Source organism: Coloeus monedula (genome assembly GCF_965178545.1).
Source record: "Coloeus monedula genome assembly, chromosome: 7".
Taxonomy (NCBI): Eukaryota; Metazoa; Chordata; class Aves; order Passeriformes; family Corvidae; genus Coloeus; species Coloeus monedula.
This window is the reverse complement of record NC_138787.1, coordinates 13,098,398-13,168,332: the sequence shown is the minus strand read 5'-3', so window position 1 is coordinate 13,168,332 and position 69,935 is coordinate 13,098,398. Positions and strand designations below refer to the sequence as shown.

General features: G+C 45.5%; 3 protein-coding genes across 3 annotated transcripts; 1 reads left to right on the top strand and 2 right to left on the bottom strand.

Moving 5' to 3' along the window:
• Positions 1 to 3,904: 3,904 nt before the first annotated feature.
• METTL21A (methyltransferase 21A, HSPA lysine) lies at positions 3,905 to 6,952 on the bottom strand. Its single transcript, XM_082284907.1, has 3 exons — positions 6,692 to 6,952; positions 5,434 to 5,545; positions 3,905 to 4,384 (listed from the first exon to the last, which is right to left on the bottom strand). Exons 1-3 carry the CDS (start codon positions 6,836 to 6,838, stop codon positions 3,987 to 3,989), a joined length of 657 nt encoding a protein of 218 aa, XP_082141033.1. The 5' UTR covers positions 6,839 to 6,952; the 3' UTR covers positions 3,905 to 3,986.
• A 10,054-nt stretch (positions 6,953 to 17,006) lies between these two features.
• On the top strand, positions 17,007 to 50,323 carry CCNYL1 (cyclin Y like 1). The gene is made up of 10 exons (XM_082285209.1): positions 17,007 to 17,363; positions 29,425 to 29,499; positions 31,739 to 31,773; positions 33,479 to 33,579; positions 35,010 to 35,045; positions 35,768 to 35,819; positions 38,900 to 39,019; positions 41,042 to 41,208; positions 45,627 to 45,789; positions 48,577 to 50,323. Exons 1-10 carry the CDS (start codon positions 17,123 to 17,125, stop codon positions 48,691 to 48,693), a joined length of 1,107 nt encoding a protein of 368 aa, XP_082141335.1. The 5' UTR covers positions 17,007 to 17,122; the 3' UTR covers positions 48,694 to 50,323.
• Positions 50,324 to 56,334: 6,011 nt separating this feature from the next.
• Positions 56,335 to 58,065, bottom strand: FZD5 (frizzled class receptor 5; the record flags this gene model as incomplete). Its single annotated transcript, XM_082284965.1, has 1 exon — positions 56,335 to 58,065. One exon carries the CDS (start codon positions 58,063 to 58,065, stop codon positions 56,335 to 56,337), a length of 1,731 nt encoding a protein of 576 aa, XP_082141091.1.
• Positions 58,066 to 69,935: the final 11,870 nt, after the last annotated feature.

Below are 69,935 nucleotides of genomic sequence, written 5' to 3'. Positions count from 1 at the left end.
AAACAAAGTTTCTCTTCCTCCTGATATTTTTAAACCTGGCTTCAGTATCCATTCTGGTGGCAGTTCTGTTGTTTAATAATGTCTGAAAGGCTTACACCTTTCACAGTTTAAATATGCTGCATGTCTCACTTTTAAGCATTCCTGTAAACCATGTACTACTGATCTTAATAACAGAACAGAAACAGAAGGCAGCAAACACTGCACGGATTGCAACCCTATTATGTAATCTGCAAGGCTGGATCCAAATACTGGGATGGAAGCCAGGAGAACAAATTCAGCACTGAGGTAAACACACCTCCCATGAAATCAAGGGGAAGCAGTAAGGTCAGCTCATTACAGCTGGGATTTTGTACGTTTTTTTAATGCCATTCATGTTCTTGCTCAGAAAAATCTCCAGTAATGAGGGAGAATCCCAAGCAGGGGCTAGTCCCTGAGATGAAAATGCAGTTTGGCTTGAATTTTGCACTGAAAAGAACTGGGTAACACAGGTCCCTGTGTAGTCCACTGGTAAACCTGATTCTTCTGACACTGCTGTACCTTAAAGCTCTTTGTCCATAAGATGCAGAGCTGAATCTCATACTGTGTATCTTAAGATCAATCAAACACTACCTTAGTTGCAATGACATTTCAGAAAAGTTTGTTTTCTTGCAAAATGGCATGTTTCAGGGATGGTTTCTCAGTCCTACACCATGACTGTGTCTTACCTGGTCACTGTTCTGTGGCTTGGACCTACTCCCCAGAGTGAGTGAATTTCTCAAGAGACAATTTGTGCATTGCCCCACTACTCAAGGACACATGCCAAACACAGCCTTCCTACAGACGAGCTCAGATCACCTGTTAAAAAACAGGACCAGTGCAATGGAACCACCCAAAGGAGAGTGGGATTCTCTAGTGCTGGGATGAACAGGCTGACAGAAAATGCTTGGGCAGGGTGTTAGTATCAATTGCCAGACAGCTGCTGGCAACAGCTGTTGTCATGCATCATCTCATACTAGAGCAGGAGCTCCCGTGGGACCCGTGGGTTGGGACACTGGAGTTTGCAGGTGTCAATGCAGAGGGCTGCTCTCTCTGCTCACTCACCAGCAGTTACATCTCTGCTACTTCTGTCCTGCACGCCTGGCGTGATTCACTCATGGCCTGACTCACTCCTGACCTCTCTCTGAAGGTAAGTGTGATGGGAATACAAAAAACCTGTGAAGCCCCGCCTGGGACAACAGAAGGCAGCGTTCACTGCCTGGTGCACGTGGGTGTCAGCACTGCCCAGGAGGGATGGACTGCAGGTTTCAGCTGAGTTACTGTTACCAGGGTTGATGCCTGCCCCTAAACACTGTACCTTTAAATGCTACCACAGCTGACACATACATGGTTGTGGCCTAACTGCAATATTCCTGGATCTGGTCTCCTAAATCTAACAACCTGCACCCCAGCAGCAGTCAGAGGTGTCCCCTTGGGGGTGCCACTTGCTGGGCTGGGGAAGGGCCACCAAGAGCTCAGCTCTGCAGGTCAGGGGCAAGGCACTCACCTGAGCTGCCAGTGCCATCTCATGCTTTTCTCCAGAATTATTTATGGGCAGTAGCATCACCTCAGCCTTCAAACATACTCCCTTGGGTGTGCATACAGCTGCTGGGTAACAGCAGCGTGGCAAAAGAAGCCAAGCCTGGTCTCCACTGGCACATGCCTGCTCTGGCAGGATGGCTGGGCTGTAACAGCAGCAATGGGAAATCTGACACTGAAAACTTGACAAGTAGAAAGAGATGGAATTAAACTGATTTGTCTTAAAAGTACAAAACTGTTTCTAACACTAATGTCAAAACATGGCCTGGGGCAAAGCCCCCTTCTTCGAAGTGTGTAGGTTGCTGCACCAGGCTTTATTCTGTGCTGTATTCTGTGCTATTTGAGCAGGCTTTTTAGCATGTTCCTTCTATGGCAACAGTGCAAGCTGCTATGGCTGTCAGTACTGCAGGCTCCAGCCTCCTGTCAGGGCCGAGCATGGCCAGGCTTTTCCCGCAGAAAAGTTCCCTTGGGCACTGACGAGCCCAGGCACCAGCACACGGCTTTCTGCCAGCTCCAGCCCGAGGGGAGCCTGAGCTACAGATGAGCCTAATGCCTAATCCCAGATGAGCCTGGAGACAAGGAAACACCAGTGGGGAGGAAAAGGAGTAAGACACGTGAGAATTTATAGCCACACTCCAAAAACTAGAGCCAGAGAGAGTGGGGAGAGCTCATAATTCTTTTCAACCATTGCTCACCAAGCTGATAGGACAGAAGAAGCTACACCTAACACATGAGAGCTCATCTCATGATCTGTTTTCAATTAAAGGTGCTGTCTTCCTTTCCCCAAACTGACTTCAACTCGTTTCAGGCTGCGAATTCCCAGCCAGCCGCCCAAGTACTGTTTTAGTGACACCATGTGGCTTCTGAGGATACTGTTACAGCAAGTGATTCAGAGCAGCAACTCCCAGACTGGGTCCGAAGCCAAGCAAGGAACTTTGCTGAGAACATGCAAGACGTGCCACGGATGAAGCACAAACCTTAATGGTAAATGTGTCATTTCCAGATTACAGTCAGTACTGCACTTCTGGTCCACTGACCAGGAAGTATGATGGGAGCAGAAATGACATAAAGTTCCAAAATGTCCATGGCCCAAAGCAGCTGCTGCTTTGTTCTGCTGTTGCCAGTGCCAAAGACAAGCACATGCTCCAAGTCTGAGCCTGCCCTGAGGCTTTAAGTTTAAAGCAAAAAAGCTCCACATCCACACACACAAAAAAAGTAGTAAAGCAATTCCTGCGTTTAGATATGTAGATATCTTCTGTTCACCCATTGTTTTCATCAGTTTCATCCTTCCACCACTAGAAAGAGAAGGAAGTCTGCTGCTGGTGTGAGCTGGACTCCCAGATCTTGCGGGATAAACACACAGATGTATTTTACAAGCTCAAGGTATGAAATCTGTTACTCAGGACAGTGTCTTAACTACCACTGTGCACTGAAAGCACACTGAAATCTAGACACGGCCCCAAGGTCCCAAGTAATGCCAGAGTAAGTACATCCCCTGCTACAGAGGCTTTACAGAGCACCCTCCTTTCCTAAAAAACAGCTCTCAGAGACAGAGGGAGCACAAACAAAGGCACAAAGTAGAACATTATCTAACGGTACTTTGAGAGTCAAGGACTGATTTGATATTTTAAGAACAACTTGAGTCTCCTTGATGCACTTTCCTGGTGGCACATGTGCATGTGTATCTCCTCCAAGGAGCCTTGATCTGTGTGAGCAGACTTGTTAGGGACAACTCAGAAACCACAACTGCTTTGGTACTGCAGGCGTAGCCCACTCACTTGCAAGTCAGGTAAAAATACCACTGATTTCTAAGCTGGCTTACTTGGCAATCCCTGCTCCCAGTGCCCCTCCAGATCTTGTTCTTTGTTTCACTGTGCCTCTTCAGTGTAGCAGTGACAGCAATAGAACAACTTTATAGCATCTGCCTTTGATTCTTTTTGCCCTTTAAGTGGTTTCTTTTACCACAACTTCTAAGATGCAGAAGTCCTGAAGAGTTAAAGCATTTAGAGCTGGAGCATTAGCTTTTATTTCATCTGCTCTTACTCTTCTGGAGTTAAGGAAGTGGTAAAGGGAAAAACCCCACTGTAATCTCTTTAAGTTTTCCCCAGAAATTGTGTGGTTTGTTTTCAAACAACATACCTTTTGACATAACAATTTTGGTGCAGAAGATTTCTGCAACTTAAATCAGTTTAAAAAGTTACATTTGATAAAAAGACAGTGGAACACCCTACACAACTCTACTCAGAAATGAAGCAGAGGTTCAATATGCAGAATGATCCTTGCTGTATCAGACCAAGTGATCAGTCAAGACCATCAGAACAAGAAGACAGTGAAATAACACAACTGCAACTTCATGCTTAGGAACGAGTGTATTGAGTAGAAACAAAGGGAAGAATTGAACAGCATCCGTGGGTTATTAACAAAGCACAGAGTCAAAAGTCATCCTTGCGACTACCCCTCTGTGCTTTGTAGATATGAACATCCTTACTGGAATCATAATGGACCTCGTATACAGAGAAACGGTCTCTCAGCATCTTCAAGAACTTGAGATCCCGTTCATAGCGGATACGACAGGAAAGAAGAATCACAGTTTGCTCTGAGCACAGGTGCTCCAGCGTCTGAAGCAGTTCTGCAAATGTTTCTTCCAAATAAACAATGTCTGCACCCAGGACGAAGTCAAATGCTCCTGGAGGGAAGTTATCCAGGTCTTTTCCCCATGTCAGCTCCTTCACCACAGCTCTGGGACGTAGTTCAGGGGGTAAGTTTGCCTGCACGTTTGACTCCAGGAACTCCAGTGCTGCCGCCCTGTCTGTGATGGTAACACGGGCACCTAAGGGGGACAGGAGGACACGGCTCACACTAACAGTCCATGTCCCTCAGTACAGCATGTGGAATACAATGCTCTAACTCCAGCAGGCTCCTTAGTTCCTGTTAAACATTAACAGCTCCCCTGAGCTGCTTGATTAAAAACAAGCAAACAAAAGAACATAACAAGCAAACCGCCCCCCCTCCATCTACAGACATCTTACCCTTCATCAGTCACTTAAGAATATAAAGTGTACTCTACATGAAGATTAAGTTGGGTAGGGGGAAAAAGCATGTTTACTGGTGCTTTTTCCTAATGCATGAAAGTCAAGGAGTTACTTTTAGCCTTTCCATAGTAACAAAAGAATAAATTACAGGGGTTGTTACAATTAACCTGCTCCAATTCCATATTTTTCTCTAGGAGAGAGGCAGCTAGAGAGCCTCTTTCACAGGTCAGACAAAAGTTGTGCCTGTGTGATTTTGCATGGCATGACTGCATTTTGTCAAACTGTTTTGTTTCTATTATTTCAATAGGCACCTTTCAGAGCCATTAGAGCTTTGAATTACAAAGTTAACCTGGGAAAGATAGCACAAATTTAACATAGTACCCAGTTTCAGCCACAGACAGATCAGCAGCAAATCACTTCACTTCTCCATGCCCTGGCTTCCCTGCCTGCAAGACAGGCTAATGCAAGGCTTATGCAAGCTCAGAGAGTGGTTTCTGTCTGTGGCTCTAACTGCATCCGAGGACAAGGGGAAGACGGGAAGCACAGCACTTGTTCCCTGGGGGGGAATAGCTGCAGAGCTGAATGCTGCTGAGCTGCCTGCCATGGCAACAGGCGTCAGCCTTAACAGGGTCCCGCCATAAAGTAAACTGCAGTGGCACCATCACTACAACAAATATCGCAGCAGGCTCTCAAGGCTAACAAGGAAGGAAGATGACTCAGAGAAGAACCATCACAGTTCACACATGCAGCTTTGGTGCTCACTTCTATACCAGGCATGTACATATAGAAAGGCCAGTTTTACTACAGTTGTGAATTGCTTTAAATCAGACAACAAAAAAGCCCTTACCTAGTAATGTGACCACTATTCCCAGCAATCCAGTTCCAGCTCCCAGCTCAATCACAGACCGATCCCTGAGATCAATGCCTTCCATCTCCAGATAAGCACACAGGACAACAGCCTAAGCCAAGAGACAAAGGCAGTTAAGCACAGGGCTCATTTCAGTCATACTGAATACAAGGTTTCTGGTTTAACCTGAGAGAGAAGGTTATGGGAAGGGTCAGGTGCTTCAGGTCTGCATCAAGACTTTGTTGAGCCCTTCTCTGCCTCCTGTGTGCACATGTAGTCTTTTTACATTCTATGGAAGTTTTTCATAGAGTTTTATGGAAAACTCTTACTGGCAAAAGGAAAAGAGAACCACAGAGGTTACAACTTGGATATGGTAACTGCTCCACAAATCCCCAAACGTGACAGGAGATAGAAAGAGTTGTATTTGGAAAGGAAAAGCTGCAGGGTTGTCAAACACAAGTAAATGAACACAGTATTGCAGAAGTCCAGAATAAGATTTCATAGTATCTTGTATGGTATTTCAGAAGGTTTCTGCACAACACTGGCATGCCTTCGGGAAGGATACTGGGAAAATAAAGTGGTACTTCCAGATGGTTCTATCTAGCGTGTTATATGTAACACAGATCTTGATAAGGACCTCTCCCCACAGCAAGTTCCATCAAAGCTGATGTGCAGAAAGATCAGCAGCCCTGTACACCAATTCATTTAAGAAGTTTGCTAAAAATGCTATGCTTCTTCTTTTAAACTAGAGACAGAAGTGCAGTTTGTGTGTGGACTGAGATCCAACCCGATGGGAAGCCCTTGGATTCCTACAGTGATGCTGTCAGCTGCCCTGCAGCCTCGGACCCGCCACAAACCCCTCTGTTTTGGACAGTTCTTATCCCCAAGATGAAGTTTATCAGCAGTCCTGCTTGAGGCTACAAGCAGTGGAATCCATGCTGTGCTCTGAAGGGTGCCAAGCTAACATCACCACCCACTGTAAAGAAATAGGTGAGAGTTATCCAGAATATTTCCTGTATTGGGTACTTGCCGTGCAGGGTTTAGGTTTTCCCTTGCGTTCCTGCAGGATCTCTTACGGGGGAAGAGGGAAAAGTAAAACAGAGTTTAACATTTTCTTTCCTACCATAAAAAAAAAAAAAAAGGCGCCTTCCCTTTACAATTTAACGTTAAATAATTTTCTACGGTGACTCTGAAAGCTCGCCAAGAGACACAGGAGGCCACCGAGTGCAGAAAAGCTCCGCTGGCCATGAACACCTACCGCATCCCAGACCACGGCCGCCACCCCCAGCCGCCGCCAGTCCTGCTGGAGGCGGATGGTGCGGCTGGCGAAGTGGAAGGTGGCCGAAGGCCTGTGCAGCTGCCGCGCTGCCCAGCCGCCTCCCTCCTCGTAGGGCACCATGGCCATCGCGCCGTCGGCGACCACAGCCCCAGGTCCCGGCTCACCGCGGCCTCGGCCGCCGGCTGGGCCCTGCTCGAGCTCCGCGCTGCCCCGGGGCCGCCGCGGGGACAGGCCCGGCCCCTCCCCCGGGCCCGGCCCGCCCGCTCCGCCCGCGCCGCAGCCTCGGGGCCGCCGCACAGCGCCCGGCCCGGCCCCCGCCGCCGCAGCCAGGGGCGGGCGCGGCCTCTCCGCACCGCCCGATGGGAACGGCGGCGCTCAGCGGCACAGCCGGGCCGGTCACGTCCCGGGTACGCAGGGCCGGGCTGGGCTGGAGCGTCCCCGGAGCGCTCCTGCCCCTCGGCCGCGGCGGGAGCGGGGGCCAAGGCGGCAGGCGAGGCTGTGCCGGGGCCGGCGGCGCGGGGAAGGGCCGCGCCCACGCCCGAACCCGCGAGGGCCCCGGGGCGGCCCGAGGGGAGAAGCCCCGCGCTGCCTCCTGCGGGAGGCCGGGCCCGGAGGGGCTCCTCGCCTGCTCACAGCCACTGCCTCGCGGAAAGTACGGGGAGAAGGCTGTCACGCCGTGTGGGACATTGTTAGCTGTCCCCGCAGCCTCCCTGTGGTGCCAGCCTCTGGCTTTTGCTTCGGGGGCGTTTGAAGTTAGTGCCGGGAAAGGCGTTTGTCCAGCCCACCAGCCTCGTCGTCCATTGCTCCATGGAGAGCATTCTCTCTGCAAGTGCGCATCACAGCCTGGAAGCGGTCCCTCAGGCGCTGGTAACCAGCAGTTCTTGTGCTTCTCAGTCGAGCGCTGACCAAAGCAGCACAGCCAGAGCTGCTCTCGGCTGGCAGTGTGGTGGAAACGCTCCCCGGCGCTGTTTGTGCATGGGCTTCTCTTCACCTTTGCCTCCATTTAATCTCTTGTTTGGCAAAACAACACAGTGCTTCTCTCCTGTGTTACTTGAACTAGCTCCAAAGACTGCTAAAGGCCATGGGAGAGCCGGGGAAGTGTCCTGACAGCTGGCTGCCTGGAAGCACTGCTGCAGGTCCCCCACAGAAAGGCGCAGTGCCTGCAGCCGTGCTCCTCAGCCCCTGAGAGGAGCATGGGGCAGCAGGGGCCGGGGACACATCTTCTCTGCCCCATCTCTAGTGGCTCTGTGCCCTGACAGCACCCGGTGACACAGCCAATGGGGCAAGGCCAGCCCCTCGCAGTTGGGGACCATAACCAGGTCCAGAAAACATCCCATCTCTTTCCCACAGAGTCCAGCACATCTGTCTGGCAGACAAATGTGGTTACATGTAAAAGCTGTCCATTTCAACAGAGTGGGTCAAGATTCATGAAAACCTCTGTGGAGGATCATTACAGGTTGCACAGGGGTAGCAGAAAGTAAAGCTTGTTTTTAGGGTTCTGCTACTGTAGGAGAATGGAACCCAAAATTTCACTTGCCCCAAACCAGTCTGTACTTGTCTTGTGGCAACTCAGACTTCTCCCCATAAACATGCCAGAACAGGTGTGATGATTCAGCTTTCTGTGGTTTTATGTCCTAAAGTGCTGGTCCCTTGCCACTATTCCTGCTTTTGAGAGTTTGAAATTGCTTGTGCTATTATCTCAATTATTTTTTAAATTATTTATATAGGTAGTGTGGGAAAAGCAATGAGAGTCATTACATTTGAAATGAGAGCTCTGTTTGAATGAGTTTTTGAGTCATCTACACTGTGCCTAAACTACACCATCAGGCAAATAGAGGGAAACTCCCAAATGGACCAAAGCTTTCACCTCCACCTCCTGCACCACATGCCAGCCCCGAGATCTCCAACCAGAATATGGAGGAGTGTGGCAGGGCTCCAGTGCTCCCAACTGCCTCCTTTCTGTTCCCCGATGAGGCTCCTTCCCCTGCAGTATTTCATAAGACCAAGTGTCTGGCTGAATAGCAACTAGAGTACAAAAAGGCTGCATGTGAAAATGTATTGTTCCCAAAGATGATAATGTAGTGAGTGCTTTTATCCCACTAATGTGATTTTGTTAGTCAGATATCCCTGAATATCTCTGGAGCGCAGCAGGTTCTCTACCAATCCTGCTCTGCTTCCCAGAAGTATTTCCCCTTCTTCCCCGATAAAGGTGCTCTGGCACTGACTTCCATGAGCCCTAGACAGAAGGTCAGAAATTACTGTCTGGATCATAACTGGATAGTGAAGCTATTAAGAGAGAAGAAAGTCCACTAGAAGTTTAGTAAGGGCCCTGATTGCCCATATTCATTCTGAGCCTATATTTACCTTCTCTTCCCCTTTCCACATCCATTTTCTAAGCAAATGGAGGACCTGGGTATTATAGTGGCAGACAGAGACACTTGGTTTCTTCTACCTTTTCTGACAGTGAAAGGATAAGGAAAACACAACAACACAGAATTGTGGCTAAAACAGATGCCCAGAGCTGAAATGCTTTTCTCCCAGCAGGGCTAAAGCTCAGCACAGCAGTGAAGTGGTGAGAAATAGGCTGGTTTGGCTTTTGAGCACTGCAGAGGGCTGTAAGGACACCTAAGCTGCAGGTAATCTTGTGAAGTAGGAAACAACTGAATTTAAGGTAAGCAAGAATGATTGAAAGTATGAAGAAACACCAATTCAAGTCCATTCTTACCACATTCAGCTACTTGGTAGAGCAGGCATAATGTAGCCAATTATGAGTAAATCCTGCACCTCGGATTTGGGTAAGCTGCTTGGGGTAATTAAGAAAAAGTGTTTAAGTGCAATGGTCCTTGTAATACTGAAAAGATCAAAGAATGAAGTAGATAAGATAGAAATGAGTACAAATTATTTTGAATCTATACTAATATAACTCTCTGCAATGTTCTCTTTGCTGCTTAGTATGTAAAATCCTCTCTTAGAAATGACTGTGACAGTTCTTGTGATAGCTCTGCAGACACTGGATGCACTGCATGTCTGCGCATGGTTTTTGGAGACATCGTGATGGGAAAATACTGCATCCCTCACACAGTCTCTGGTTACCAAGGCAAAGGCAGGTATAAATAGAAACAATCTGATTTTTTTAAAAACTCTATCCAGAAGCCTGTGTTGTTGATAACCCTCTGACAGCAACACCTTATTCCAAATGGTTCTGTTCTACATTTGTGTGGAAACTTCTGGTTTAATCCTTTCCTCCCTAAATAAACAGCAGCTACTTCTGGTTGTCATTCCACTGAAATATGAAAATTAAAGTAAAGTTTGGACAAATATCTGTTTTGCTAAGAGCTTTCATCAACCAAATGAACAAGAGCTAACACAAAGCTTGAAGGAAAACCCATAAAACAAAGCAGTCTTTCTCCCTAAGTATCACTGTAAGTAGCTATTCAAATGACTAGCACTGAAAGTTTTACATTTTCATCTTCACCAGTGGAGGAATCTTCCAGATTCTCCACACCAATAAAATAGATGGGGTGGTGAATCACTTGCTGTTAAATACAAAGAGAATAAAGCAAAGATTAATTTGGTTGATGACAGCTTGCAGTTGCAGAATCAAGACAGCCTCAGCTTGAAGTGATTTGGATCATCTTTGAAACTGATGGGGTGAATTAAAAATAAAAACTTACATTTCTGCAGAAACTGGTGGGTTATCAGTAGACCTTACAACTTGCTGTGTCTGGAAGGTCCTTGCAAAAAAAGTGAAATACTGAAATAAATGCATGATTTGATCTAGCGTGTCATTTCCTTTATACACTGACTTACATTTAGCAGTGGAAGTAATGATCAAAAATATGAAGATGTATAATTTCATAAGTGCTTGAGCTGAAACACAGGAAGTTTCTGGAACCTCTAAAGAGGGAATTGTTCCCCTCAGTAATATTACATTCATGCCTTCAACCTTGCATCTTAATAAACTGTCACATATAATCACCACATTTATTAAAGTGTCTTATTACAGAAAGATCACTTTGCTTTATGTAGAACTACATGAGTGAGCTCTCAAAGGCCTTGCAGGTCTGAAAGCTGATATTGTTCTGAAGTTTTAGTTAAAGAACAAAAACCAAACTGAGTAAGCTCTTCTTCACAACCAACCACTGGATTTCCAGCTGCACTTCAGTTGCTGCAAACCTCCTCCCACTTTCGGATGTTCACAGACCTACAGCCTTACCCACATCTCCAGCTGCTGAACTTCCAGGCCACGAGATGCCAGTGTTGGATCTTGGGAGGGGAGAGTAACCCACCGAGCCAGACTGACACGTGAGCAGATGTGGGTGCACCCTGGGAAAAGCTGCCCCAGCAGTGCTCCCGGGAGCAGAGGGCTGTGGTGGGGAAGTGAAGCAGACAGGGGCAGGGAAAATGCTGCAAAAACCTCCCTTTTGTGGAGTCTGAGTATGGATCTAGAGGCTTAACATTAGGTGGACAAATTTATGATGTGCTCTATAGGTGCTGTGTTTTGTAGTTGGAGAGGAAATCACAGTGAAAGCAATGCACTGTATTAATTTAAAACTAGTTAACGACAACTAATTTTAATTTTAAAACAATTATATGGACAGGCAGGCAACAGCTATAGCATTCATATAGATGCAAAGGCATCTGCCTCAGTGCAATGTTACCCTTTTAAAAGAAGGAAGAATCCAAGCATATGAAAAATGTGGGGGTTTAGTGTTATTTCTAATAGTATTGTCAGTGTTTCTCGAGTCCTTAGAAAGAAAATCCATCAGACAATGGAGAAGATGGAAGAGTTGAGTCTAAGCAATTTCAGGTACCTTAAAACTAACAGGGCCCCTTAGCACCACCTTCCAGGCTCTGATGGCCCAGAGTTGGAATTAAAACTGCAGTTTACCCTAAACAAACTTGCTGCAGGACTTACATTTGCACAGTTAGACTTTTCTGAATAAACTCACTATTCATGTTAATGTTTGTGTTAAAATACTGAAAAGCATTTTCCTTTTCCACACAAGAAATCTGTATCCATGACCTGCAGTAACAGCTATTTCTAATACTTGATAAATCAAAGTGGTGGTTCTGCCAGTCCAAAGTACAGCTTTGCAGGCCTCCATCTTGGCTCCAGCACAGCTCGAATTTTCTTCTCAGGTACTAAGTCTCCATTAACTCTGACTTAGTCTTTGGTAGCTGTCAAGCTGGTTTTATTTTACCTGAAGACAAAACGAAGGTAGGAGCAAAAGAGAGAAGCTCAGATAAAGAAAGGTTTACTCCCACATGCCTGTGCTGTTGGTATCCCTGCAGCGATCCAGATGCTCACATGCCAGCCAAGCAGCCTCTGCATTGCCTGTAATGACATCTTAGATTGCAGCAAAGGCAAAAGGAGGGATTTAATCAATGACAGCAGCACTGCAGTCTGTCCTTATGCTGTGAAACACGGGCTCCCCAGCCCTGGTTTGCTTGTATTCACTGCTAGCCAAGGTAGTACAGGAGATTTAATACTGTGTGAAGCTTTAGGGCTACTAAAAGTCCACCTTGTGTGTTCTGAATAACCTCATTGGTTACTTTTCTCACCCAAACATTGGAATATTCTATTTCCCTAACTACTGTTTTGCTCCAGGATTTTTCCCTTAAATGGCAGTAGTCTTATGTTATTTGTCAGCTTCAAAAGACATCACACGTGCAACATTTTTGTCCTGTCAGCTGGTAGTGGTTTTCAAAACAGGATGCCTGTTTTTCCCCCAATTATTTGCAAGTGAGATACAGAAGTCTGAGCTTTTGTTTTCAGTTGGTTATACAGGTTCAACCTGGTGATTCATTCTTCCTGCAGCTACATTTCCAGGAAAAGACAAAGCCCTGGCTCTTCTCCAAGTTATCCAAGTAAGATCAGAAAGCACTCCTTCTCCCTCAGCTGTGACACTTTCTAAGAAGGGAGAAATTGAAAAAAATGCATCCAGAGCTGGTGTCATCACCCTGCAGACAGGCAAGGAGATGCATGACCTTGTAAAGGCATGTGCAGTACCAAGTCAGGGTGAAGATAACAGCAGAGTTTACTGGATTTAAGATTCCTGGCCCTTTGAAGCACAACCAAGAGTGTGTAAGGAGCCATTCTCCATTTCTGGGACTGATGGTGACTGTGAAGCTGGATGGCTTACGGGAAATCCTGCAATTTAATTTCAAGCCTTTTAGAAGACTCTCATCTTCTTGTTGCAGTTACTGTGGACAAGAACATACACTTGCAGTTGGGAATTTTTCAAGAGTTATTGCCATAAAGAAGCTGGTAACTTTGGTTTCAGACATCTCTTAGGGATACAGCTGCTCGCAGATGAAGGGAAGCCTGGTTTTGCATCATGAGGCAAAGGACTACAGGGTTGTGTGGTTGTGAATGCAAGTGCTGAGATTTCAGAGGGAGTTAAATAAAAACCTGCACAACTCTGCCTACAAGGAACCATCCATCGCAGGAAATGTAAAGACTTGTCTGAGAAGTGGGGTTCCTTTGAATGCAAGCAGACAGCAGCTCACATGTACTCAGCAAATGGGCCAAGTAAAGAGACAGAATTACCTCCCCCGGTAAGCCCACAAGCCAAAACACAGCTGGTAGCACTAACATTAGTCCTGTCAAGCCTGGCACTCTCATTTATTATGCATCCTGCAAATAATTATACATATAGTTAAGCTTATAGCTCAGAAGCTGCATTTAATAGCTGGCAGGGTGTGCTCCTCACTGGTAGTGCTCCTCTGACCTCATTAGACTAACATAAGGAGCGAGTCTGGTCCTTTGTATATTCAGAATAAACCACAGGTCTTTCTAATCTCTGCATATTAGGAACAGAGGTCACTACTCCTTTGGCAGTCATCACAATCTGATTTAGGGTTTGTTTCAAGATGCTGTCTGGCCTTCCTTAAAGGCTGTGTGGAGTTCTCCCGAAGTTTGCAGCAGCTTCCTGAGAGGGCTTAAATTAGGATTCGTTTCCCACATTTTTGAAAGTTATTTTGCTTTCTCTTTTGTGAAAACTAAAGCACGGGAGGGTTGCTGCCCACTGGGTGCCCTGCTCAGAGACAAGGGGTGGTAATTGAGAGTCCCATGGCACAAACCTCTCTTTCTGGAGCAGGAGGAAAAGAGGTTGGATCCCAGCAGTCCATAGTAAGCTATTTTCAGCTCAGTCATTCATTATTGCCACAATCCGCAATGCCAAAAAATGCCTGCTTACGCAAAATGTGGAACCAGGTATGTGCTGCCCCTTGTACATCAAAGTAAATGATTTTTTTAGTAATGGAAACTGTCTGATGATTCACTGGGGTAAATCAAGCAGAACAGTAGAAAGATGAGACAGAAAATAGGAAGATAACCAGGACCAGTAATAAATCATGACAGAAGGTATTCAGTGTATTGCAATAGCAGTAAGTCAATAGAGTGTTAAGCTGCATAAATAAAAGATAATGTGTTTCATTTCTGCAGGGTGTTGCTCAGACTACACCTATTAACAGGATCGCCTGGTTCTGCAGAAAATACACACAGCAACAGGTTGTGTCATATTATCCTGATAAATCAGATTTGCATTAAGATTTTAAGAGTTACTTTGCCAAAATGGAGCAGGAAATGAATATTCCTCATCACTGCAGCTAAAGGAAAACATGCACAGATATGGAAAATTACTCTTTACTGCTGTACTGAGGTATGTGGAAGCGGAAGCTTAACTTCTCCTGGAATGACAGGGAGGTGGGACAGTTTGCTGTTTCTGTGACTTCCAGGGATTAAAGTCAGCTTCCTCTTGCTTAAGACCTACATGAGTAAGTCCTCACAGGGAAACAAGCTACTGATTTCTTTCCTCCTTCTGCATGTTTGTATAAATCCTGATACTCTACAACAGCACTAGCAGCTTTCATCTCTCCCCCTTTGCAGAATAACACACTGAGAACAAATATGAGACCCATGGGAAACTTCAGCCTCTGGGAGGCAGAGAAACCAAAACCTTCACACCCAAATTGCAGTGAAGCATGTCACATACTCCAGCCACTCCAGGTTCCCAGCATTTTTCATCTATTGGCATAAGTATGTGGAGTTTTGGCTGTTGGCCCTGATGGCTGGGTCCTAGTGCTCAGCTGCCTGGTGAGCCACTCTTGCTCACTTCCTCACCCTTGAACAAGGATTTTCCACTGCCCAAAATCACAGCTTTGGCAAAGGATTCCCTTGAGGCTACTCCAAAGCTGAGAATTAGTAGAGGTCCCAGCTTGCTGCTGGGATCCCCCAAGGCACTTGCTGCAGCTGAACCTCCCTTTGCCAAAGCCAGGCAGCCCCATGGCACACGCTGGCATGGCTGCAAAGAACAGAGGGACTTGGTTTTAGACACGGGCACTCGGCACAGCTGCTGTCTGGCTGAGGTGTGCAGATTTGCCTGTGGCTCCTACCACTGCTCTGGATGGAGCAGCTCACCTCCGTCGGCGTGGAGCCACTGGAAGGGGCCCAGCAGTGCAGCAGGAGTGCAGCTTGCTCAGCTGCTCCAGCTTTTGAAAACAGTCAGCTAGGTGCAAAGAGTGAGGGAAGGTATTGCTCTTCTGGTGCAAGAGTAAATTATGCGAGTTTTCATATTAAACAGTGCGGATGCAAGCCAACTCTTATTCTTGCTCGAGAATTAATTACTTCAGTAAGCCATGCCAACCCTCTGGCTTTTTCTCTTTCCCCACCATCCTCAAAAAAATGGGGTGCAATGGCAGAGGAAAGAAAACACCAATCTCTGAATGGCTATTTTGCATGAAGCCCCTTTTTCCCTCCCTGGCTCAAGTCAGTCTCCTGTTCCACCCAATGTAACCATCCCTGGTCCTTCCCAGAACTGGGAGCAGGACTGGCTGGCCTACAGCTCTCCAAGCAGAGTGCAGAGGCTGCAGAGGGACTTCAGTTGGGCTGAATTGGTTCCAGAAGTGCTGAAAGCAAATCTTCCCCAAGGCCCTCGTGTAATCCACAGCGAGGTCAGATTCCTCTGGAGTAACAAGGCTTTGCAAACTGTCAGTACCGTGTAGACAAGCTTAGCTAACACAGTTCAGAGACATTGCTGGTAAGTGAAAAGGTATCATTCATCAGTCTGAGGGAATAATCCTCATATAAGGCTATGAATCATTTGGTTTGTCCCTTTATTGTGCCTGGGATTAAGTTGTACAGATTCTGGAAATGCAGCATCTATGACTTCCTCTCTTCAAAGAAACTACACATGGTTTGCCTGAAAACTGTGTGTTTGTCATCACATGGGAGAGCCAACATTAGGATTTTTCCTACAAAATTTAGTAAAACCCTGAGCCTGCTTATCTTTGGAATAACTGCCAGCATGATAGCAGCATTTTGTAATACTTTTGTGTGTTCTTAAGTCTTCTGCAGAGCCATTCTTCTTATCAGGGGCCAGAGTTAAATTTTTGTAGCGATAGTGGGTTGTTCCATTGCAGAACAACGCATGTTTGTTTATCAGGGCCTCTGACTGCTGTGGGTATCTCGCTCTCTAATCCATCTTCCCTGGAGTGTATTTGAACATTCCAGTCCTCTGAGGAGCTTTCAGGTAGCTGAAACTCAGCAAGCAAATACGCAGTTGCTGGGGGCTTTCAGTGGCCCGTGGGGATGCCGGCGGCCCCGTGCAGTGTCCCTTTCCCGGGCTGCTGGCAGGTACGGTGCACAGCAGCGACACGAGCACCCAGCGAGCGGCGGGCGGGACGCGGCATTGCCGAGGCTCTGCTGCCCCAGGGGCGGGAGCTCTTAAGCCCTTTAAAAGGAGGGGGAAAAGCCGGCCACGAGCTGCTCGCACTCGCAGCGGTGGGGCTGCGGGCGGGCAGTGCCGGCGCTCCGGCTCACGCTCGTGCGCGGTGCAGTGGCCGCCGCTGTCCCCTCGTTGTCCCGCATTCCCGCACGGCCGCTCCGCTCCCGCCGCGCCCGCAGCACGTGCGCGCCCGGCCAGCGCGAGCCCCCGGGGGCGGGGCCGAGCGCGCGGCGCTGAGGGGGCGCGGCCACGGGGGCGCGTCCGAGGCCTCGCGCCCGGCGGTCCGTGCGCGCGTGCGCGTGGGAACGGCGCGCGGAGGGGAGGGGGGAGGCGCAGGCCAGGGGAGGGCGCGGCGGCGGCCGCGTGACGAGCCCCGCGCCCATTGGCGGAGCGGCCGTCACGCGGCGCCGCGGCCGGAGGCGATTGGGCGGCCGCGGGGCGGGGCCCGGGCTCCCCCCGGCGGCCGCTCGCGCGACGCCCGTGCTCGCCGTGCGCAGGAGGCGGCGGGGCGGTCGCGCGGCCGTGGGGGCGGGCGGGGCCGCGCGCGGCCGGGGCGGGGGCGGCGGCGGCGGCGGCGCTGAGCCCGCCCCGCGCTCCGACCCGCCCTGCGCCCGCCTCCCCTCCCCCGGCCCAGCCCGGAGCCGCGCAGCCGGGGCCCGGCGGGGGAGCTCCGAGCTCCATGGGCAATACCGTCACCTGCTGCGTATCCCCGGACGCCAGCCCCAAGCTCAGCCGGGCCCGCGGCGGCGGGGCAGCGCCGGGGCCCGATCGCTGGGCGGACGCGTATCAGGCGGCGGCGGCAGCGGGCGGCGGCGGCGGCGGCTCGGGGTCGGCGGAGGCCGAGTCGGGGGACTCGGATCCCGGCGGCGGCGGCGGCGGCCCCCACCTCCAGCACATCAGCGACCGGGAGTTCCCGGATGGTGAGCGGCGGGCGGGCGGGCGGGGGGCGCCGGGCACCGCATCCCTGTCCCCTCGGTGCCCCCGCTCCGCCCGGGTGGGTACCCGGCGGGCACCGGCGGCCCGAGGCGCGGCCCCTTTGTCCGGCGGCGGGGGCAGCGCGGTCCCGCCGGCCCCGCGGGGCTCGGCCCGCGCCGCGCCCCAGGCAAAGTTCCCCGCGGCTGTCAGGGCGCCGGCACAGCCCCGGCGGGTCCGGGTCCGGGCCAGGACCTCCGCCCGCAGGACAAGCCTGGGGCCGCTCAGCGAGTCCTAGCCCGGGCGAGGAGCGCCTCCCCTGCCCGGCAGCGCCCGGCCCAGCCCGGGTCCCGGAGAGGGGGTCCGGGAACAAGAAGGGAACGTGGCAGAGCCCCCGGCTGCTCCCGGCTGAGGTGGAGAAGTCTGGCCGCTCGTTTCTACTTAACTATGGAGTCGTGACTCGGTCGCAGTGTTCAGGCAGATCGCAAAAGCTGCTGCATTTCCAGTCTCTGTTGAACAGGAGGAAGGAAGAGGGTGTGTGGGGAGTAAGGGAATTAAGAATTACAAAGATTGTGTGCATATGACATCACCGTGGCTGGACGTGGGTAATTTATACGCTGGCTGTGCAGGGTTATAACTGGGGACTCATTACACCGGCGTTCCTTGTCGCGTAGTTCTCGGTGTTCCAAATTTGCTTTCCTTGGACTCATGGGAAAGTACGTGTGTGCTGCTCAGATTCCTTGCAGTTACGCCCGGAGCACTGGTACCTCGCCGACTCGCTCTGGAAGGCATCTCCTCCTCAGCCGGGAGAGCTGCAGGGCTGTGCTGCGGGAATTCCCGAGGCATGTAACAGGTTAGGGGTGCTCCTGTCTGGCCGGGCGCTCACGTGGTGCTGCTGGAGCCGCACAGCGCAGTCTAACACCTCATGATATTCAAAACTTAGTTTAATTAACAAACATCTTGCTATTCCTCTTCGCAGTTATAACCACACCTATGTGAAATATATTCACTTGGAAAAAGCCTGCCTGACATCTTTAATGTACAGTGTATACAGTAACAATAACCACTGTAATCCATACTCTTCTCGAACTTGAGAAAAATTTTTTTGCTATTAGACTGGCTGCAGAAGAGTGTGAGGAGACCTTCAGAAATGGAATGATTAAACTTGCAGGGTTCTGCGCAGCGCCATATGGTGCAGCTGTTCCAGAAGTGAGATGGAACAGTCAGGCCCTTGGATCTCCTGTGAGACAGCTGTGCAGTAGTAGAAATTATGTTTGCTGCCTAGGAGAATTAAACCTTTATTTTTGCAGGAAGATAGTACAGAACTCTCTCAACTCATTAGGGGAGGAGGAGCTAAACTCTCTAAAGATTCTAATAAGCCAAGTAAAAATGCCTAAGCTGAACAAATCTCCTCAGGAATAAGGGTTGTATTTGTTTGAATCTTTAGTATGTGATCATGTCAGCAGTGGTAACAGATTTAATTGTGAATTCATCCACATTACAGGACTGGCCTTGAAGTAGAGAAGTATTTAATTTTTTTGAATTTGCAAGCCTAAATAAGAGTGTGTAGTCCAAGAGTAAGATAGTAGCTGTCCATCACAAATTTTACTTTTGTGGCTATGTGTCCGGACACTATGGAAGCTTTAGTCTTGAGTCAGGAGATAATCCTAAAATTAGAACTGCATAAGTAGTATATGTTTAAGATGATTTTAAAGATCACTTTTACAGTGGTATGTGGTTCACTATCGCCCTCCAAAGCAGATCTGCTGCAAGTGATAGATGCTATTTGAAGTTTTCTGATTGATACAGCTCTTTAGGGGTGCAGAAAGTATCAAAGTTTGATACCTTTATTAAAATAAAATTCTGGATAGTCAATATTAAAAGTAAAACTTCTTGTGTTGACTTTTGAGTGTTACAAAGCACTACCTGGATAGAATTAAAGCAGTTAACTTCAAAATGTAAAGCACTGTTTGTGAAGTTTGAAATCAAGTGTTATGAAACAGGTTTTATAAAGAAGTTTGAAGTGAGACAGCTATCTGTTTAATTTAATACCTTCTATGAAATAATAAATCTGTAATAGAACAGATAACTATGCTTATTCCTCTTAAACTGTAGGATGTAAAAGCTGTCAGCATACCCAAACCACGGAAACAGCCTGCATGTTTCTGTGCTGTTGACTACTACAAAGCTTTCGTTTCATTTGGGGGATAAAATGTACTTCTGTAATTGATTAATGTATAATATCATAGGCTAGCTAAGATGCAAACTTAGTCTGTAACGGAAGGCTGAGAACCACTGACTGCCCTCTTCTTGAATCCTTTGGCAGGGAGAAAAGAGAAGGCTGCAAGAAAAAAAGTCAAGATCATTTTGGCTATTTTTGTTCCATGCTGCTCAGTTCTAAGAAAATAGCTGTATGTATCAGAAAGCTAGCATCCAAATGTGATGGAGATGCTTCATTCCTTAAATTTCTATCTCTACGTTGTTTGTTGTTCTTAAGTCTGTCTTAAGTACTTTTGCACTTGTTTGGCTAAAATTGAATGTTTTGGTTGTATCAGGAATGCAGAAGTTACCAACTGAGCTTTGGATTTTTTGTTTTGTGTTGTTTCATAGCTTTGTGTTGCTCTTTCATAGCAGGTGGAATGTGTTCCTTGCAGGTCTGTGCTCTTAAGTAAGGATTATTTTGTAGCTTCTCCAGCACTCTTCTTAACAGGCACTACTTTCCAGTCAGCACTGCTTAGATTGTCTGAATCGGATCAGAATGGAACAAGAAAAATCTCATTTTCTTAAAATGGGGAGATTATGATGTGGTATTTATGTATGACAAAAAAGGAGTGGTAGGTGGAATGGCAATAAAACACACAGTAAAACTGGAAGTTTAATGTTTCAGCAAAGGTTAATTCAAACAGGAAAGTTTTATCAGATCCTCTACTGAGAGAATTTAAAGGATGATTTTGTATTTTATGGCTCTCAAGATCCTGAGCCATAACCTGTTTGGTGCATGCTTTCTCCGAATGAGAAGTAAGCCTGTATTTGTGGTTTGATATGTTAAGCCAAGTTGGGTTAAGTAAACAGGAATAAACATGACTTTGAAAACAGTAGTTTCTTCCAAATAGGTTCATGCCTACTGCTAATATTAAATATCAAAGGCTGCCACGAATCTAAAGCAGCTAGTTGACTTTTCAGCTGAGCATTAAGTGTTCCTTAAATCAACGGTTCAACACAGTTTGAATTGACCAAAAAGGCTTTCCTATCTAGTTTTAGTAATGGTAGTTCTTTGATCTTAGTGTGTCATTTGGTCTGTGGTGATTACTGGGGTGGTTATTTGGGATTTCCCCCCCAAATGAGTGTCTGCTAATCTTTATTTTGGGCTTCCTTTTTATTTTTTTCCCCTGTACTTTTTTTTTTCTGGTTATTTGGGGGAGAACTTCTTATGGCTGACACTTTTTTGCTAGATCCCTATGTTTAAACATAGATCTACTTCTTCAAAAATTCTTTGATCTTGGGATTAAACTAGAACAAGACCTTGCTTGGCAGATGTTTCTCACTTGTACTTGAAAACTCTCCCTCCACTGCTGCTGTTAGCTGAGTTTGAGCAGAGGTTTGCTTGATTGCCTTGAATCAAGGAGAAGAGTGTTGCCCTACTGAAGTGGTGGGACAAACCCTCACCTGAATAACTGGGTGTGAAGAATGACAGGGGAAAAGACAGTCAGGGATGAAAGGGAACAGCAAAGGGGATCAGGAGAGGAGCTAAGTGGGATATGGTCATCACAAAGAGGTTAGATGGGAAGGCAAAGGGAAGGGGACTTTGAAGAGGAGAGTTAATAGGGATGAAGTAAGTGAGGTTTACCTGAACAGGCTCAGGCTAGTGCCTGGAGTAATTCTTCAAAGCTTCAGGTTTGACTGCATGCTGCAGTTATTAATCAGTGTTGAAGAGGAACAGAAATTTGGATGTATTGATTGTCTGTGATCTGGTTTCACTAACAGCTTGTCTATAAACCTCCTTGCAGAAGATCTGAATACTGTTCATTTGCTTCTCTTATATAATTTCAGCTTATTTCAGGCATGTGGGTGGAGGTTTTTTCCTGGTTTGTTTTTTTTTTTTTAGTTCAGTTTTTTTTTGTTGTTGGGTTTTTTTTTTTAAATCCTACTTAAAATGTTAGTTAAGTTAAAACACTTTGGTGCAAGGAATCAGCTTTTTGATGCCAGCAGTTTTCATCACAGGAAAGGCTTAACCATCTTGTGTTGGTTTTTGTGTGTCTCTATTTGAAGATCTGTAGCTGCATAGGTTGACAAATACCGTTGTCTATTTAGACAAACATGAAGCCAGAGCTAAAAAGTAAATGATGCTCTGGTGCCTTTTGTAGTGTTCCCTCCCCTTTCTTCCTTGTAGTCACTGAGTTTTTCACCTAACTTAGACTCACTCTTGGTTCCCCATAACTGTCAATATCCCTTTCCAAAAACTGACTAGGCATTCATTACAAAGGTATTTGTAGCAGGTGCAGATAGTCTGCGATCTTAACAAATGGGAAGTGTTGGGCTTTCTGAAAGCCTGGAACACCTTCCGTGTTGTTGTCTGAAGAAGCCTCTAGAGTCATGGCCTCTAGAAACAATCTGTGAAGTATCTGTAGTGGAAATGACTGAATCCAGAAACAGTGATGAAACTGACCTACAGATTTGGGAATTGGAAATAAAATAATTCATTGCTGCAGTACAGTATTTGTATTCTTATGCTTGGATGCTGCTGGCAACTAAAGAATCCTCTATCCTTTTCTCTCTTCAGTAAGTCATGGGGACTTGCAGCAAGCAAGTAAATTTTAGGTTTTTAAGAGTAGTTGATTTGGAAAATATGTATATGACGCTCGTGGAGGGAGACTGATTTGTGTTTCTGGTGTGTTTTTTCAGGCTTTCAGCACAACAGGTATTGAAAGGAAACATAATCAGAGGGGTTTGATGAAACTTACAGAACTAAGGAAACGGAATTCATTTTCATCTTTCTATTTTTTTTTTTTTAACTAGTTCCGTGTGGTTTACCTCTAGCATCCTTTTCCTTTACTGGCTTTCTTCAGGAGATTTGCTGTTTTCCCTCCTACCTGCAGGGTACATGTTGTAGAACAACAGAAGTTCTGTGGCTAGAAGTATGTGTTCTCTCAAGTGTGATCATTGTGGTGAGGTCATACCAAAAAGCTGACTAACAGGGGAATGAATTCTTGCACAGCCAACAAAACACAAAACCCTACTCCTCCCAGATTCACATTCCACGTTAAATTAACATTTCTAACAATGTTTCTTCCACATACAGGGAGAAAGAAGAAGTTACTATGGGAGGCAGAAGGGAAATTCTGCCAAACATTTAAGAACCCAGACCTTGCCAGCAAGGTTATGTTGAGATTTTTAAACCAGTCTGGTTTGGTTTTTTTTTTTCATTACAGCTAGAGTTTGAATGTGTACTTCCATTTCACTCACTAGAAAAATAATGTTTTCAGAAGAAAACTCTGAATGTTTCGATTTCAAGACATAAGTGAGGATGGTACTGACTTAACAAAACTTGGTGCTATTTATCTAAATTTGTAGTAAAGCCAGATGAATAAAACTGAAGATCCTCCTTGCAGGTGATGTAAATATCAGGATTACCTTAACAGCTTACACAAAAATCCCCCTGTCAGCCTGGTAGCATTCTACAGTGTTTGATGAGCTGTGTGTGTATAGCACAGCTTTGCTTCTGTTTGGAGTTCTGAAAGGGTCTTGAATTATTGCAGTAATCAAACATTGTTGATTTTTTTCCAGTGTGAAAACTAACACTGGCTTGTTATGAAATGTGTCAGTTAGGCTCAGATAATAGATTGCTGAATGCCAGTATCTTTCAAAGACTAAAAAAAAGCTTTTCTGTAAAGCCCTTGGACATGTTTTGTTATGTTGATAGTTACTTTTCTTTTACAGAACAAACTGCAGGTAAGGTCCAGACTTCATGTGAAGTTTGCAAATGTGAGCAATCGGAAGAGGTGAAAAATGTACCGTGTGCCAGTCCATCAGGTGGCATGTGACACCAGCAAACACTGCAGTATGTCTTGCTTTGCACTTGCAGACACTACCTGAGACTGGAATTTCTGGCACTCACCTCTTCTGCTTTCTGAACCACGGCTTGGAAGTAAGGCAGAGAACATGGGAGGAATTGTTACAGGAAGGCTTTCCTTACACTTGCTGTGCCAGCATGGATCTAAGATTCTAAAATTTGGTTGCTCTTTAATGGGTACAGTTGGAAATTTTTGTTTTGCCTTATCAGTTAGAAAATCAGAGCTGTGGACTTCTACTTTAGCCTGTGGTGATAGTGAATTGTGTTATGTGTGAAGGTCAATGTGGGGAATAAAAAGTGACAGCATAGAACTAATTCTTTCTCCCTGTCCTTTAAATGGTCCTACATTAAACGCAGTACAGGAACACAGCCCTAACAAAATGTTAGTTACTTGTAAGATCTAGCTTGTGAGCTACTGTTTTCCTTCTAGTTCAAAGATAAAATCCTAGGGGCACCTTGTTTACTGCTGTTTTAACTTGTCCTGCTTTTGCTGTGGAATTTGGGGCACTCCTGACACCCTGCCTCCTTGGCTAAAATCTGTAGAAGTGCTTATAACCCTGGCAGGTACATCAGGAAACATGTGGAAGCTTCCTGGGCTCCGTTTGGTCCCAGAAAGGGTGGGCGTTGTGTTGTGTGAAACAGATCTGTCCCCTGTGTTTCCCCAGCAGGGGCTGTGAACAGGGTGCAATAGGATCATGTTGGGATGTCCTGTGGAGGCTGCAGAGAGTGGTGTGGATCCTCCTGCACTTTAAGAAATGAAAGAACATGTGTTAATACTGTATTGATTTTTTTTAAGCCACAGAAATTAATAAATTATTTAAACCCTAGATAATCTCCCGTATTTAATATATATTCTGCACTTTTGCTTTATAAATACTTTTGATTTTAGTAGCAAATTTGAAATGTCTACTGTGTCAGTTTCTCCAGCCCAACTCTGAAGTGTGGTGTAAAAGAGCAAATAATTCCTTTCTAATTAAGAGAGCTTGTTGTATATTGAAGTAATTTCTGCATCCTTCCAAAACATCAGTGTGCACTTAGATATGCGCTGGGTATTGGCAATGATATTACTGTTTCTGTAGTAGTGCCATAAAGATCAACTGACAGCTTTTAAATAGCTTTAAAACATCCTTCTGTGTGTATTGTGTAAATTCATAACATTTAGAAATAATCTTTTAACAATCTTTTAACAATGAGAGTTGCAAATGGAAAACAGCCTATGCATGCTGGGCTCTCTGGGGCATTTGGTGTGGCTGGGACAAATAAACAAAGCTGGTTAAATTTAGAAACCAGAGTTGTAACTTTCCTAAAAGGTTTTGGGAAAAGGATTAGAATAACGTAATTTGACATAGAAGTAATTTTATATGAAGTTATTGTTAGGAATAACAGACTTTCTGAAATGGATTGGCAGATTTGCTTGTCTAATTTGTTATCATTTTTACATCTTTATTGGGAGTGTTAAGTGACTTGCATCTCTACAGCATAAGCTAATGAAATATAAGGGAAACTCAAGCATTAGTCACAACTAATAAGTCATTGAGCAAGTGAAAAAACTCCATTTACAGCAAAGAGATGCTTGCTTTAAATATGTGCTGTATCAAAAAGTTACTGCTGTCTAGTAAAGCAAAGGATGGGGCTAAAACTGTTAAAGGAAATGTAATAGTGTATTGTTCTGGAATTATCAAAGAGCTGCTACTTAGTGACATCTTTGACTGTCAGCTTTATTCATGGGATAATACACATAGCATGATGCAATGTGTAAAATGTGTTTGTAATAATTAGAAGTCACCCGTGGAGGTGTGTAAACCATAGATAAGTAGCTAGCATTATAAATTCCTAAAACCTACCCACATTCTTACATGGCATGGATAAAAGTAAAGTCTTCATGTGGATTTTATGCTGTGGAAAGGATGTAAGATCTTGAGCTAGGTCACAGGATTGCTTTTAAAATTGATGTGATCTGCCCTGTGGGGGACTGTGCGTGCTCAGCAGCAGCAGAGGTGGCTGAGATTGTCTGAAAGGCAATCAAAGGGGGAACAATGGCAGAGGGAAGCAAGTTCAGGCTTCTCTGCTCCACTTGGAGGCAGGGTTGATCTGACAAGCTTGGTAGTACACACGAGTAAATGGCTCTGAGAGATGCAGAGAAACAAAGGGGAAAGGTTGTTTTTAATACACTTCTCAGAGACAGGGGAAGGGCCCTTGTGTAGCAGCATTATTGTGCTGCTCTCATAGATTTAATTCCAGGTGGGAATTTTCCCTTCTCACCTCTTTATCACTAAGTATGAGGATCTGATAGAAAGTGTTTTGATTTCTACTGAGTTAATAGCCTCTAGAACAAAAATGTTCTGGAGCTGCTTTCTTGCTTTTTATATCATCCTGTTGTTCCTCTCACTTCCCTCATTGTTGTTTCTGCATGCTTTAATTTCTGTCATTCCTGTTTATCCTGTGGCATACGTGCTTTCTTTTTCTGTTAGCTTTCTGTGAAGCTTGAGTTTTCTGTCATACAACTTCTGATGCTCCTACTCAAGACTCACCCTTACTTTCAGGGCTAGTATCTTGGCTTTGGACACATAAGTGCTACCAGGATGAAGTATAAGGAGTTATGCTTGGTTGTGAGTCAAATTGTTTGCAGATTTATCTCTTCCTCTGCCATTTCTTTTGCTGTTTCCCATTACATTTTACCTCTGCTCATGTCCTTATCTGCCTTTTGCCTTATATTTCCTTCATCAGATGTATTGCTGTTGCTTTTTGGTATTTCATGAGCAACACTGGCAGTTTAGGACAAACAAATCACATGACTAATTTTTCCATTGCTTAGAAAAAAGCATTGTCCAGGGAAAATGGCACAGGTAGGATGGTTAAAATTCTCTGGCTGCTTATAAGGGGAAAGCTACAGGGAGGTGGTCTGTTAAATGCATCTTTCTTTGCAGTCTCTTGCAAGACCAAAGCAGGTGCACTGTGTCTGCTCATGCCATGTTACCCTGGAATAACAAACCCAGCTACAGTTGGCCCTGATCATTTCTGGTGGGGTTTTGTACTGAGAGCTGTGTGATACGTCTTGGACTTCATTAGTACCTTAACTCTGGTTGTATAATCTGTGTTGTGGGTTTAATGTGCTGTGGGTGCTGGTACCCCGGACTTTGTCCAACAGAAAGCTCCTGATGTCTGGCAGAGCCACCATGGAACTGGAGCCAGTAAAGTCTATTATCCTTTCAGTTCTGTTCCTCTCCTTAAATGTGTGGGTCTGCTTGGTTCAGGGGTTGACTTGTGTGTCCTTGTCAATTTTGTGTCGCTCAGTGCATGCTGCAGTGCTGTGGATCTTCTTTGGAATGACAGGAAGACATTGCAGACACTTCTTGTCTGGGATGAAAGTTAGTTATATTCATTCTTGTGCTTTTAGTCCTAGATCTGATTTCTAATATGTAAGAGGCATGGGTATAGGGACTGGCAGAGCCCAGGAAGAGGCAGAAGCTATGTAAGAAGTGAGCATTAACAAGTCTTACGGTTTCAAAATAAATCAAAACCATAGGGAAGTCAAGATAGTAGTGTATTTTTTATGAGGCGAGGGAAGATGGGTGTTACCCTATACTGTCCCTTCCCTGGGAAAAAAAGCATCTGTCCTGTTTAACATTTATCAGTGACCTGGAGGAGGCGATGGAGGATGCCCAAATTGCAGATGACAGCCAACAGTCAATGTGCTGGAGGCTGCTTATTCAGAGGGATCTGGACAGGACTGGGCCAACACCAGCCCTATGCAATTCAGCAAGGCGAAACATGGAGTCCTGTGGAAAGAGTTACTGATGTCAGTAGCCCTTTTCCTTCAGTTTTCCTGTGCTTGTTCCTCCCCAGTTTTCCTTTGCTGTCTTCCCCTAAATATGGCACAAGTCTTGTACAGTCCTACAGGCTTTTCCCTACCATTCCACAGTGAGTCTCACAGCCCTGTAGGCATTAGTCCCCCTAATGGGAAAAGTGATCTAAGCTCTGTGGACCCTCACTGGAAGTTTTCAGGGCTGTAATGTCTTGTAATGTCTTGAGCAGCCTCGTGTTCTACCAAAAGCTGATTCAGCAAGAGGTTGAACTAGAGACCTCTGAGGTCTCTTCTAACTTGACTTACACAGTTATTCTAAAAGTTGCTGCTGAACTGTAAATAAGTAAGTTCTGAGTTGTTTGCTCTCTTTGCATCATAACTTGCTGATAATAATCTGTATTTTAAGTCTGCATATTGCAGTCTTGTTCTGCCTGTTGATGACACTTCAGTTACTTGGTAGGCTGGCAAAATACTTCCACTTCTGAATCACTGTTTGTGTTGGGTTTGTTGATTTGTTTGTTAATGCAGTGCTAGCATTAGAAGCTGTATACTGTCTCTTAAATGTGATTTTGTTCAATCAGTTTTAGAAACTCCTCAAACTCGTGGACAATTTTTAAACAAGTTATACTATTTTGTTAAGATGTGACAAATGGTACTTAAAATGTGGCAGTATGGCATGCTATTGCGTGCTGGATTTTTATTTTATTTTTTCAGAGAATCAACTGTACATCAGTAGTACTTGAGGTATGAGCTGTGAGGCAAATTCCATTCTAGGGTTTCTAAGCCAGGACTTCTTCTGTTTTAACTGCATGATTAAATTCGGATATCTGTTCACTGTGTGCTGTGAATGAGCATAGTAAGGCAACAACAGAAATACTGGGTTTGTAAATTAGCTTTTTAAATCTTCACAAGATGGTCTGCTTTCATGGCTGACTCTGGTCTTTTTTGAGAGGAGGGGGAAATTCCCTTTCGAACAGTCATGGTGTTCCTAAACAGATGTTGTCTACATGACTTATACAGTAGAGATTAAAAATCACAGTGTACTTTTGCAGTTATGTTCCCTTGCTGCCACATGGGGGCTGTGGCTGTGCTGTGGGGTAGGCGCAGGAGCACAAACATTCACACAGGTAAGGCTTCCAGCATGCAGGCAGTTTGTGGTTTGGCAGAGTTCTGCTGGTTGGGTGCATAAAAGATTATGGGGTTTTTTTAATTAAAAGGTGATTCTTAGATGGCTTTGCTTTTTAGGGGTGTGGCAACTGTGTTGGTGTCCCACGTTAAACACTTAAAAGTCCAAGTGCTCATGCACGAGTGTGTGTGCTTGTATGGCTGGCGTGGCATGACAACTGTAAATGGATGCAAAATTGCTCTTTCAAGGACTTAAGAGGATCATAGGCCTAGATTGTTCTGTTCATGTGTTCCCATAAGTCACTGTGTCTGTAGCATGACTTCCTGGGAACAGCTGTTTCTTCTGTCAAAGCTAAGGCAGCTCAGAATTTCATCATGATGGTCACAGTTTCACCAGCCAACTTTTGTGATCACTTCCATCTTAATCTAAGGGAGTAATATATCCTCTTCTAGTGCCATCATTGCTCTGTTGTGGCACAGGAGTAAAGAAATCATTTTGTTCTTCAATATCTCTGTTTTAGCTTTACATGGTTTTACTTGAAATTCCAAAAGAACCAAACAGTGTAAGCTTCATGTTTTGATATTTATCAGCACTGTAAATGTTACTTATTAGGTTCTTTTGTAAGATCACAGATTGTTTCCTGCTGTATTTGGTACATAAAGCATAGAGGGAAAGACCACAGAGGGAAAGATCAGCACTGATAATTTTTTGTTGGTTTGGTATGGTTTTTTTTTCAATTATTCTCTTGATAAAGTTTTAGCTTTCTGCCCACTACTGAGGACATGTCCCACACCCACCTACCCTAACATGCAGGGGCACAGATTGATTTCTGAAGATGAATGTTGTTTTTTGAGATCTCCCTGTCCAGATTTTTTTTTCAGAGGGAAAAATGTAAAATTTTTATTCATCTTGGCAAAAGTAAGGTTTTATTTCAGAGAGACAGCCCATTCTATGTGGGTTTGATCTTGTTCCCATCACTGTGCTTGAACACTTTGAGGCTGGGTGGCAATTGTTGCAGTTATCACTTTTGTTAAAGGTATCTTCTTTTCTTTGTCCCTTCTCTTTCAGATTTAGCCTTGGAATCTAATCCATCTGATCATCCCAGAGCAAGCACAATTTTCCTGAGCAAGTCACAAACAGATGGTAAGCTGAGATTTTTTCCAATTTAACAAAAAACAGGAAAAAAATTGGAAAAATAACCAAAAGTAACATCTCAAAAACATGGTGCTTCAATTCTTTCAAAGCATAGGGATTAGTAATTTATGTATTTACACAGAAACGTGTTTGTAGACCATTTCACTTAACACTTAAAATCACTTGTTCTTCAAAATGCTTAAATACCAGATTTCAGAGTGCAGATCCTAGTAGTCTGAAGGAGCAAGGCTCTTTTCATTAGTGTAATTCAAGCTTCAAGCAATGGTGGTGTTTTTTATGACCAAGGACTGTTTTAAAAATTGTTTTAAAGTAAAAAAAAATGTAGTTTTAAAAAAATAAATTAAATTTTCTGTAATAAATAATAAGCCTAAGCCATTAGTCTATATCCGTTGCTTTTGAATATGTTGTTTTAAATTGTTTGAATAATTTCAGAGGATAAATATTCTCCAGTCCTGTTTTTAACTATATAGATGTATTGGGATTTTCAATTTCTTTGCACATCCTGTATTTACTTAATAACTCAGTTTTGAAACAATTGCTATAGCTTGTGCATTCCAAAGTGCTGTTAAAAAGTGGGGGCATTTCTATATTGCACAAATAAAATCAAATTCTGACAACAGGACCTTTTGAAGTTGCAACTGAAGAAAAGTTTTAAGATAGTCTTTTTAAAATGCTTCTGTTTCTTTTATAGTTGGTTCTTGTTTGAAGCACTGTTTTGCTAAGAAAGTGATGCACTTGAGTTTGGATGTGTTGATGGAAAGCTGCAGTGTGTCTTTTAACTTGTCACAGCTTTGCCACAGAAAAGAATTATTTTGACAGGTCTGTCAGTTGCTGTCCTGCTATTCAGTCTTGTGGCAAGTGGTTAAATTGTCAGTTGTATCAACTTTGCAGTGCTCAGATAGTCTGTGAGCAGTGGAAACAAGCACTAGCCTGGTTCTCCAGAAGGGGTGATACCAAGGAAATGTAAAGACCCCTTTTTTTGGGGGCCTCTAAGGTCAGTCTTCAACCAACCAGAGGGTCTGAGCCGCTCGTTTCAGACACCTCTCAGATGAGCAGTGCTGAAGGTGCAGCTCACAAGCTGACAGAGTTCATGAACACTGTCACTGTGCCTTGCTGCAGATAATGTTCAAACTACGTGAACAGGCTTGTTGGGGTAGTACTGCTTTCAACATGGTTTGGTTTTCTTCGAATGAAATGTATTGAATTGTGTAGACTTGTGTTCATGTAAAAAAAGGCTCTGCTAGGTGAGGTAGTAACTCTTAAACTATTCTCTGAAGTTTGTATTTAATTAATTGATTTTTATGGAGAAGTCAGGCAGAATAATTTATTTTCTAATTTTCCTTGTTCTTCTTCAGTTGACCTTCCATAGAATTAGTAGAATTAATATCCATAAGTTCTCTCTCAGTGAGATGTTATCAGGATTATGAGTTTTGATTTATGCAAAAAGACTAAAAAAATGTGGATACTCTTTTCCAATTATCAGTTTTTCTAAAGAGTAAGTATATAAGAGAATGTGTCCTGCTAAAGAGTGGTAATGATCTGAGGTTAAAACTTTGGAGAGGTGCCTGTCCATGCAGGTCACATTTGTATACTTTGTGCATGTGTGCAGCTCTCAGCTCTCCGTAACACACTGCTGTATTGCTGCTGTCACAGCTGGAAGTTTAACCTTGCAGTCTCTTTTGAAAGACTAACACAGTTTAAATTGATCAAATGACATGATTGCAGTTACATGACAAAAGGTGCACAGCTTGTGCCAGTATCTTCTGTATAGTGAAATACCCTTTTACCTTCTGCCATCTAGTAGGGGAAGAGAGAACATGTAAATAATGCTGGGCACCTCACTTCCTCTTTGTGTGCCTTTGGCAGGCTCAGGGTCTGCTGGTTTTGCTTCTGTTTGCTGTCGGATGTTGGACATTGTCTGTTTGAACTATCTGAAATTACCCTGTTTTTCATGATACTCAGCATCTTTTCAAAGCTAAGACATTTTTCCCCTTAGTGTGATGGGAAGTAGTTGTTCCTAAATGTACACGTGGGTACACAGAAGTAATGTGTAGCTTACTAGCTGGATAAAACTTGGTATTTTTCCTCAAACTACTTTTCCAGACACCTAAAGTAAAATTTGAAACTATTCATACTCATGTACTTTAGAAAACTAGGTTAATAGAATGACTTTATTGAATGTAAATTGGGAAACCTTTGAGTTCACATTCTTTTTCCCTCTTTCTAGTGCGAGAGAAGAGGAAGAGTAACCATATAAATCATGTAAGTGAACCGGATTCTATATAAATAATATTAGGATATTGGGCCAAAGACAAATTCAAGGAAACAATTGTAGTAGTTCTAGGTATATAGTCTTACACATGTTCCAAATCCTCCTTAGAAAGGTAAAGCTGAATTATCTTTGCCCATCTCTAAAAAATAATCAGGCACAATATCACAAAGCATAGAAATAAGAATGAATTTTTTTTGTTGCGTCATTCTTAAGCATTTCAGAACAGTAAAGAAAAAAATATAAGCAAACCAGTCTGTATTTTTTTTAAACAGAAACAAAACTACATTAATTTCTCAGCTGAGATGGCAATTCTTGAAGGACTTGCTGCTGATTGAGTACTGCTATAGGACTTTTAAGAAGTGTATCCAGTATGAAAAGAGAATAATGAACAAATATCATCAGTATGATAAACAAGCGATAATCCATTAGTTTTAAGGTCTGAAAATATGCTCTGAGCTTCTTCCACAAATATTAGTCAGTTTGGACACTTCACTCACCAAAAAAAAAAGCCAAAGCAAAAAAGATGCAATGTCATTAATAAGTGGATAAAAAATCATTGACTAGTAAAGGTAAGAATAGAAGTTAGTAACATAAAGCTTAAAAAATATTGTCCAGCAAAAGTGTCTACTGATAAAGTACTGATAAGATAATAAGATTTCAAGTCTCTTTTATTTAGCCTGATTATGCAAGGGGGTGGGGGGGGGAGGTGATTCTTTCCCCTTTTTTTTCCTCTTTCTTTTTTTGTTACAATTCCAGCTTTGGTCTGCCACTACCAAGGTGAAGTGTGATTGGATTGTTTTTGCTGGCAAACTTCAGCTGAAATGGGAGATATTCCCAGGCAGCTATTGAGTTGTGAAGGGTGTCAACATTTTCATATGGAAGACTTTCAAGTTTTAGACATGGCATTTAAAAAAAATTCTGGTGAAAACTAATGAATCTTGAATTGTTTGATTAAAATTCCTCCCTCAATTATGATGTCCTATCTCTAGTGCAAGGTATTCTCTAAAATGCTCAGGGAAGCCTGGATAGGGTTATTTTGGAAGATTTCTTACAGTACAAAATGTTCAGGTGAGGATGGATGATGGAGCATATTGCTAGCTCTAAGTAATAATAGTAAAAGTAAGGTCATAGCAGTACTCTGTTTCCACATTCCAGATGCTAAACAGGACATGTGTGAAGGGAGCCATGTCAGGAAAGAGTTTCTTTTTTTTGAAACTTTAACATGACAAAACCCCAAATGCAAAACTGTCTTCGCAGGGGGCAATACTGGATAACCAGCCGGTGTAAAGGTATAGGATGTAAAAGAAGGGAGATGCTGATTATGGAGTCACAGGGAAATCTAATAGAGTACATCACAGAGAGGGAAGACTGAGACACAAACTGACAAGAATGGAATGGGAGAGAACTGAGAAGATCAGAGGACTTGCTGCTTTAGCTCAGCTATTTCTGCTGTAAATTATCTAAAATCATGTTGTGTATTCCAAGGGATGATTTGTAAATGTATCTTACACAAAGGAACTAGATGGCTACAGGGTAGCTTACATTGCAGCAGCAACCACCCACAGAGACCTCCTGTGCAGTAACCAGTTGAGGTGTAAAGCCAGTATTCAGTGTGCTAAACAGAATCTTACAGAATCCCTCTTCTTGAATGTATTTCAGTTCTTTTCTTCTTTTTTTTTTTTTTTGTACCCCAAGGTTTCTCCTGGGCAGCTCACGAAAAAATACAGCTCATGCTCAACAATATTTATAGATGACAGCACCGTCAGTCAGCCTAACCTTAGAAGCACAATAAAGTGGTAAGGACCCTTGTCATCAACAAGGCATTGAGTGTCATTGTAAAGGTTATTTGGCATTTTCTGGGGGTCTTGTCTGTTCCAAAGTCAACTGCACTCTTGAATGAGAGAAGCACAGCACTGCTTCTGCAGGTTGGTCATGAAGGGGTGTAGAGGTCTGGATAACTGACTGCTGGAGGAGCTCTTGTTTCAGTCACAGAGCTCATGCACTGTCCTATTTCAAAGTCGTTCTCATCCTGCACTTGAGGCAGTGCAGAAGTGTGTCAGCATTTTGGGTTTGAAAGTATGTATTGAGGTGGGGAGTTTAGTTCACATTGAAAGCCAAATCAAGAAATCCTTAACCTGGGAAAACTTGAAATGGATTTTGTATGGAATTGCAGGAAAAGTTGCAGGACTGTGTTTGGTACTTGCCAGTGGTATTAGTCTGCCCTCTAGTTGTGGAAAACCAGCATGTTGCTGACTTGGGGTTTAGTTCTGGCCTTTCTGCTTTTTCTTCACATACATGTTATTTTAGGTAGGTGATAATTCTGTTCTCCAGTGTAAATGGCTGCTGGACCTGAGTACCAGAAAGCCAGTTATTTGCACTTAGGTGATACCAGCTGAGAACTGAGAAGGGAGTTTTATCATGCTTGAGGGGAAAGTGGATTGAGTCCCAGAAGGCTTTACTGATTTAATAGTGTAGTAGAGTTTGGAAATGTCTACGTTGATTTGTTACTTTAAAATTTGGTTTCAGACAAAGGTATGCAGCATGTCACTTTTCCTTCTCTAGAGAAACAAAAACCTAAAAAATGATGCTTGTGCCATTTTGAAGTGCTGTACAGCTTGACAGCAGGTCAGAACTTTCTTGTGACAGGTTCCTGTGATGGCAGCGTTCTGTTATCACGACAAGTAAAGAATCTGATATTTGGCCACAGTAGAGAAGTGTTAATATATGAAACCTATTGCCTCACTTAGCAGAGACTGAAGTCCATTCTTTTCCATTTCTTGGATTATGCTGGCATGATACCATCTGTATTATTCTCCTTTTTAGACAGCCACTCAGGGTTAAAACATCTGCAGAATCTCTGCAGTGGTATATGTGACACCAAATAGGACTTCTATTTTAGTTGGGAATAGTCCACATTTTCACTAAATATCACCTAATCAGGAAATGGAGGAATATGTTGAAAATGTCGTTTAACACTTATTTTGTTGCACAAATATCTATACAATGAATGTAAAGGTAGCTTGGCTGGCAGATTTGATTTGGCCAATTTCTGTCCAGACACTTTAAACACCAGAAATAAGATGTGTAGTACCTGGGGATGTGAGAGGAGGTCACTGCAAAATGGATTTGTAACATTTTGAGCTGAATGACAGCTTTTGCAGTGGAGTAGTTGCATAGAATATGCTTTGTTAAATCTTTTTTTTTTTTTTCCTTTTCTGCTTTTTAGTGTAACATTAGCAATATTCTACCATATAAAGAACAGGTGAGTGAACTCTTTCTTTGCTGAAATACAATTACTTTCTTTTTGAGCCAGGGATATAGAATCATAGAATCACTAACACTAGAAAAAATACCTCTTAGATTGTAGAGTCAAATATGGTCTTGGTCACTTCAGTGACCAAGGAGGTGAAAAATCTGGCACTTCATGCTGTATCTGCTTCCTCTTTGTACCTCCTCTCGAGCAGCTATGGAAGGGTCAGTAATTCACCCATCCAACGGCACATAAAACTCCAAAACAAGGAGTGAGGTCACTTAACTCACCACAAATCAACCTTTGGACTTTGTTCACCTTTTCCTGAATACAGAAGTATGGATTAGTTTTGATGAGTGAAGGAACACTCTGTCCATGTACAAATCACTCTTGCCATTACAACTAGTTCCAGCATATGCTTCTGAATTATAGCTGACTTTTTGAAGTAAATGCTATTAATGAGTTTCACCTGGTTTCACATTTTGAGGGAGAACTGTAGTAAGCATAATACAAGAACATGGAAAGCTATTAATTGTTTAGCACCTTAAATATTTAATTGTAAGGACTCATCATTAAATGTTTTGCAAAAATATAAGGTAGTTCCATACCATATTCTAGGAAAAGCTGAACTGTAAAATAGTTCCCTTGATCCTCTTTAATGAACAGTGCTTTTTAGTAGAGCATAGCATTACCAATTAACTCTTTTTGCTAAACCAGAGATTTTTGTTTTGTAGAGATTCTGACAGATCATTGGATATTTTTGATGAAAAATCTCATCCTCTCACAGTAAGTGTAATTTTTTGGTCCTCTGAATGTGTATCAATAACATCTTGATTTGTATTGTATAAGTCGTAAAAATGTATTAGCAACAGGCCACAATCAAATTGGTCTTAAATTGTGTCTCTATATGTAATACAAAGTGCACACAGTGACTTTTGAGATCAGCTAGATCATAAACAGAGCCCAATCTTTCTAAATGTTGCAAACTATGTTTGGTTTTCTATGCTTTGACTATAAATAGAAAGAAGCATATGCCAAATTCTTTCGTATTCCATGTCTGAAGTTTCTTGTCCATCTATTTTCTTCCCCTCTTTAATACTGCTTTCTATTTTCTATTTCTTTAATACTGTTTTCTATTTATTTAGGAAGACATGGTTAGTAGGTATATGTGCCTAACCTTTTAAATGACTGCAAACAGAAGAATAGAATACACGAAGCATTACAAAAAGTAGGCAACAATGGATTCAGCCTTTAAAAAACCTGAAAGGCAACATTTTAAAGCAAATATGCTTTAGACTGCTTGCAGTAACAGCAAGGAGCATTCAGGATGTGATTTTAATGTGACTGGTCCTGGTACACCTTTTTAGACACTCTTAAAGATGCAAAACCTCATAGTACAGGGAAGCTCAGGAGTGGAGCGTGTGCTTTTTACATCCAGTTTGAGCACTCCTGGCTTAATGCCCGTTCTACAGAACCACTTCCTTTGTTTTTCATTTGAAATTAATTCAGCAAAGATCCAGGGGCTTTAAAAATTGAATTTGCTCTGGGACTTACCTGAGTGAATGTAGTTCAACCTATTTCACCGTTTTTGCTTTTAAAAGCAAAACAGATTTTAATAAACAATTTAATATTTTAAGTCTGTTAGAGTTTCATCCCTAAATATGACTCGTTGTGCTAGAAATTGTACAGCCCAATACAATATAAATAAATACAACTCTTCACTCAATTTAAAAAACAAAAAGAACTTCAGGACAAGATATATATCCAAGATTTCTTGTATGGACTGTAGCACTTCAGAGCAAAAAGTGTGGACCAAAACTACTTTAAATGCCCAAATCTGTTGTTTTGCATTCAAAATTATGTAAGATGAACTCCACTTTATTGGACAATTTCTTTATTTAGCAACCTGACATTGTTTGATCCTTTCATATAGCCTACCTCCTATTTAATGAGAAGAAAATCATTGTGTCCTCTGGGGAGCACTTAAGGGTCTCTTCTATTCTTACTGCAGCATACAGACAGAGGTATGGCTGATTGTCACACTTCTGAGGGAAAGGCACACATGGCTTGTTAGTTTCTATAGCAATGGTGTTTTGCCTGGGTACCTACTGTTCCATCAGAAAGGTTAATTAGCAGGAAGAAATCTCTGAACACCTAAAGATGCAGTCGCAAGGAGTCCAAACCAGGCTCTGTTGACCCTAATGTGACCCAGTTACTGGTATAATGGATTTAGTCACAAATACCAGTCTTGGTGCTTCCTTCCTCAGTTCCAGTGTCTTGGTTTAAGACAATTTAAAAGGAGAACACTCTGGAATAAGTTGCCTCTCTGTATAGGTTCAACAAATCCCTTTCCACCAATAAGGAATGAATACAAGTAGATGTAAGTGAAAAAATAAAAGTTTACTAACAAGCAGAACAGCAACAGGCAAAAACTAACAGTAAATAACTGCTAGATACCAAACTGCTGAATCTCACACCCCGTGGGAATAAGGAGAGACCTGAAATGCCAGAAATACCCTTCCCAAGGTGAGAAAACCACTAACTGCAGTCTCTTAGAGATGAGGGAGACAAAAACCAAAAAGAGAACCCAAAAAGTGCAAAGCCTGTGCTTAAGGCAAGACCAAGACCACACAGCAGTAGGGCCCAGCTGCCTGTCAGGACCAAGTTTAAAAGCACCTGGGCTAGCACCCACCCATCCCCAGCTTCCCGCAGCAGGGTCCTAAAGAGACAGTGACAGTTTTTGGGCACTGATAGATGGGGAATACAATAACATTTTGAGTTACCTCAGGACATCCAGTCAGCAGAAATGTACTTCCAGATGTGCTTCTGTACCATGTGTAACACAGGATTCCTGCTCATGCTATTCCTAATGTTGCATGTCCCCCTTGCAGAGATAACCTCCGTTGGTTAGTGGTGTATTAGAAGGCTGTGTGGACAGTACAAAGTTAACTTACCTCTGCATTTTACTTGACTATGCTCCCTGGCTATTTTAAAGTAGAAAAACACAGGAAAACACTTGCTACTTTGCTTACCTTGCAACTACTATCTTAGTGTCAAGCAGATGTGCTGTTCTCAGCAGCTGTCTTTACCATACTGTAGGTCTACCTTGGACTGCAGACAGAAATCTATTCAGTATCAGTCTTGCAGAACCAGTGTGCAGAGTTGAAGCTCTTGAAGTTTCATCCCTCCAGAAAAAGTGCTGAATATCAGAAATGTCTCTCAAACACTTATTTTAGGATTGCTTTTACAGACTGTTTCTTTCTGAGCTTTTCTTCTCCCCTGTATTTAGAAACAGTTTAGCATTGTGTCAGAGTTAAATCTAGTTGTTCATTAGCTTTGTTGTCTTTCTGGAGTCTCTCAAGAATGCATTCTATGAAAACAGTGTAAATTACCTTCTAGTGCTGCCTGTGACAGAATTATTGCCATGCGTTCTTCAGCACTTCCTCCGCTGGAAGAGGAACCTTGTGAAGTCTGTTAATTTTGTCTTTTGAAGAGCCATTGTTTCCCTGGTGTGTATATACCTGTGATTTTCTTGCAGGGACAAACTTTTTTTTTTACATCTCTTCCAGTCTGTAAAATGTTCCATGGGACAATAGCTAGCACCTGCAATGATGATGGTAGTTCATGCTCTTGCCTGTTAGTCCTACAGATCAAACAAGTGTTCAGAAGAGAGATACCAGCTAAAGCAATTGTGTTTTGTTTGGAATGTTTGCAATATTGCAAGGCTGCTTCTTTCAGTGCATGACTCTGTTCTGCCTCTGTGACAGAAAATGGGTGTATACACCTCAGTGAGAAGAAACAACCTGTTCTTTAGAGTTAGTGTTAAGTAAGAGAGGTTTTCAGTAACTCCAAGAACTTTCTTTCAGCGCGAAGAAGTCCCAGATGACTACTACAAGCATGACCCTGACCACAAGCACATCTACCGGTTTGTTCGGACGCTCTTCAGCGCGGCACAGCTGACAGCAGAATGTGCAATAGTGACACTGGTAAGAGGCACCACAGTGCTGAAACTCGAGCTTATGGAGGACTTTCCCCTCTCCTCATTAAGAGAACTGGGCTGAACCGACATTTAAATAGTTAAGAGTATCTCATGAAGCCTTATTAATGAAGGCACAGTACAAGTGAGTTCATTAGAGATTTCTAAGTAGCCACAGAAGTGATTAAATAAAAGGGCAATTCCCTTTTCTGTATATAAATATGTAATTCTTAATTACTTATCCAATAAACCCCTGTTTGTTTTCATAATACATAACTCATGAAGAAGCTTGAGAAGAGCAGAACACTGGGATGCTGTAAACAGTGGGGTGTGATGAGATCATACACAAAGACATCTTTTATTTCAGTTTTGTGGAGGGGAAAGTGTGAGTTTTGAGTTCATATTAACTAGAAAAAGTAATACTGCCTTAAGGGATCAAGAGTCAATCCTATAGGAACTCTAAGAGAGGAGCATTCTCATTATTATATCCTTCGATCATTGCCACTTTCTACCAAACTTTTTTTAACTTAAGCCAAAGAGGCTATAACTTTTTTCCCCAGGTCACATGGAGGTACTTGGAATTTAAGAACAATATTAAGATAATAATCTCATTATAATTCATTGTTTGATTTCAGAAAGCACGATGGATTTTAAAATTTGTCAATGATACTGATTTTTATTTGTGTGTGTATATATATGCATATATGTATATGAAAGGAAATTTAAAAACTGCAACAGGTATAATTGCTACTTTAGACAATCTCTCAAACTGCGCTTTGTTGCACACTAAACTTCAGTCTTCATTGTGGCTTCTTTCTGAAAAATTGTGTGAAAGGACAACAGAACTGTCACCAAAAGGCAATATAGCAATTAAGGAAACTTAGCTAGAAGGACTCTCTTTAATAAGGAAATGAGTAATTAAAAAGGCTGGATATTTAAGAGCTATTGAAACTCTGAAATGAGTTGGAGGTTTTTGCTTTTTCAAAGACAGGAAAGCAATTTTGACAGAACAAGATGACAGCTAACCCTGGGCAAACTAGCTGAAGTGTTTGCAAAAAATGGAGTTAGTTTTTAAAGTGGATTTTACCACTAGATGGCCCTGTTATTATAGGAACACCTTTCGGCTGTTTGAAGGCTACGAACCAAGGATGGGAAGAAAGCATGGGCAGACCTCAGTGACAAAGATTAATCCTTCCTTCCATTAGACCTTAAAAGCTTCCCTCACCCACTAATTTATCTGAAGCTACATGGGGAACTTGGATTTAGGTGAGGGAATAGAAAATTAAAAACAATTTATATTCGAATTTGAAAGTGCAAATTACTTCGTATGTGGATCATTATAGGAGTGTGAATAGTAGAGAACTTTCAAGGAAGGGAGAGATTCAGCATCCTAGAGCTGGTTTGAGATTTCATGGGAGGAATGAGTAAAAGACCAAGGAACGTCTTTGGACTTGAGTATGTCTCACTGCCTAAGCAGTTGGTGATGGAGATCAAGGGATTGAAGTCTGTTCAGTACAAAATAGAAACAGCACTAAAGGCCTTTCATTGTGGAAAGACAGCGATTAACACATCTTTGTCCCGTGACCAGAGATCAAAGTGCAGGTTTTAGCACTTCCTGTTAAGCTACAAGTGCTGAACCTTAACCATGCTGAAAAGCTAATGTGATGTTGAGTGATTTGCTATCCCAGGTAGGCCCTAATGAGAACCTGCCCGTGCTGTGTGACTTGGTGACAGAGCTGGAGCAGTGTCTCCCTGAAGGAGCAGTGCTCATTGCTCAGAGGAACACCTCACTAGCTATTGTGCACCCTGGTGGTCCAGCTCTCATGGGATAGTAAAAAATGGAACCTGTAACTCCTGAAAATTTGGATTCTTAAGTGTAAGTAGTAATCACTAATACTTTGATACACTTAACAGTGACAAATAGTCATATTGGACTGGCATGTTTGCTGCTCAGCTCTGCTCCAGGTCTTAATTACACACATACAATTGTGCAGTTTTGTTGTTTGTTTTTTTTTCCTTCTTCCTTCTATAGGTTTATTTGGAAAGGCTGTTAACCTATGCAGAGATTGACATATGCCCTAGTAACTGGAAGAGGATAGTCCTAGGAGCTATTCTGCTGGCTTCTAAAGTCTGGGATGATCAAGCTGTGTGGAATGTGGATTATTGCCAAATACTGAAGGACATTACTGTTGAGGACATGTAAGTTGCAAGGTTTGGGTAATTTATGGCGGTGGGGTGTTTGGGATTTTTTTTGTGTGATTTTTTTCATTTGTTTGTGGGTTTTTTAAACAGCAATTTTTGTGATCATGCTGAAAAAAATACCTCTCTGTTGCTATGCTATATGTATATGGTGTATATTTGGTGTCTGGCCTCAATTCCCTTTTTTACCTCAAGAAACTTTGGATAATTACCCTACTTTGAGACAAATCTGTATTAATAATTTCAGTGACTTGCATGAGTGACTTCAAAGTTAGTTTTCTTTACGTTCTTTCTCTCAGTGACGAGCCATGGAACTAAACTGCCCAATTTATAGTGTCATCAGAAGGTTTTTTTAAGAAGGAAACAAAGTGAACTAAATTTGTCCCCCTGCCTTTTCTGTTTTAGAATTTGAAGAATTGCAAGGTAAACCATAACTTGTGACTTTCATGTCTGCTTGTGTATCCAGCTAAGGCCTAAACATCTCAAGGTCTGAATTCCTAGTGCTGCTGCTGGCAGGCAGGTGTTGTTTGTGTGGGTAGCTATGGTTGCCTGTGTTACACACAGCTACTGCTTATCCTCTCTGGGTGGGTTCTTAGACGTGCCTACAGGGCTGAAAACAAAGTCCTCAGTCTTATTACTGCTTGGTTTTGTAAGGCTGTTCCTTGGATGTATTTTTGTCTTAGATGTCAATTTCAGTTTTTCAGAAATTTTGAATCTGCTGTCTTTTCTTGCTGCACTCAGCTTTAAGCCAGATTTTGCAGTATGGGAAGATGTTCATCCTCATGGCTCCAGGCTCATACTATGGGCTGGAGGTGTGTTTATGTGGACTGTGGTTGGCCATTAGGTTTTCTGTTAAATTCCTTCTCACAAAGTTCTATCTCAGAGCTTTGAAACATCAGCATTATTGTTTTAATTCTGTCTGCCAGCTTGTTCTCCTATTTCTCTTATCACAGTGGTAGAAATGATACAAGGCCAGCTTACTACACCAGGCTTTCTGGCCTTGCTTTCGTGACATGCTTTGGGTGGGTTTGAGTCTAATCCCAGTGCTGTGCCCTGAGCATGTGTCCAGGCCTATGCAGTGACAGCCAGTTCTAGCACAGGAGCAGACTGAGCTGGCACACAGCACTGGGAGGCTGCCTGTGTGATGGGGCAGTGTTCTTGCCCCAAGCTCTCTTCCCTGGATTCAGCCCAAACTAATGTTTAAAATACAGCAAGTAATTATTCATTTGGGACTCTTTAGGAGGATGAATATCTAGTTTTCTTCCTTTTAGGTGGTGGGCTGTATTTCTAAAAGTAAGGGAGTTTTCTGCACCAAAACAATTTTTATTATTCAAATTATTTCACATCTCAAACAGCAACAGCAACCACTGTTACTTGTTTTATACATACCCCTTGCCTGGGAGTTCTTTGTCTCAAAATGCAGGACTGTGCCAGCCCTGCTTTCAGGGAGGCATAATTAGTGATTTTATACAATGTACATCTTCACTCAACCTAGTCCCGAGTGCTCATCTATCTGAGGAACGTACTTGAAGCGTTGCTGCAAATAACTCTGAGATGGCTGAAGTGGGGTCAGCAAAGCCAGGAGTGCTGGAGTGTACATCTTGCTCTTTTTGATGTCTCCTCTTCTAGCCCTATTTGGGACAAATCAAATTGATAGCACTGAAAATACCTGTAACAAGCAGGATATTTATTCTCTATTGCCGATGCTGGGTCTCCTGAAATTGTCGGTACTTGAATTTTCAAAGCAGTGATGGTGGTAAGGAAAATAGATGGAATTTAGGTATATTTTTTCCCTCCAATTTGAAGATGGGATTTTTGTAATCCCATCTCATTTGAGATGAGTTAGACCTTTGAATTTAGATGTGGACAGACACTGTACTACCCCCTCCCAGACAGTGGCACAGGGTGTTCATCCCGGGCTCTGTAACTGGGTGGACTTCACCACTCCTTGGCTAGATAACATCACCATAATGGGGACCTTGGCAAACTGCTTAAAATACTCAGCAAAATTGTCTTAAGTTTATAAGTCTACTTTCAGTTCATGGTTTGTACTATAGTTAATTGTCAGTCTTAGTAGTTGCAGTATTTTTTAAACCAGTCAGTTGATAGTGAGTATTAGCTATTCCAAATACAAGAGTTAGTAAGAGAAAAACATTGACAAAGGATTTCAGTCACAGTTGCATTCTAATGTTGGAGATGGCTGGTGATGCTGCCTAAAAATCCACCCAAAATGCCAGCAGCTCCCCAGCTAAAGATCGTTTGGCAGGAGTCTTCCAGGTATGGCTCCCTGGGTGGGCCATTCCTGTGCAGGAACAGCCTATCTACAAGACTGGTGGCAAGCTTTGTTTGTGAACTCCTGTGAATTTTCCTCTTGGCTCTCTGTATCTAGAATGACTCACTAACCTGACAGACACTCTTGTTGAACCACTGCAAGCCAGGCACGGGGGCTGTACCACTCTGGAACTGGCAAAAGTTTTTTATCTGATTTAGTTCACCCAGTTTGCAAGTGTGTGTGTGTGTGTGCTCACAAGCCAGGCACCCCTTCTGAAGGCAGCGTAGGTGCACCTCCTCCCCACCAAACTCTCTCCCCACTGCTCAGAGTTGTGCTGGCAGCCCCCCTCACAGCTTTGTTAGAGGAGCTGGGGGCTCTCAGGTTGTGAAGGGATACGAGATCCAGGCCTGGCAACTGCCACATGCGGTCCATTTGCCTTTGCCTCATCCCACTCAACATAGCTGAAGTGTTCATCTTACTTTTTCTATCACAAGCCCTTTTCTATTTGACCAAGGCAAAGGTGGAGTTTTTTAATGAAAGACATTTTTCTTTTGTGTTTTGGGAGATGGGTCTTTTGGTTTTTTTTACTTATTTCTGATGGGAAAAAATGAAAAGAAATTCAGTTGATATTTGGAAGTCATCCTTTGTTGGAACTTGCTTGCTTTGATGAGAGCGAATCCATAATTGCTGAAAAATTAACTGTACAGCTGCTAATCTTGCCATGATTGTTTGTAAGGGGGTACATGCTGTTCATTCTCTAGGCTACATATATTTGTAAATAAGGCACAGAAAAAATATGGGCATTATCCTTTCCCAGGTTTTAAACCACTGTTAATAGACTTGTTAATCCAATGAAGAATTGTATTTTTACAGAATTAAAATGTATTAGCCTAGTGAGTACAAAAGGGGCAGTGAAGAGCATTTACTCACAGGGTAAATCAAGCTCTGATCAGCTGATCATCAAAACATTATCTGATTTACATCTCTATAGGCTTATGGCCATATGAACAGGAAATTAATTTTGGCACTAGGTTCAATGATACTTAAGTCTGCTATGCTAGAAAGAAGCACAAAGCTGCTATTCATATTGAGACCCACCACCCAATACAGGACAACACAGATGATTCCTTGATTTATTTGCCGCCACGCTGATAGGTAAAGCATCCATTTTAAAAGCTCCCAAAAAAGCAGTAACAACCTGACTCTGACTTGGTGCAACTCATCTTCTGATGTATTCACAGTTGGCCTATACAGCTGCTAAATTCTCTTGGAACAGATCTGCTACCTGTGCAGACTGTTGTTGAGTTGTTGAACTGAATTGCTTGGTTTGGGTACCACCAGTTTCTTTTTAGGTTAATCTGTAAAACATTGTTTTTCCTCTGTAGAATGTCTCTGGTTTAGCTGACCACAGTACAGTAGCTGAAGCAGCTTTGTTCATGTCATGGCACTCTCCACGCTTTCCTCCAAGTATTTTGCCCAGTGAAAACAGACAAGAGAGTAAAAACTGGACAGTGCCCTTTGACATAGTACTTTGTTATCCTGCCTAATGCTATTGAGGAGAAAATTCCTTCTCCCACCTAATGCTGCTTATTTATTTATTTATTGGAGATGAATCCATGTTGCTTCAAGAGGCTTTTTTCTGTGAGATAATAGCAGCAGCTCTTCATAGATCCATTTGTTGCCGTGGTGATCTGCCTACTCCTTTTGTTAGTCCGCCTCTACTTCAATAAACCCCCTTCCTGTTATCAGCCTGGTGAAAATGTCTGCAAGTTCTTCAGAGCTAATAAACAGCATACATCATTCCTTTCATCTGATCACTATAGTGTGGGGCCGTATGAGAGTGAGAATGGCGCATGAATTGTACAGCTGCACTAATGGAACTCCGAAGAATGAACCTCCCCGCTCAGCCGAGAGAGTGCACGACAGGGCACTGCCTTCCTCTCCGAGCCGGAGGTGCCAGGACTCAAAAGCTGCACCTTGTTTTGAGCACCAGGGAATGACCTGCCTCTCGAAACTAATAATGCAGAGCTCTCGGTGACCTGTTTCAAAGTTGCTGGTTTTAAAACAAGCTTGAGGTCTCTTCAGTGTTTTCAGCCAGCTAAAACAATCTTTTTTTCCTTTGTCTTCTGTCCCTTGCGCCTCCTAGGAACGAGATGGAAAGACACTTCTTGGAGCTACTGCAGTTTAATATCAATGTTCCTGCCAGTGTTTACGCCAAATACTACTTTGATCTTCGCTCCCTAGCAGATGACAATAACCTGAGCTTTCTGCTGGAGCCTCTCAGTAAAGAGAGAGCACAGAAGCTGGAGGTAAATGGTCTGAGAGTGGCTGAGCAGGGGACTCTGTCTGTATGAGTAGTAAGAGCATCTGTTGCTAATCATGTTAAGTGGCGGTTAGAAAAACTAAAAAGCTTTTAGATTAGTGTATTACAGGGTAATTTAACCCCTTTATAAATACAGTTAGCACTTCTAAAACCATGCCTAAGCTAAGCAAGTATTCTGAAGAAAGGAAGGGTTTTGGAAGAGATTACAAAAGTCTAGCAGATCGCAAAATAAAATGGATGTTATTTTGGGTGTAGTTCAGCTTAAGTTCTAGGCTACTTAAGATTGAAAGGATTAGTGTCATATGTAATGGATTGTCTCTCCTTCCCTGGTCACAGTCTGTATTACAAGCACCTAGAGACAGTCACACTCAGACCCTTCTAAATACTGCCAGCTGAAGGTTTCCCACTGCATCCCACTGCACAGCTGCTTTTAGATTTAGAGGGAGCACTCTTAACTGCTCTTACGGTTTAATAAACAATTTGTCTGGGGACAGCTGCAGAAATAAGTTGTGGATTCCTACCTTTCCAGAGAAATATTGCTTTAAGATAAACTTCTGGAACAGCCCCTTCTTGGGAATCCTTCAGAATGCCCAGAGGAGTGTAAATGCAGATTACTGTCCCTTTCTGCTCGATGGGAAGGGCTGTCCTTGTGGGGAGGCCCCACAGCCTTCTTGGCATGATGGCTCATTTTAAAAAGCTTTAACTTTTGCGGAGTCAGTCTTCCGAGTTGCCGGAGATATTTAAGACATTTTGAAAATACATAAATTACCTGGGTTCCCAGGGAAATTTCTTGTTGGATCAATGCAGCCTTTCATCTGTCCAGGTTTAACTGATGACTCTGCATGTTGTTTTGTTGACCTTTCAACAAAAGCATTACCACAGGCCCTGTGTACACTGATACCATAGTCCCTTTCAGAGAGGGGTGTGCTGCAGTATTCCTGGCTTATATTGTTCCGTCGTCCACCCCCAATAATTCTGCCACGGGCTAGGGATTTTATTGTGTCCCATAAGTGCCTGAACTTCTGGAGTAAGTATGATCCCTCCTGGTGCTTTGGAATGATAAGTATGATATGCCTATGAATTCCTCTATTTAAAGTTAAGCAATGCAGCTCTTCTGCTTTGTCTCACCTTTGTTACTTGCACTTTAAGCTAACACTGTCACTAAGTGTAAATGTGGTTGTAGGGCAGTTCATAGTCCATAGGAAATTGTTTACTGAACTGCTCAGTGCCAGGGCATAAGTGGATGATTTACAGATTGTGAGCCTGTTTTTTTTCTTCTTAGTATTTGGGGGCTTGGGATTTAAAACCAGATTAATTTTCAGTACAGTATGTAATTTGCTATCTTACTAATGCATGTCTATTGGACATTTTGGAGTTTAATTCTAAAATGTGATAAATTTTTAAACCATTTGCTAAAATTTTTAATTCCACCTTTCTGTTAGAAGCACATAAGCACCTGATAGGAGCCTGTATAAAGCAGTGAATTAGTGAATACCAGAAACTGAAAACTGATTTACACCATATGGGCAACTGGGGCTAAATATGTCAACACAGGTTGCTGTGTGATTGATGTGCTAGCATTAAAGCAGGATGGAGAGTCTGTCTGGTCTTGCACCAGGAGCTCATGCCGCCAGTGTCTCAAAGAATGCCACTCTTGAGCCAAATGCATGCCTCCAGAAGGTCGGCAGAAATAAATGTAAATAATTATTTTAAAATACACTTAGAACTTTATTCATGCTCAGAGTGCTTTTCACCTTTTGAACTTGCAGAACATTGGGCTGTGCTGAATGGGTGCTGCCTTAAAGGGAAGGTGTAGGCTTGTAGCTGATCACAGGACTCTGAAAGTTCATCTGGTGATAGGTGGTAAATTATTAATGGAAGTAAATGTTCAGAACTGAAATTCAGTTCGACTTTTTTATTACAGGTATTCTTATTAATTTACATTGATAATGCCTGAAGGCTCCAATCAAAAATAGGCCTTGCAGGGGAGGGGACACAGTATTTTCTGACAATTGTGTTATTAGGATTTAAATAATTAGTCTTGTAACTAGAATAACTAGATAAGCAGGGCAGAGGCAAGCCAATAAATGGATGAAAACAGTTCAACACTAGATTGTCTACATGTGCTAATATTTAATTGCTATAATAAAGTACCATGGCTGCCCTCCCTTCTCAGATCATGGGGGTGATCCTGGTAAGAATATGTTGGGAATGAGGGTGTAGAGAAGGTAAAGGCAAAACAGACACCCTAGTAGAACTTCATTTCCTCAGCTTGCTTGCCCTGAGTGGCCAAGGGTAAGATGCCCAAGGGAGTGCAGAAACCTTTTCAGTTTGAACCTTTTCTCTCAGAGAAATGCCCGTGTGCATTTCTGCACTGTTAAAATAAAATTTTTGTGCTGCTGCGTGCACCACACCCAGCTACTAGGGGTGATTTTCAACATGACTTCCACAAACTTAAAAGTCTGAAATGGATCCAAGTTTTTCATTAGATAGTGAGACTAGTAAAATGAAGAAGATACTTGGCTATGGAAACCACACACCTTCTTTAGGTCTACCTTTCTGATGGCTGGGGTTCATGTTAACCTGGGGCAGAGCCCAATGCAATTTTCCCTCCAGAGTAGTTCTTATTTACTGTCATTCTGGGTAAAAAGCCAGCTGTGTCACTGCTGCAGAGCACCTGTGCTGTAGGTATTTTACACTTGTAACACCTGCCTTGGAGCACTCAGACTTTACTAATGCGGACTTCTCATTTGTGTCTGTCTGTGGTACCCAGGCAATCTCCCGACTGTGTGAAGACAAATACAAAGACTTGTCAAAAGCTGCTATGAGACGATCTTTCAGTGCTGATAACTTAGTTGGTATCCGCCGTTCTAATGCCATCCTCTCCTGAGGAGAGAGCAAGGTGCAGCACCATGAACCAGCATCCATAGAACCGGAGGAATCCACCACTCCATGCACACAAGCCAGCGGTGATGGTGTCTTCCAGCAGGAGGAAGCAAGGAGAGTACATCAGCCAAGGGAGCCCAGAGCTTGAGGAACACACTTGGTGCAAAAGACAAGACCTTTGTCAAATCAACTCCCTCCTCCTAATGTATCCAGAGGTGCAAAAACAAACTTATCTCCTCTCCCCCACAGATGTTTGCTTACTATGTAGGCCTATAGCTGTGAACTCTTGAGGTTTTTAATAATAAGTAGTTTTAAATTTTAGAATTTAAACACTAACCACATGACTATAGTTACAATGTTCTTCCCTCCTCTCTCCTGTCATCCAGAGTCTCACTGCATTTGTATTTCAGGTCAGTGCAGTGTTAACAAAAACAACGTATGGGACTCTTAAAGTATAAAGCCACTCTGGAGCTGAAAACAGTAGTATAGACACGTGTTGATGGCTTTTCCCTGGTTTGGCTACTAAAAGCTGCTACTATTGGTGATGTGTTCATACCAAGAAGCTGCCCAGCAGGAAGGAATTCCATCTCTGCACCCACAACTTCACTCCAGTAAAGATTGTCAAAAGACTTTGAATGTTTTGACTGGGGGCAGAGATACGGTTTTATGTATTGTTAAAATGTACAGGGTCCATGCTGCATTTCTTGTGAATTATGGTGCTTCTCTCATTTTCTAATACTTATATTGCTCTGGAAGAGATGTAATCTGTGTATTTTTCTGAGGCATTGAATGAAAAAGTTGGTCTGGAAACATCATCACCATCCCAAACAGTGTAGCAATCCAGTGGTGAATGGCGTGTGTGCAGCACTGCTTCTCTGAGTTCTACTGCAGATCTCTTGTGCTATATACAGTGAGTTCCTAAAGTTGATATTGTGCATCCATCTGGCTCTCCTTGGGTTTCAGTTTCCTGGGAGGAAGTTATATTCATAATGAGACAATAATGAGTTTGAGAATCCTGGACTACCTATCAAGGTAGATGGAAAAATATTGTGTTCAACTGAGAATTATCAAAAAGCTTTCTATAAACCTTTTTTTTTTTTTTTTTTTTTTCCCAAAGTGAATTTTATCTTGTGCAACTGCTCTAGAGGCTTGGGGTTTGCTCTTTCTGAGACTTTGGAACAGAGCTTACTTTCAAGCTCTGAAACTGAACTGTAAACAGGATAAGTATTATTAGACTCTTCCTGTTACAAGTCTTCGTAGTATCTTCCCTTCTTGGATCCAAATAGGTTCTAGGCTGTGCGTCCTAGGAGCAGCTCTCCCTCCGAATGACACGGGTTTTGTGCACTTCCTCTTACAGCCAAGGCCCAGAAACTCACACTGAACAAGTCCATCTGCCTTTGGGAGTTGGGGCTGTGTGAGTGCCATCATCAGTGTGGCTGCACTCAGCTGTTCAGTGATGCATACAGCCTTTTGCAGTATGCAAATGTGCCAGCCCCTGGCTCCCAAACCCACCGAACTTGGCACTTCAGGTATTGATCACAATTCAATATTGAAAATAACACTACATCTTCAGGTGGTTTTCCTTTCTCATGTTTGTATTAAAAGAAAAGCTAATAAACTCTATTTTAATTAAAGTTAAAGGTGAAGGGTGTGTTCTGTACAGTTGTTGGATTCCCCTGCCCCTCAAGAAAGGAAAAAAAGAGAAACCCCAGCGGTGTGTGTTACGGCCTCTCCATTCCCCACACCAGCCTATCACCTTCATTTGGTCCCAGGGAGCTGGCAGTGTCTGGGAGCAGGCAGCAGAGTCCTGGGAGGGGTGCAGCCCTGCATGGCTGCCCACATCTTCCCACATGGTCTTTGGATTTAGAACTTGACTCGGGCTGCTCAAATAAACCATTCACTGACAGTTTCTTTGCACTTTAATGGCCTTTAAGTAGGGCCAGTCTCTCTGGAGGCCATTTGATGATTTTTAAGTCCTCCCTTGAGGAGCACTAAATTGGAAGCTACAAGTGACCAGCTCCTGGGTTGACTTGTGACCTAATTGCTAACGAGCTTTGCTTCCCTCAGCACCTCCAGGTGCCTTCAGCTGTGTGGGATTGGTCTGGTGCACTTTGCTGTGGGGCTGCTCCAAAAGCAGCCACTCACTGTGAGCTGCTCAGCAGAGACTGGGGGTACTCATTTCCCTTTTTTGCCAGATGAGATGGAGACTCTTCCTGCTAATCTGGATGGCAGGTGACTGACAACTCAAGCTGAGGGCTACTTCTGCAATACATCCTGCAAGGAGACAGCTGCTATGAACCTGATTTTGCTTTGAATATTACCTGGTTTTAGTTTTACTGTAGCCCAGAGCACATTAGCAATGGGATTTTGATCTGTTCAGCAGATACTAAGCAGGCCTGAACTACAACTCAGCTTCTTAAGAGGGAAAAAATAGCAATTCCATTTACCATTCTGGTACCCCTAAAAGATTCTGGAAAACACAGCTATTGTGTTTCTCAGCTAAACAATAAAAGGTAAGCCATACAGCTCCCTTTTGAAGTGCTGGGCAGTAATAGTGTTTCAGAAGGAATTGCATTTAGGTGGTTCTGCTGAACTGTGAAGGGGGAATACCCTCCAATTTGCACTAATCTAGATGCTGGAAACACTTTTCTCAAAGAGGCAAAAGAAAAATGCAGTCATGGTCAGAATACTGGAATTACAGAGACTGTTACCTACCTCTGCTCCCAGGGAAGAGCAACTGGCTATGTACCTTGGTTTTTTTAATCCAACAGCTGAGTAATATTTAATCTATGTTGAGGTGACTGCTGCCTGCTTTCAGTTCCAGGGTAGCACTCCCCATCTGGCAGTAAATGCTGTTTGCAGAGACAGTAGCTGTCTTACGGCCCGGCAGGAGTAATGTGAGCAGCAGCCAGACTAGCAGGAGCAGCATGTGTTCGCAGGCAGCAGGGGCAGGAAGCCATGGAGCTGTTTGTGGGCTACATGATGCCCCTGGGCTCCAGCAGCCCCTTCCCTTTGTGTACAGGGACTGTGTATTTTGTTTCCAAGGGAATTTTATGAGAACCACTTCAGTTTGGGTTTGGCAGTTAAGAGGACAGGCACTTGAGGGATGGAATAAATGTCAAGACCATTGCTCCTGGATAAGAGTATAGGTGTCAAGCATACCCTGAGCAAGCAGAAGAGGACAGAAGAGCCACTGAGGTGAGAGCTTGCACAGGAGGTTGGCAGGAACGCTCAGGGCAGGGTGAACTGCTCCGTTTAGAGCTCAGCACTGGGCAGGCTGCAGCCCCCATCCTGTCCTGGGATTTCCCACAGCACAGCAGTGCAGGACAATGACACAGAACTGGCATTCCATATTGTTACCTGGGAAAACTACACTTGCACCAAATAAGCTGTTTGCCAACATAAAGTGAATTACAGGGTGCTGCCAAAGTGACTGTAGAGCCCTTACTAACACCCACCTCCCAAAGGACTGGCAGAACAGCACTTAATGGCAGAACATGGGCCTGTTTGTCTTAGGATTAGGAAAGTCTCAGGCTGCCTTCACAGACAAGGCATGTTCTAGGTGAAATAACCACTTTGGCTTCTGATGTATGATATTAAAACCTATTTGAAGAACCACATGGTCCCCATGTCATCAGACATTGTCATTCCCCATGCCACCCAGTTTGAAATTGTGCTGCATTTACACCGTTCAGCCCCAGGGAAGCCGGTGACTGCCTCGAGGGTGGCTTGAGTTGACCAAGTGGAACCTGGAGAGCACAGGAGAGACACAGCAGCACAAGCACTGGGCTGGCCGTGCGGGATCATGTATGTGCTCACGGGGACAGAGTCCTGCAGCTGATTCACACAGCTGCCTGCAGGAAAAGCCCTTCCCTTGCTCGGAAACCGTGGCTTGAGGTAGGCGGTGCATGGCAGTGCTGCCAAACTCCTGTTTACTGAGGAGCTGGGGACACAACAGCTTCCTGGCAGGCAAGAATGACAACAAGGCTGCCGGCAAGGTGCTGGAGTTACTTCCGGGAGCAGGCAGTGAGTGTCCACAGCTCCTTGGGAAGAACCTGATGCTGAAATGGCCCATGTCCCCTCCACACCCCAAAACTGCTGCCCCTCAAGCGACAGGATCAGCCCAAATGGTGTGTTTTGCCTGTACTTGAGCATGGGGGGGCAGATCCCTGCAGAACCAGGTGAGTCAGGCTGTGGGACTGTCAGGTTCAGTACTGGGTGCTGGAATGCTGCTTCCAGGTAAGAGATCCTATCTAGTGGGACCTGGTGTGTGCCTACACACCTAACTAGATAGCAGAGTCCTGCACCATTAGTCACCACGGAGCCAGCCTTAACCCCTTACTGTCCCTCCTCAAGTGCTCCTCGCAACAGGAGAGGTCGCACAGCAGATGGCAACATGGCCACCCAAATGGGCCAGCGTGCCGCATCCCGCTTGGCTCGGAGCTGTCATCTGCTTGGCCTTAGGAGTATCAAAGGGCACCTCTTCAGGGCCTGATCTCGGTGCAGGGCGAGGGACACGTACTGTGCAAACTGCAGAACGCCAATAAAAGTTGATAGTTAACCCTCTTTTAGCAGCGAGGCGTGACCTTGGCCCATCAGGGGAATGCCCTGTCAGCGAGGTCATGGGCACAGCCAGCACAGCTGCCCCCAAGCACGGAACCCGGCTCAGGGCAGAGCCTGGCTGCACCACCCAGCCTGGGCACGCCGGCGCTGAGGGCACGGATGTGTGGCATCTTCCGTGCCAAGGGCAGCTCTGCGTGGGGTTCGTGCACATGGAACATGCTATTCCTGTGCCACACAGTGCAGTTGCCTCACCAGTTCCCCACGATCCCCTGGGATAAAGAGCCCTGCACGGCCCTACAGCACATACCTCCCCGTCCCCCTGACAGGTAAGTTTTTAAGGTAATAAATACTCTAACAAAAGCAGAAGTAAAGAAAACAACACACACTATTTTTTATCCTCATAAATAACTAATCTTGATACTTCTCTTTGAATAGAATTTCTTCAGCTTTTCACAAAATATAGTACAGATATTTAAGCAACATTGAACAGCATGGGTAACGGAAGAGGCAAAACCCAACATGTAAATTGGCTACAGCAGACAGGGCACACGGAAACGGCTCCTTCCCCCTCCTGCCACTTGTTGCTGAGAAGCCAGGCTCAAACACGAGTTGATTGTATTACCCTACCGTTAGATCAAAGCTGAAAACGCTCTTGCATTTTTCAGTAGGCGACAGTTTGTAGCTAATCTTGGATTTCTTTACACAGTCAGTTGCACTTTGGAAAAAACAAAAACAGCAAAATACCACCTTTGACATGGTTTTGTTCATTGTATTGCATGATGTGTGTTTAGTTGTATCTACAAAAGGCACTATAGAGAGAGAGGAGTCCAGGAAGGTGTGGACTGGAGCAGGTTGGAATCATTTAATGCCCTGGATCACAATACAAGACTACCCACAGCGTCTCTGCGCCTGACCCGCCTCACTGCTGAGAACACACCTGTCCCTAACCTGTATCAAAGGTCACTACGGCTTCTGTGTGTACAAATTAGGCTATAATACAACTATTTACAGTTTGTAACACAATATGGTGCAATTATGTCCATAATAAAGAACTCCAACATTCTGGAGGGGGTGAGCCCTATTGCAAGAGTTGCGGATGGGTGCGGCTGAACAGTCCCTGGTGAGCCCTCTGTCCTTGCACCTCTGTCTCCTCTATCCAGGACACCCCAGAGACACTCATGCAGTACCTTTATCTGGAGATGTGCCACTTGAGTGTTCCCTCACTTCCCAGGCTTTGGTTTTAAAATTAGGTGGAAACCTTTTGGAAGTGGTCCAAAGGTGTTGAGAACAACCTCAGATCCTTGCAGTCCTGCGGGAGCAAAGCCAGCAGTTGTTCTCCAGTGCTTGAGCAGCTGGGTCACAGTGCCACGCTTGAAGGAGAGCAAAAAGGACTCCAGTAATGGCTGGGTAGTTACATACATGATCACTGCTTAGGGCAGGGGAAATAAACCATTAAACCCAGGTGCTTTCACAAGTGGCCTGAAGCCAGAGGCAGCCAGCCTCATCCTGTGCCACTGCCCTGGCTGCATTTAGTGATTTTGACAACAGGCCCCCCCCCCATTATTCTACTTACTGAAACCCAGCTGTCACCACTGCTTAACGCCAGGCAATGGTTCTGTCAGTGCTCAGCTGCTGTCTGATCCAGGGAAGTGAAAAAGGCTTGGGAAGTTGGAGGAAAAGAAGTACAAGCGCTCTGCTAAGTTTTCCTAAATTAACTGCTCTCTTTCAAACCTGGTACCGCCTCTGTCAGAGGCACAGCTTTGAAAAAAGCAGCAACACGTACTGAAGTCGACTGACTGGAAAACCCAGCTGCTGCTCCGGAGAGACAGCCTGCCGCCTGGCTGGGACACCCCCGTGCAGTCACTACTCACTGCAGGGGTGCAGCCACCCTTTTAGGGTTGGCTATGCCACAGCTGGCGGCCAGGGCACCGGGCCTGCCTCCCTCGCCCCAGGTAACCCGCGCGGCACAAGGGAGACGCCAGGAACTCACCCCGTTGCAGAGGCGCGGGACAGCACCGGCCCCTTCCCAGGGCACCTCAGGAGAGCCCCGCTCTCGGTGCCGGAGCCAGCGGTGCCAGGGCTCCCCGCAAACCCCGCGCCGGGACGGCAGCCTCACCACCTTGCGCAGCCCCTCGGCTCGCCGGGGCGAGTGGCTCCATGGGCAGTGGAGCTGGTGCCACCCCGCTGAGCCCACCGGAGCCAGCTCCTGCCGGTCCTGAGCCCCTGACTGAAGGGAGCCGGATGTGCTTGCCCAGGGCAGAAGGGACCACAGGGGGGGTCACCTGGTCCCCGTCTGCGCTGCAGACAGCTGGGACCCTGTCCCTGCCTGTCCTGAGGGCCGGGTGGCAGATCCTCTCCACGACCCCTCTGTCCTGCACCGTCACCACCACCCGTGAAGCCCCGGCCCGCGCGGCTCCTTCCCTCCGGCTCATTGTGCTGCTGCCCGAGCGGGGCCAGCGGCTGCCTCACGCCAAGGGCCCCCAGCCTTCTCCTCCCCAGTATGGAGCTGTGCCTGGGGGCACTGAGGGCAGTCTCCTGCTCTGCCCAGGGCACCCAGAGAGGCAGCACCCCCTGCCAGCTTTCCCTGATCCCCTCCCACTCTCTGGGCTTTAGTGAGTGGCTCAGTGGCAGTGCCAGGCCCCACCTGGGGTTGGGGGCCACCACCTGCCCTGCCTGCTACAGCTCTGTCTTTCACCCCAGCAAGCACCAGCAAGACCTGCCCAGAGCCTTGTTGTGGGACACAAATCAGTGCTCGAGGGCTACTGCCACCTGATTGGCCCACAGGCAGAAGCATCCCAGGACTGCAACCAGGATGTGGGACCCCAAGTGGGGCATACATGGCAGTGCCAGGCTCCAGACCTCCCTGTCCCTCTGCCCCCACATAGCTGGCAGCACCTCCCCCTGCCCTGCCTGGGGCTGCAGCTGCTCCATGCCCATGGGCACACACACTCGGTCCCAGGCAGCACCACCATGGTGGGGCTGAGGATGCCAGGGGTGGCCCAGCTGTCACCCCCTCTTCTGTGGCCCAGGGTCTTTGCAACCCTCTCCTCCCTGTGGCTGGGGTCACCGAGGCTCCCTCCGGTCACACATGGGACAGTGGGACCTGCTTGTGGTAGGAGGCCATATTGGGCAGCACCGTCCTGCCCACCAGTGCTGGGCTGGCCTCACCGTACACAGAGGCGCCTGCAGGCTTCCTGCCCCGGCAGCAGCGGGTGGTGAAGCGCCTCCAGGACTCAAGTGTCTTGCCAGACCAGATCCAAACACCGGAGGTGATCCCCACCACAAGGCACATGAAGTACTTGAGCATGAAGACAGCATAGTCAGGCTTGGGGTGGTGAGGGTCCCCCGGGCAGGAGCAGTTCTGTGCCTGCTCCCAGGCCTCCCGGTTGTGCTGCTCGTAGATGTAGCAGGCAATGACAATGGTGGCAGGCACAGTGTAGAGCATGGTGAAGATGCCGATGCGGATCATCAGCTTCTCCAGTTTGTCAGTTTTGGTGCCGCCCTGCTTGATCACGCTGCGGATGCGAAAGAGCGAGACGAAGCCAGCCAGCAGGAAGAGGCTGCCGGTGAAGAGATAAACCACTAGTGGTGCCAGCACAAAGCCCCGCAGATTCTCCAGGCTCTGGTTGCCCACATAGCAAACCCCAGCCACCGGGTCACCGTCCACAGAGCTCAGTGCCAGTACCGCAATGGATTTGGCACTGGGGATGAGCCAGGCAGCCAGGTGGAAGTACTGCGAGTAGCTAGCAATGGCCTCATTGCCCCACTTCATGCCAGCTGCCAGGAACCAGGTGAGGGACAGGATGACCCACCAGATGGAGCTGGCCATGCCGAAGAAGTAGAGGAGAAGGAAAACCACGGTGCAGAGAGCAGGGCCTGTAGTTTCATAATGGATGTGGTGGTGCTCCAGGTTGCAAGCCACATTGGCATGACCTGCCACCAGCCGCACAATGTAACCCACGGAGACAAAGAGGTAGCAGGCAGAGAGGAAGATGATGGGGCGCTCAGGGTACTTGAAGCGCTCCATGTCAATGAGGAAGGTGGCCACGGTGGTTGAGGTGGAGAGGAAGCAGAGGATGGACCAGAGGCCAATCCAGAAGGTAGCAAAGGTCTTCTCATCCTGGGTGAAGTAGGGCTGGTAGCAGGGGATGGCGCAGTTGAGTACCTTCCCAGTCCTGATGCGGTTGTACAGCGGATGGGACTCCTTGGAGATGGGGATCAGGGGTGCTTTGCACTTGCAAGTCTGACCACAGTCCAGCCCTGAGAGGCGCTGCCCATCGAGTGGCATCAGGTTTTTGGCCATGTCCTTGGCAGGGCGTGTGGGCTTCCCAAAGAAAGGCGGCAGGGTGGTGGCTTCCGTGTGGTTGTATCCCATGCAAAGCACCTCGGTGTCCCCCAGCACCGGCAGGCTGTCGCAGCTCATCCTCTCGGGCCAGGCGAAGCCGTACTGCTGCATGATGGGCGAGCAGCCGGCCTTGGCCCGCTCGCAGACGGAGCGGCAGGGGGGCAGCGGCTTCGTGTAGTCGGACAGGCAGATAGGAGTGTACATGCTGCAGAGGAAGAAGCGCAGGTCCGGGGAGCACTGGATCTCCACCAGTGGCCAGAACTGGTGCACCTCCAGCCCGGCCTCGTCCTGCGTGTCGTGGTTGAACTGGTTGGGCATGTAGGTGAGGTTGTAGCCGATGCCCTTGCACATCGGCACCGTGATCTCCTGGCACACCAGCGCCTTGGAGGCGGCGCGCCCCGCCGCCGGCAGCCCCAGCAGCAGCGGCAGCCCCAGCAGCAGCGGCACCGGCAGCCCCCGGCCGCCCATCGCCGCCGCGCGTCCTACCGCCGCCGCATGTCCTGGGCACCTGCCGCCTCCGCGCCGGGAGCGAGGCCCCGCCGGGAGCGAGAGCCGGACCCAGACCGCCGCCGCCGCCGCCGCCACCTGCGCTCTGGGGCGGGCGGGCGCCCCCGCTCCGCGCCGCGCCCGCGCCCCGCCCCGCGCCCCGCCCCGGGACCGCCCCCGCCGCTGGCCCCGCCCCGCCGGGGCTCCCCGGGGCCGCCCCCACGCCGGGCACCGAGTGCCGCGGCGGCGAAACTGCCCCAGCCCCCGCCTGCTGGAGGCGGCCCGCCGGGTTCCCGTCCGCCGGCGCTCGGAGACCCCCGGCGGCCCGGGGGCAGGCGGCGAAGTGAGAAGATGACGGTGCTGCCACACCACTGACTGCTCCGCATCTGTGCATCTCCTTCCCCTCTTGCCCGCCGGGGCCCTCCCGAGACCCGGCACCCTCCGCCCCCTCAGCGACGCGACCGCCTGGCTCGGCTTCCCGGGCTCGGCGCGAAGAGCCAAGCGGGCCGGGGGCAGCGGCTGGAGGAGGAGGGCAGGCGGTGCTCGCGGTGCTGCTGCCGCTTCGCCCCTTCCTCCTCGGGCCCTTCAGCCCGTCTTCGCGGGAGGGGGCCGGGGTCTCCCTCCGCCGTAACGGGATTGGGACGAACGGGGGGAAGCGGGGACGGGAAGACGTGCAGAGGTCCTGGCCGGATTTGCCTTGCTCCGGCAATGGCACATCAGCCCGGGTAGAAGGGGCACGGTAGCATCTACCGCCGCTGCCTCCCGGCGCTGCCGCGTCCCAGCTGCCCGGCGGGGCAGCGCTCCCGACTCCCGGAACGCTGAGCCTCGGCGGGAAGGGAAACCGTCCCTGCCCAGGTGCAGGCAGCTGCGCTACCGCATTCCTGGCCCGGATTCTGGTCGCCCTCCGCTCCGCCTCGGAGTCGCTTCCCCAGCCCCTTCCTTCCCTCCCAGGCGGGTGGCAGGCGCTGGAGCGCAGCGCGAACCAACGACGAGACCGTGTCGGGGCTGAGGGCCCTGCCCAGCGCCCTGGGATCGCGGGGTCCTGCCAGGGCCACCGAAGTGGTCACGCTCAGCTGCCAGGAATTCCAATCCTCCAGTCCATGCATTCACAAACACCGAAATTGCCAGCCTGATTTTCAGCCGCTTCCCTGAAAGCCCTGAAGCCCGCATGTTCGGGGCACACAGGGGAACCAACCTGTTTCAGAAGCCAGATTCGGGGGTCACAGACTGCAACTGCTATAGCAGAGCCTGTATTCTGGCCAAGGCAGAAGGCTGCTCCCTAGCCCTTGTACAGGAGCTGCTCACTCCACCTCAGTGGATGTCGATGGAAGGGCAATTTGGCATCCAGCCCTGGATCTGCTAGTCAAGACATACCCAGAGCACATCACAGATACAGCTTGCATTCAAGGCCTGGTGCTAGGGAACACAGCACCCAAAATACCCCTAACTGCATCCAGAGCCCAAAGCAAAGACTGAAAGCATGACTTAGCTCCTGCCGTCTTCCCAGAAGTAAAACCTGTCTTGTTTATTGCTCTGTGGCCAGTGGCTGATGCACCCACAGACAGAGATGGCTGCTGATGACCAAAGTCATCAGGGATTTTAAGGCGAGAGACTGTGAGGTCTGAAATCCACGTCCACCCAGCCTAGGCATGCATATTATTTGGCACTGTCAACTTTGATGCTTAACAACATTTTTCTAAAAAAAGGGAAAAAAAAATCTCACATCCCAATACGTCCTTGCTTTACACTGTAAATTTTCCCTGTAATAGAGCTATACAGAAGAAAATTACAAGTCACATGTTCCTTTGGAAGACAGTGGCATATCCTTGCAGCAGGAGTCATAACTTTTAATTCTCCCCAACAATGAGTTTCTGTGAACTAGCAGCCCAGCAGAAAGCAATCACAGACAGTTTCATTATGGCTGTCAGTTGATTATCCAAATTATAGCTGAGAGCAGAGGGCAGCCTTTTTATTATCATCATTGCTGTACAATTAGAAAATGCTGATGAAGCTCCATAAGAGCAGAAATTCTCTTTTTTGTTGGCATTTTTCATTTTTATAAGCATTCTCTTGGGCAATATCTTAGTTTGATTTGACACACAATGGGGAACGAGTACATAGGTGGGAAGGGAGACAATACGGAGAAAATGGGGCAGCTCTTCATTTCAGTTAATCTATCAACTCTTGTAGCCTGGTTCAGGTTTTGCCACTCCTCCAGATGTATCTAATTCTTAGAGCCTGGCTGTAAATAATGTTGTATTTGCTACACTGGGGACACATAAAATCCAATTAAGAGCCAGGTAGACATCTGTTGGCTTGCTCTGTGCTTCTGTTTCCTTTTTGTTTTTTATGAATATGTAGCAGAACAACCAGAACAGGATTAAATATGGTGTAAGTGCAAGTGCAGTTGATATGTTTGTTACTTATCTCTTCAGTATCATGTGAGAGTACAGTGCTTTATGTGCATCCAGCACTATTAGTAACAGAAAACGTGTCTGCACAAAATTTACTGTGTCAAACCCTGCAGACAAAAAAGAGTTTCCTGGCCCTAAGAAAATACTTTTTGTTGTTAAAAAACTCTTAAATTATTAAAAATCGCTTTACCTTTTATCCATGTGCAGAAAGTGTCCATGAAGCTCCACCATGCTAGACAGATCTGCTTGGGAGTTCAGCTAATCCCTGCTCCTGGCTCCAGCCCAGAGGATACAGGCATGGACTGACGAGACGTGTCCTCACAGACATACCTTCCACCCACTAAGGTATTTTCAGCTGAGATGCAGTGGTTCCTGGTAGAAGCAGAAAGTTAAAAGGTGACAAATATTTCTGTATTTGGTTCTTTCACTGCTGATTGTGAGCGTACACTGTTTACCTGGACAAACTGCTTTTGTGAAGGATACCATGACTTTTAAAAGACTTTAGAAAAGGACTAAGTGGGTTTCCTTTGTAAAGACTGGCTATTGCCCTTGCCCTTGTTAGAGGACTCATCAGACTTTAGCAAAGAGCTTTTCAACCCAGGCTTTGGGCAGGGACAAAGCCAGGGAGCAATGATCTCGCTCTTGTCTTTGCTGGTACCAAAGCAGGGCAGGAAACTCCTGCCCCTCTTGTCATAGGATCAGAACACCATCCCTGGCCCTCGACCCTTCTTGCTTGAAGCGTCAAATCCTGGTTTTGTCTGCACTGCTGACAAGTCTCCAGCTCCCAGGAAGGGAGCGGTGGGGGCCCAGTGCAGGTGACTCCCGTCTCCTGGTGCCGGTGGGCAGCCTGCCAGTCACCCCAGCTGGAGCTGTGCTGGCTCAGGCATTGCTCGAATTAGCAGTGACCCCAGATAACAAACTGCTTGAGCGAGGGGGTGCTGGGGACCATAAGGTGGTTTGCAGCAGCACAAGACTGTGCCTTACTGCCTGTCATGAGTGCAGGCACAGACATCACATTTGGCATCATGGTGCAGCCAGCGCCAGCACAGCAGACCCCCTGTGTACTGGTACAAAAGCATGCTGGTGTTCACCCCACAGAGAGGACACGGCTGCACGCTGTGCCAAGGCAGGTGTGCTTCTGCTTCCACCCGTGGCAAGTGTTTGCCTTCCCACCTGAGAGCTGCAGCTCCAGGCTGCCTGTGCTGCAAACCCCAGCACTGAGACTGACCTCACCTGGTAACAGCACCTGGAGTAGGGGACTCCTAAATAAGAGCAAGGTCCTTGCTGCTCTATAGGTAGGAGGGACCTGGCAGGCAGGGAGGCAGAGGGACTCTTGGCCCTTTGTGAGCAGGAAGAGCAAAGTGCAAATCACTGAGACAGAGGGACCCTGGCACGCAAATCCTCCTGAAGTGCAACAGTAGCAGGGGGGGACATTTCTCATTTGTCCAGATGAATTAAAGGCTGTGACCTGGGGACAGGAATTTAAATCACTTGAATGCTTTTCACCATGCCTTGTTGAAATTCCCTTAAAAATCCTAGCTTACATCAATACAATTTGTTTTTATATACACCTGTTCAATTATACACCTTAACATATTGCAGGAAAACAAAACCATGCCAAACTGTAGCCATATCCAAAAAGTTACATGGAACTTGAAAACTTCTGAGTGAATGAATCCAAAACTTGATTTCTAACAGCGACACAGACTTTAACAACACCTAACACAAGTGCTGAAGTTTGAAAAATGCCACCAGAAGTTCAAGTAGACCAAAGTAAAATCAGGAAGATGGCTGCACATAAAACTAATTTTGCCAAACTCATCACTTATTAATTAACTATACTTGTACATATAAGTGCACATAAAATTTATGTAATTAGTTTTCTTTGGTCTCCCCAGACACTGAGAACCTTTCCATGAGCCACAGTTGGAATACTGAGGGGATATTCCCATCCCAGACAGTGAAGTTCCTTTATTTTCTTGGGGGGTGTAGTGCAGCCTGAAACATCTGAAACTTTTCAGATATGTAGTTTTTGAAACACATCACATTATGCTTTTTTCTTTTTTTCTCATGGCCCCTTGAAAAGAAAACAGTCCCCATAGTGAAGTTGACATGATAAATTAGAATGGCCCTGGCAAAGCCCTCACTCTTCATTTGGCAAATACTTATTTATGGACTTTCAATTTGTGGCTTGTATAACAACAGGGTGAGTGACTTTCAAAAAACCTCCACCATGTATTGACCTGATACAGCCTAATGGGTCCTTCAGAGCAATTAGGATTTATTGTGTTAGTGTCTACTGTGTATAGAGACCATTTTAAAAACATGTGTTATTTACCCAGAAAGCAGTAATGACTGTTTAAATACAGTGAGATTGTTTCTAAAACTCTTGCTGCTCTATACATTGCAAAGAAGTTACTCCAAATATTTTTCAGAGTTAAATACTTTACTCCATTGGGATTTCCAAGCCAGGTTATTGCATGGAACATATACTTGTATGCTTATAGCTGTAAGTGAACTGAGCTCTCAGGAAAGCTGCAAAATGAGCAGCCTTGAAGCATGGAATCTGAGATTTTTTCTCAACCAAGGGGCCAGTGCGAGCCACTCTAGTGGTCTGAGCAGCTCAGGCCTTTTCCTAAACCAGAGAGCAAGGCATTTCCCATGAACCACACGAGTATTTCAGAGTTAGGATGCAAGGCTGTAATGGCCAATCCTCTGGAGAACAGTCGAGCAGCCTGGACTGAAGCTGGCTATAACTTACAGTTTCTGTTTTGTGGAAAATTCCAACATCAAAAAAACAACGTAAAACACACCAGTTTGTTCCAAAGAGGGCAAGCTGCCCAGACTTCTCAGCAATCCTGCAGCATCAGGAAAAGCTAGAAGGTTTCCTGTCAAAATGTGGAGAAGTCTTAGAAGCCCACTGCCCAGGAAGGCCTTAGGAGCACAGGATTGGGGAGGACCCGGAACGGGGGACATGGAAATCCTGGAGTGACAGATCTTGCTGGGAAACTGGGCAGACTTCAGGCAGGAATCTGCCTGGTGAACATTTGTCTCTTAGGTCCTGCCTGATTTTCAGAGAAAGTTAGTCAGTCAAAACAGAAATGTTTCCAACAAATTTTCTGTCTCTGCTGAACGGACACTTTACAAAGAAACTGCTCTTAGTATGAACATCTGCAGTTACGGGTGGTCTCTCCTGGCCTTAAAATTAAAATTTTATTTAAAATAAGTTTCAAACACATAAGCCAGTTTGACTGCATTTCTTCACTAACCTCTCAAGACACTGTGATCAAGACTTTCCAGATGCAGTGATTCTGGACTCTCTTGAGGCAACCTTAAGGGATCTTTATTGCCAAAAACTGGACACCTTTGCAACATGCCATATTGCATTAAGATCAGAAGCAATCAAAAATTATGCATTTGAAAACTTTATCCTGTATGTGTACTTATCTGTATTACCCTAGAAGAATGTTCATATACAATACACAGATGCTGTGTTTTCATGCTTCCATGAACCAGAAAGTATTGAAGCCAGAAACCTCCTGAAACAATGTCCTCTACCTGACCTTTTAGGCATTCTTGCTAAGATCAGGCACTTCAGCTTTTCCCTATCTGCTTTTGACATCCTTGAAGTGCTTGACACAGAGCAAAAAGAATATTCGGAGCTAAGATTTAGTGAGTTGTGTCATTCACATCACGTGAATGAAACTATGTTGAAACACAGATTTAAATCCCTGCATAATCAACATTTATTGGACACAATAAAAAGAGCCAGAAGCAGATGAAAAGGCAATTAGCACTAGCTAGAACTATGCACATTTTGATTACTTCCTTCTGCAAGTCATTCACGGCATAATACAATACACAGGTCAAAGTGATTTTGGAAAGGACATTGCTAGCAACCTTCCCATTCAGGTATTAGTCAGATGTGAAAGGATTAACACATGCAAGTGACCCTTACATGCTGTAGTGGAGCAGAAACGGGGAGCAGCGTCTGCAGCAGGAGCCAGAATGGTCTTTTTCCAGCTGAAGGCAGAGTGGTTGATTTCCCAGCTCTCTGTGGCCATAAGGGCAAGGACTAGTGTTAACAGAATTGGAGCACATCAGGAGATTTGCTGGGCAAAAGAAGGAATCCATTCTCCAAATCCTGTACCTCACTGCCATGTACAGCAATATCAAGCACACAGTTATGTTATCCTGCTTGGGACATGACGTGGTGATGCAAGAAAGTGCTCCAAAATACTCCACAAGTCCTGGCACAGAGTTGCCAAAAATACAGATGACAAGGTTGTGCAGTCCTCTTACAGGCTTTTTTTTACCAAACTGATACAATCAAACTGATTTTGAATAAGCAACAAGCTGACAAAAAAGGTAGCACAATTGCTGCAAAGATGTGGCTCATGTAGGCCAGCATCTTCCCTATGGCATGAAAACGCTACAGTAGCTTGGCTCAGCTTTTTGCTCAGAAAAGTCTGTCCAGCTGCAGAAGAATTCACGCTGTAAATGTATTTCCCTTATGCTGGTAAATTAACTGTCCCACTATTTGGGACAAAGGAGCAGCTGAGCCCTTCTCCATGTCTCCCAGACTGGCACTGCCAAACCCCCAGCCATTACACCATCACAAGGCAGACAGGATTCTACTGGGTGCACTCACAGAAATTCCTGTGCAAGCTTCCACCTGTGCCAGGTGCTGAATGTACCTGCAGTTCAAACTGCTCTTGGGCTGAGCAGACAGGGAACACAAAAACAGAGGAAAGAAAGATAATTCTCCTTGGTTTTGCAGACATGAAAGTTCTGTGGTTTGCTTCTATGGCCAGAGAGAGCTGGGAAATCAACCCCCACAGTCCTAAGCTGGACAAACACCGTTCTGGCTCCTGCTGCAGATGCTGCTCCCTGTCTCTGTTCCACTAGAGCACACGAGACTGACAACCTCTGGCTCTCTGCTGCAGGGAGGCAAGGCTGCACCTCCCTTCAGTCAGGGCCAGACTTACTGTCCTAGAGACAAAATCCTCTTCTGGTACACAAGCAGTCTGGAGGGAAACAAGGCAGATTCCTTACCTGGCCAGCCAGGCTGCATCCTGATGGGACTAAACATCCCTCTTTGATGGAGGAAGGAATAGAGCAAGGTGAGAAGACAATGTAATCCTTTCAGCTGAGACTTTGCCAAGGATGTTGCTAATTAGCAGAGAGAGGATGTGCTGTGGCTGGTGAGAGACAGACACGTTCTGTGTTGCGAGACAGCGCCTTCAACCAGCTCTATCTGTGAGACACTGTGAGCTCCCTGATTGTGTTTGTATTGCAGGAGCCATCCCAGCAACATCAGCTGAGCCCTTGATGCCCACTGTGCTGCCCACAGCCTCACATGAAACCCTTGATGGGATTTTGGACAGACAAAAAGTCTTGGTTGTGAATCTTATTTTCACTGTTCTAATACAACCAAATCTATTTTGTATAGACATTCAGAGTGGCTGTGGCTTCTAGGTCATGGAAAAAGACTGGTACTGGAGCAGCATCTGTATTTCCTAAGCTTGCTTGGGTATCTAGGAGATGGGAGAGTGTTGTACTCGTAGCTACCAGAGGAAACAAGGAGGCATTTTCAATCTCTACCAGAAGTGAGCTGGTGGTCCAGAACTGTGTGTGTGTATCTCACATGCTGCAGTTTGGAAACATTTCCAGCTGAGACTACTAAATTTGGTCAGTTGGTGCCTGGTCTAACCACACTGAATTTAATCTGCAAGAGCCCAGTTTAAATCTGTGGGATTATGTGTGGTTGTGCTTGAGATGAGCACCTGTTCCAGCAGCCCTATACTCAAGGATAGCTGAAACACACATCCATTAAGAAGAGCCAACCAACTAATCATCAGACCCTGCAGCTTTCTCCCATAGATTTTATTTATATTCCCTAACAGCATAAAAGGAAATGATTCTTAATTTTGTGCGTCTGTGTGCTTTCCATTGGGGCTAAGATGCCCTGAATTTCTCCTCGATACTTACCACGTTTATGTAAGGTCAAACCTGCCTTGTGGCTCTTTTAATTTCGCATATTACAGAGACACAGCTAACTCTGTTACACACATAGGCCCCTGACTAAACCTAGTACAAGAAGTTCAGGAGATGAGCTGAAACTGATAGCAGCAGCAACCTGATCTCTACAGAAGTAGGGATCAAACATACTCAGCTGCATGCTAATGCAGCTGCCTAAGACAATCCCAAGGTGTGCTGGGCCAAAATGTTCTTTAACAACTTCTGTATGTACCAATGAAGGCCTTAGTGTGACTGAGAGCTAGCATAGATGTGAGGGGAGGCAGGTGGAGGCAAGTGCTGTTTGCACTGCACAGACTTTTGGAAGGATGGACAAGGTTTGGTCTTCAGCCTGAGAAGATTCCTCACCTTTACTAAGCTGACCAAGTTAGGCTATCAGGCCTTCCCCTAAACAGATCATAAAAACCTGTGCAGGTGATTATTTTATGAGCAAAGGGGGAAACAACAGAAGCAAAACAACAGCAGTGGCCTCCAAGTCTCTGCTGGGGAAAGAGGGACAGGCCACGGACAAACACAGCTCAGCCTCAAGGTGTGTAGTGCCAGGCTGCAAGAAGGGACAGGGCTGTTTTAAAGGTCTTGGACACAGGCACGGTGCTGACTCTGAAACCAAAGCCCTGCCCTGGCTGCAAAGTACCTCTTGTAATTGGCTACGAGCTTTAGAGAATGAAATCCAATTTACCTGCCACAAAGAAGAGCTTGGTGAGGCCTCCCCAGAGCCGGTGGGTAAAGGAGGGCTGCCAGTTCCCACCCCCGAGCTGCTCCCCTCCCAGTCAGATCGGAGGGAAGGGGGAAGGGGCAGCTATGGCAGTAAGTGCAGGAACAATTCACTGGAGAGCCACGGTGCGCTTTGCAGTTTGCCCACTAATTACTATTAAGCCCTGGTTCCTTTTTGTGTTCCGAGGGGCGTCTTCAATGTGGCACTGCTTCTTGGGCCTTTCATGCGGCTGGGCTAACCCCTGAATAGCGGGCTCTCCGCCCCCCCGCTACCTCTCCCTTTTTCTTTCCCCCTTTTGCTTTTCTGATAGTATTTTCTGTCCATGTTGTGTAAGGCCCTAAATGAATCTTGACTGCCCCTACAGCCGACTGGAGACGCACAAAAGCGGCCCATTCCAGTGGCCACAGCGCCATTGTGTGCCCTAACAATGCACTAATTGGCGGTGACAATTGTGCGGCTGGGGAAGAAGAGGGGGCCGGGCGGGGGGGTGGAACACGGGACATGGGTCCTTTCCAATCACTGAGGCTGGTCAATAAAAAAAGAAAAGTGTGAGGAGCGAGAAACACACTCCGCGTTTCTCCCGCGGGCACGTCCCTGCCCGTCCCAGGCAGCTTGCTCCAAGCCGCCCCCCCCCGCCCCCCCATTCCCACATGGAAGGGTAAAGCGAATAATTTAACGTGTGACTATGCAGAGCAAGAGATGTACAATCTAAAAGGGTCATCTCAATCTCCCAGGCTGTCCCACCAGGCCAGAGGCTGAAGAACTCATGTGATGAGGACACCACTGAGATATTCATGGGAAAAGGTCACACACAAAGGCAAGAAGATGCTGGTGCTGGGGCACTCTGCTCTGGGTACATATGGGAGACTGCTCACCTCTTTCTAAACTGAGCTTAACATGTCAGCGTTTTGCACCAGGACAGTGGGATGCAAGGACAGGGTGTCCTATAGCACTCTGCTGGGGTAGGTGGTGGTCCTGTGGAGTACAAGCTTGTGGTGCTGTTGGGAGTAGGGGAATGAATCTGGGCCACATCTCCAGCACCACTGAAACTGAGGACTGGAGGGATGAAAGGGACAAGTGCCATGGGACCGAAGCTGTTTAATGCCACTGTGACACCACCCAGGACTCAGGAGGGACTCACTCAGTCTCACACTGAAATATGGCAAGAGTGACCCACGGACTTTGAAAGCTATCCCAGTATGAAGTTAGCCGTGGAGTTTGAAAGCTGATGTGATCTGACAAGTGAGGGACAGATTTCAGCTCTGTTCATTAGCTTTTAAGATAAAATCTAGGACAGGAAATGGCATGGACAATGCTTTTGAGAACGAAGTATGGAAGGCTCATCCAGTTTCCTTGGCTCAAAATTAATTTAGACACTTTACTGACATGGGGTCACATGCTGAAGCACTTAACACCTACCCATCTGTTTTCCAAACAGCTCCTATCAGCTCCCTCCAAGAACAGTGAAGACCAGCAGGTGTGGAGCACTCTGGTTCCTGACAGTGAAAGCAAAGCAAGCCAGGCTGGCAGCAACACTCAAGTTTATGAAGGGCTCTGAACACCTCTGACAGAGGTGCTTCTCTTATTTGAAACTGACTGACCTTTGAGAAGCATTGTCCAGAGCAGGGTCAGGAAGCAGGTATTTCTCCTACCCCTCTCAGGACACCTGTGGGGCTGCTGTGGTGGGGAAGACTTCTACTAAATGTTTTGATGAAAAAGTATTACCCCCTGCATCTGGAAAGAAGCAAGAAAACACCTTCCCATACAGTGGCACCTAAAGAGGGAACAACTACATAGGAACCACCTCTAGTGGAAGAGCAATACTTTTCTACTGAGTCTCATGTATCGGCATGGCTTGGAGAAGAAATCTTGCCATAACCTAATGAAGGGCAGACACGAGCAGGGAGGACAAACGGGAGCTACAGACCCATGGACAGGCAGGCACCATGCCTGGATCTAAACTCCCGGGTGCTCTGACTGATTGGGACTGGCATTTCAGTTTGGTCCACTACATATAAACACTGAGCTCAGCTGAGGAGTCTGGTCCTGCAGCCAAAATGCTGAGCGGGAGCCTACTGTGAGCCCAGTGTGAGCAGCAGAGTTGCAACAGCCTAGAGCTGGAAGTGTGCAGAGTCCAGGGTACACTGTGTAGAAACCCTGGGACACTGGACTCTTGCCCTTTTCCCTTCATGGCCACCTGGAGCACAGTAGTTCTCCTATTGTAATCTCTCAAATTTTATGAGTCTTTGTCAACATTTCTATGAAACACCAAAGGACATCCCTGCTGCCAGGAGGAACCCTAATCTCTCTCCACTTATTGCAAGGTGGACTTATCAGCTGTGTTAGCTCCTAGAATTTGGTGGTGCCAAAATCCTCCCCAAGACAAAATCATTAGTTACCAGCTCTAAACATAGCAAATGTGCTTCTGCTTGCCCTCCCCTAGCAGGCCTCCACACAACTCCTGCCGACAGCTATGGAAACATTCCCATGGATTACCACAGATGCAGGAGAAGGGCCTTATATAGTGAGACTTCTCTGCCTCCCCTTTGCCTTAAGCCCTTCACAGAAATACTTTATTGTTTTATGACAGCGCAGTTAACACTTGACATAAATCTCTAAGCACAGCTAACAATGTCGATACTGTGTAAATACCTACAGTAGAGACCTGTATTTTATTACGCTTT

Coding starts and splice junctions, on each gene's coding strand:
- METTL21A (XM_082284907.1), bottom strand. CDS start 6,838: ATGGCCATGGTGCCCTACGAGGAGGGAGGCGGCTGGGCAGCGCGGCAG. Junction 5,546..6,691: donor CGGCCGTGGTCTGGGATGCG/GTAGGTGTTCAT, acceptor CTCTTGGCTTAG/GCTGTTGTCCTGTGTGCTTA. Junction 4,385..5,433: donor AATAGTGGTCACATTACTAG/GTAAGGGCTTTT, acceptor TGTCCCCCTTAG/GTGCCCGTGTTACCATCACA.
- CCNYL1 (XM_082285209.1), top strand. CDS start 17,123: ATGGGCAATACCGTCACCTGCTGCGTATCCCCGGACGCCAGCCCCAAG. Junction 17,364..29,424: donor CGACCGGGAGTTCCCGGATG/GTGAGCGGCGGG, acceptor CTTCTCTTTCAG/ATTTAGCCTTGGAATCTAAT. Junction 29,500..31,738: donor GAGCAAGTCACAAACAGATG/GTAAGCTGAGAT, acceptor CCCTCTTTCTAG/TGCGAGAGAAGAGGAAGAGT.